A 72,089-nucleotide genomic window follows, 5' to 3' on the forward strand; every position below is an offset into this window, starting at 1 on the left:
TGTGAACCAAATCGGACAAATGGAGGTCTAGGATCTTGAATCCCTCAGATCCTGCGACCACCATTCATCCGAAATCGTTCTCAATACCAAGAGCACGTGAAGCCTAAGGGAGAAAGGAATTTTTTCTGTCAGAGGTCATTACATGACGGGTGACGTGGAGGAGGGAGGGTGAAGGAATCACGTGCATGAGTTGGAGGGGGTGAACTCGCTTGAGTTCAAGCGAGTTCGGTGGAGGAAGAGAAGGGGGGGGGGCGCTTGGGCTCTGGAATTAGGTTTAGGGTTCTGGGGGAGGGAACGTATAATGTGCCTTTTATATGGGGCGTGAGAGTGGACTGCGTCCGTTAGATGGGGATGTATTGAAGGGTCGAGATCAATTCAGCCAAAACGACGTCGTTCGCATTAGTCGCGAGACTGGACCGGGTGAGGGGGTTAGGCTTGGCGGATTTGGGGTGATTGTTTGGGCCAGAAATTCTTTTGGCCCAAATTCGAAACTAGAACAGAATTTTCTTTCTTCTCTTTTCTTTTTCTTGATTTTAAATCCTAATAAAATTAATTAAAACCTAACTTAAGTCCTAAATCAATCTAATTTGTAGAAATAAACCTAGTTATCTATTTTACCATAATTAATTAATTTAGACTAATGAAGGAAGAATTACTAATTTGTAATTTAAAGCTAAAATGTAAAAATGACCCATATATATTTTTTGATTTTCGTTTAATAATGCAATTAAATCCTAAATGCAACTAGACCTAAAATGTTATGCACGAAATACTTTAGATATTTTGGTATTTTTCTTATGATTTTAGAATGTTAAATATGCAACTAAATGCAAGCAACTTTTAACCAAAATTCCTATAAATTCTATAAAATCTAAAAACAATTAAGAAAAAATCTATTTGTGAATTTATATAGGAATATTTTAGTCGGGCAAAAATCACGTGCTCACAGCTGCCCCTCTTTGCTTGGAAACACAAAGGGTTTTTGGGCAAAGATACATTGAGCAAATACGAGCGATTTTTGACCGTTTGTATACTCCATGGAAGCATTTTGAAAACGTTTGACCGAACCTTGCTTCTGAGGTTGCATACATATCCTCGACTATGGAGGAATCATGTCAGTGTAGTTCTGGAAGTTTTGGTAGCTGGGACTACCGAGAAGCTGTGATTTCACTGTTGCTGCTGCTGTTTACTGCTTGCTGAGCTCCTTATTACACAAAAGTCAAAAATGAAAAAGACTAACTAAGCCTATCAGCTACGAGTTACAAGATTCCTATCTATGAGTCTTTTGAAGCTTGATCTTGAGTTTTGGCTAGTTCTTCATGCAAACTCTGATTTGAACCTCGATGCTTGTTAGTTGCGGGTGCTAGTTCATTCTTCTTCGGTTTTTCGCATCAAGCCACGACATGCAAAGCTTGTGACTTCAGTCATGTCTTGAGCAGTTCACATCTTTCAACTGCTTCTGCGTTTTGGATTTACTTCTTTTTTTCTTTTTCTTTTTTTGGATTGAGACTTCTTCTTTAGGTCATCTCGGACTGTCGACTTGTATTCTTGAGGAGATCTTCTGTACTTCTAACTTGAATTGAAATTTGAAGTAAATTCCCTCGTTCTCCAGGTGGGCGCCTGCTAATGACTTGAAAATTGAAACAAATTCCCTCATTTTCCAGGTAGGCGCCTGATGCTGACTTAAAACCTGAAATAAATTCCCTCATTCTCCAGGTGGGCGCCTGATGACTTAAACTTGAAATAAATTCCCTCATTCTCTAGGTGGGCACCTGATGACTTAAAACTGAAATGAATTTCCTCGTTTTCCAGGTGGGTGCCTGATATTGACTTAACACTTGAAATGAATTCCCTCATTCTCCAGGTGGGCGCCTGATGACTTAAAAGTAAAATGAATTCCCCCATTTTCCAGGTGGGTGCCTGCTGACTTAAAACTGAAATGAATTCCCTCGTTTTCCAGGTGGGTGCCTGATGCTGACTTAAAACTTGAAATAAATTCCCTCGTTCTCCAGGTGAGCGCCTGATGACTTAAAACTGAAATGAATTCTCTCGTTTTCCAGGTGGGTGCCTGATGCTGACTTAAAACTTGAAATAAATTCCCTCATTCTCCAGGTGGGCGCCTGATGACTTAAAAACTTGAAATGAATTCCCTCGTTTTCCAGGTGGGTGACTGATGACTTAAAACTGAAATGAATTCCCTCGTTTTCCAGGTGGGTGCCTGATGCTGACTTAAAACTTGAAATAAATTCTCTCGTTCTCCAGGTGGGCGCCTGACGACTTAAAACTTGAAATAAATTCCCTCATTCTCCAAGTGGGCGCCTGCTAACTTAATAACTTGAAATGAATTCCCTCGTTTTCCAGGTGGGTGCCTGATGTTGACTTAACACTTGAAATGAATTCCCTCGTTCTCCAGGTGGGCGCCTGATGCTGACTTAAAACTTGAAATAAATTTTCTCATTTTCCAGGTGGGTGCCTGCTGACTTAAAACTGAAATGAATTCCCTCGTTCTCTAGGTGGGCGCCTGCAATCATGACAACACAGACAAAACAGAGAAAGTTTTCTGCCCCAGTTTGTACCAGGAACATTCATGGATTGTTAGTTGCATCCCATTATCCAGGAGGGTCCTAAAAACTTAAGACTGAACTTATCTGGAACATATTTTCCTCATGGGGGATTCCTAGCAAAGCAAACAAGATTTCTTTCCCCTGCTTAAAACAAAGAAAATTTTGTCAGTTTGAAACTGTGGCGGTTAGTTTGTGGCATCCTTGCTGAAGGTGTCTGCTTCTACCACTATCCTGCTTCATTCTGATTAGCTGCTTCGGGCTACAAAGAATTGTTTAACCTTTCAATCGAACCTCGAACACAAAACCTCTGAATGACTTGAATCCCTTACACTCAACTCGTCGTATAGCACTTTCATTCTGACAACTATGGAACCTTTGCATTTCCTACAAATTCACAAATCACTTGACCACCTGAACTTCAGTTACCACAGCATTGCTCATTCTAAACCATGTCACTTGGAATGTGCCTGGCCAAATTTCGCTTGGTGCAAATACAAATCTGGTAATGAGCTTTGAAGTCCTTTCTTTCTTGCTTAACAAAAGACTAATTTGACAGAGACTTAGAAAAATAGACCCAAAAGAAACGAAGCGAAGTGACTTCGAGAATTTAGGAAAAAAGAAAAACTGAGATGGCTATTTGAAGAAAAATTGAAAAGAGACTTATCTGAATGAATCAGCTGGCTCTAATGATCATGACATGCATTTCGGATTGATCAGCCTAATCCAAAAATTGGGCTTTCAACGATCCAACTTTTGTGTAAAGTCACCAACCTCTTTCGACTTGTAGTGCCCCGAAGGGTTTTCACCAACAAGCCTCTCTCATTTGTTCATCTCTCAACTCACCGTCGCCTTACGGTGCCCGTGAGGGTTTTCACCAGTAAGACTCTCTCATTTCAAAATTTTTCCTCAGCTCACCATCGCCTTATGGTGCACGTGAGGGTTTTCACCAATAAGACTCTCTCATTTATTCACTTTTTTCTTGTGCCCATGAACAAAGGTGCTACCCATGATGTAAATAATACCTCCATCTCACTTGACTTGGCAACCTCAAAGTTGATCAGAAGGTCTTTCTTTGGACTATAGTGTAGATTTTGGACAGGGTTAGAAAGAAAGGGTGGCATGCAGGCTCAAAATAATTTAAGATGAAGGGGTTCAAAATTACAACTTTTGGAATCAGATCTTTTTACAAAACTAAAACTTCTGCCCCAGTTTCTTCGAATCTGGGCAATTTTGGATTTTTATTTTGATGGGACCAAACCGTGTAAGGCTGCCTACGTATCCTTAAAAGGAATCAGGTCGAACATAGTTCAAACTAGTAAAAGTTGTTTTTTTTTTTGCTTTTATTTTTCTTTTTCTCCTTTCTTTTCTCTTTTCTTTCTTTTGTTTTTCTCTTTTCCTTCTCTTTTTTTTTTTATATATATCTTTCTAACTCTGCTTCTGATTCTAAAAGAGGGGTATGAAAGAAAATAAATAAGGCTCAAAAAAGGGGTAACAAATGATAAAAGTGTTTGGGATAGCAGAATAAAATGCCTTCGTCATTCCAACTTTTGAACATGCCTAGTACAAAATGCGATTGAAGATAAGCAAAGAAATCATACATACTATCTCTTGAATTCATCAGAATTGATAGCCATATCCACACATTTACCTTCTATGTCTGTTAAATACAAAGCACCATTGGGCAACACCTTTGTCACAATGAATGGCCCCTTCCAGTTTGGGGCGAACTTGCCTTTAGCTTCAGCCTGATGTGGAAGGATGCGTTTCAATACCAGCTGACCCACCTCAAATTTTTGGGGACGCACCTTCTTGTTGTATGCTCTTGCCATTCTTTTCTAATACAATTGACCATGACATACTGCCGCCAATCTTTTTTCATCAATCAAACTCAATTGCTCTAGCCGGGTTTTGACCCACTCATCATCATCAATTTCAGCTTCAACAACGATCCGCAGGGATGGAATCTCAACTTCCGTAGGTATAACTACCTCGGTTCCATATACCAGCAAATAGGGAGTTGCACCTATTGAAGTGCGAACAGTAGTGCGATAACCCAGTAAAGCAAAAGGTAACTTTCCATGCCATTGCCTCGAACCTTGCACCATCTTACGAAGTATCTTCTTTATGTTCTTGTTAGCAGCCTCCTTAGGACGATACGGAGTGGAGTTTCGATGCATGATCTTGAACTGTTGGCAAACCTCTTTCATCAAATGACTGTTGAGGTTGGAAGCATTATCCGTGATGATTATCTTGGGAATTCCGAACCGGCAAATTATATTCGAATGAACAAAATCCACCACCGCCTTCTTGGTTACAGACTTGAAAGTTACGGCTTCGACCCACTTGGTAAAATAATCAATGGCCACAAGAATAAACTTATGCCCGTTTGACATTACCGACTCAATCGGTCCAATGACATCCATGCCCCAAGCAACAAAGGGCCAAGGTGCCGACATTGTGTGCAGCTCAGATGGCGGGGAATGAATCAAATCACCATGCACCTGGCATTGATGACATTTGCGAACAAAGCTGATGCAATCACGTTCCATGGTGAGCCAATAATAACCTGCTCGAAGAATCTTCTTCGCCAAGACATACCCACTCATATGTGGCCCGCAAACCCGGAATGCACTTCAGCCATGATAGTCGAAGCTTGTTTAGCATCTATACACCTTAGTAATCTTAGATCTGGAGTTCTCTTATACAATATTCCCCCACTTAAGAAAACTTTGCTAGCCAGGCATCGAATGGTTCTCTTTTGATCGCCTGTGGCACGTACCGGATATATCCCCGATTTGATGTATTCTTTGACATCATGGAACCAAGGCTCACCATCAAGTTCTTCCTCAACCACATTGCAATAGGCATGCTGATCACGGATTTGGATATGCAGAGGGTCGACATAAGTCTTATCCGGATGGTGTAACATTGACGCCAGAGTAGCCAAGGCATCGGCAATCTCATTATGAATCCTGGGAATATGCCTGAATTCTACCGACCTGAATCGTTGACAAAGATCATGCAGACATTGTCGATACGGTATGAGCTTCAAATCACGAGTCTCCCATTCTCCCTGAATCTGGTGAACCAACAAATCTGAATCTCCCAAAACCAATATTTCTTGAACTCCCATGTCTATAGCTAGCCTCAAACCCAGAATGCATGCCTCGTATTCAGCCATGTTGTTAGTGCAATAAAATCGAAGTTGAGCTGTTACGGGGTAGTGATGCCTTGTTTCAGAAATGAGTACAGCCCCTATTCCGACACCTTTCATGTTAGCAGCTCCATCAAAGAAGAGTTTCCAACCTGGCTTTTCATCATGATCAGCCTCGTCAACATACATCACTTCTTCATCAGGAAAATAAGTCTTCAGTGGCTCATATACTTCATCCACCGGATTCTCGGCCAAGTGATCGGCTAGGGCTTGGGCTTTCATCGCGGTCCGAGTCACATAGATGATGTCAAATTCTGTGAGTAAAATCTGCCACTTTGCCAACCTCCCTGTGGGCATAGGCTTCTGAAAGATATACCTTAGAGGATCCATGCGAGAAATGAGGTAAGTAGTGTAGGATGACAGATAATGCTTCAACTTTTGCGCCACCCAAGTCAGGGCGCAACATGTCCTTTCAAGAAGAGTATACTTAACCTCATAAGGAGTGAACTTCTTGCTGAGGTAATAAATGGCTTGCTCTTTCTTGCCCGTGATGTCGTGTTGACCCAACACACAACCAAAAGAATTATCCATGACCGTCAAATAGAGGATTAAAGGTCTCCCAGGTTCTGGCGGGACCAACACAGGGGGGTTTAGCAGGTAATTCTTGATCTTATCAAATGCTTCCTGACACTCATCAGTCCACTTAACCGCAACATTCTTCTTCAGCAACTTAAAGATGGGCTCACAAGTTGTCGTGAGTTGAGCAATAAACCTGCTGATGTAGTTTAACCTCCCGAGCAGGCTCATCACCTCAGTTTTATTCTTTGGTGGTGGTAATTCTTGGATGGCCTTAATCTTTGACGGGTCCAACTCGATACCGCGTCGACTGACTATGAATCCCAACAGTTTCCCCGACGGGACACCAAATGCACATTTCGCCGGATTGAGCTTGAGGTTGTACCTGCGGAGCCTTTGGAAAAACTTTCTCAAATCCCCAACATGGTCGGACTGCTTCTTTGACTTTATGATCACATCATCTACATAAACCTCAATTTCCTTGTGTATCATGTCATGAAATATGGTAGTCATTGCCCTCATGTAAGTTGCCCCAGCATTCTTTAAACCGAATGGCATTACCCGGTAGCAATACGTCCCCCATGGCGTGATGAATGCTGTCTTTTCTGCGTCTTCCTCGTCCATCAGGATCTGATGATATCCCGCATAACAATCCACGAAAGACCCGATCTCATGCTTGGCACAATTATCAATCAGAATGTGGATGTTCGGCAATGGAAAGTTATCCTTTGGACTTGCCTTGTTGAGATCACGATAATCAACACACACCCTCGTCTTACCATCCTTCTTTGGTACTGGCACCACATTAGCTAACCAAGTGGGATACTGAGTGACCCGAATGACTTTTGCCTCCAGTTGCTTTGTGATTTCTTCTTTAATCTTCACACTCATGTCAGTCTTGAACTTTCTTAACTTTTGCTTGACAGGAGGGAATGTAGGGTCAGTTGGCAATTTATGAGCTACCAAATCAGTGCTCAAACCCGGCATGTCGTCATACGACCATGCAAAGGCATCTTTGTATGCAAACAGTGTTTTGATTATTTCTTCCTTGATTTGCGGTTCCAGATGCACACTTATCTTGGTTTCCCTGACATTATTTTGATCTCCTAAATTGATTGCTTCGGTTTCATTCAAATTAGGCTTGGGTTTTTCTTCGAAGTGTTTTAGTTCTCTACTGACTTCCTCAAATGCCACTTCTTCATCATATTCTGTTTCATCATCACCCTCTACTTCTTGGATTGTTATTTCAGAATTAGATTGGCTTCTAAGATTTGGCTGAAAATTCCTCATGCATGTCATGTCATTGAAACCAGCGTAAAAAGAATTGTACAGAGAGAAAAAGCAAAAGAAACAAAAATGAAACGCTATCAGGACTAATGGAAAATAGGAAATTGTATTTCATTGAAAATAAGAGGATAGAAGGGTTTGTACATCGAAACAAGCAAAAACTAAGAAAAATTTGGATTACAACCCTGGAATAAACTAGATAACAGAAAGGAAAACAAAGCAAACTACCAAAACTCCTTCCGGATGGGGAGAGGAGTAGCTTTCCAATTGCTAAGCTTCACATTTGGCCCAACAAGCTGCACATCGGCATTACTGGAACCTTCCCCGATTTCGACCATATTAACCTCATCAAACAGACTCTGGAACCTCTTGATCAGCTCTTCATCAAAGTCGACCACAGGTTTTGAGACCGCTGATATTGGGCGTTTGGCGACCCCTGACTTGACGAAAGACTTGGAGATATGTGGAACAGGTTTAGGGAGTGACCATGCCTTTCCTTTCAAACTTTTAGCCTTTTTCACGTCCTTCCCTATGAGTGTGAATCCCAAACCAAATGTACCGAAACTTTCACGTGGACACACCGGATGCACAATACCCTGCAGAGATGAACCCAGACCTTTGCCCGGCAGAAAACCATTCTTCAACATTTCATTTGCTACCATGACGGACGCGGATGGTATCTTCGGACCTGGAATGCATTCTCCTTCAGGAATTTTCTCGACAGACACTGTTTCGAACATTTGGTAAACCCAAGGCCCTTTATCATCTTCAACTTTAGTAAATGGAATGATTGTGTCATTGTAAGCAGATAAGCTCTCATCACCGTGCACAACTATTTCCTGCCTGTCTCATTCAAACTTTACCATTTGATGCAGAGAAGATGGGATTGCCTTGGCAGCATGTATCCAGGGCCTGCCCAACAACAAGTTATAGGAGACAACCACATCTAGCACTTGGAACTCCATAGTGAACTCAACTGGCCCTATTGACAATTTCAGCATTATATCACCGACAGAATCTTTCCCTCCTCCATCGAAGCCTCGAACGCATACATTATTAATGTGGATCCTTTCAGTGCCAATCTTCAACTTTTGCAAAGTGGACAGAGGGCAAATATTTGCACTAGAACCGTTATCCACCAGTACCCTTGAGACAGCAGAATCCTCGCACTTCACTGTGAGATAAAGAGCTCGATTGTGTTCTGTACCCTCTATAGGGAGTTCATCATCTGAGAAAGTGATCCTGTTTGCTTCGAAAATCTTGTTAGCAATCTTTTCCAAGTGGTTCACCGTGATCTTATCAGGAACATGAGCCTCGTTCAAAATCTTCATCAGGGCTTTGCGGTGTTCATCTGAATGTATCAGCAAAGACAAGAGAGAGATCTGAGCTGGTATTTTCCTCAACTGTTCTACAATGGAATAGTCTTGCATTTTCATCTTTTCCAGAAATTCTTCAGCCTATTCTTCGGTGACCGGCTTTTTTACTGGGATGTGGCCGTCCTTGAATGGCTTCGCTTTCCTCAGTTCTTCTGGGGTAAAACATCTCCTAGAACGAGTCAGCCCTCCGATTTCATTGACTTCTTCCTCTACTTATTTCCCTTTGTATGTTACTATCACCTATTTGTAACTCCATGGGATGGCCTTTGTGTCAACCATTGGTAACTAGGTCACTGGTTTAATAATAACGGGGGTAACACGAGCCCCTTCCACGATTATGACAGGCTTGCCTGGGACCCCTGGCACGACCACTTTTTGCTTTTCCTGGTTCGCTTCAACATCAATCGGAGGCCCTTTCACAACCAATACAGATGGCTTCACGCTGAGCGCGCTGGGCTTCTCCGACACCCCTTTAACTGTCAAGGGCATTGCTTTTGCAGAATCTAGAGCTTTGATTGGATTACTTTCGCTAGCCCGGATCATCATAATAGACTTGGAAGAGTTTTTGGGCTCCCCATCCTTATGAACTATCTCGATCATATGTGTCTCTGCATGGGCCGGCAAAGGATTTTGGTTGATATTTGGCGCCTCTGGGCTCTGGACCACAATTTGATTTGTATCAATAAGCTCTTGAATCTCCCTCTTCAAATGCCATCACTTCTCCGTGTCGTTCCCCGGGGCATCAGAACAATATGCGCATCTGAGGGAATAATTGAGGTTCCATGGAGGCGGGTTTGGTACCTTTGGCTCAATCAGCCTCAAAACGTCCTACTGCCTCAACCTTTGAAACAAACTGGTATAGGACTCTCCGATAGGGGTGAAGGTTTCTTTCCGCTGCTGCCTCTCTTTTATGTAATCTGGCCTTGCCGAAAACTTGGACCGGTAGGGTTTTGGTATGGTTGTGGGGGTGTATAAGGATTTTATGGAGTTGGAGCATGCCATTGCGGGTAGGGATGGGATTGATCATATGATTGTGCGTGGTGAACATGGTATTGGGATAGCCCGACAGAATATCGAGGGTCTTGTGGTGGGAGATAATGTTGAGATGGATCATATGGAGCTTGGGTGTAGGCTTGGGGTTGGGGTCGAGTTTGGGTGTACTGGTGAGGTGGACCCCTTGGGCCACGCCACGATCCAGAGACAAACATAGTGACATCTTCTTTCTTCTTTTTGCCTAACAGGCTTCCGGTGCCATTTCGAAAGACTAGTTATGCTGTATATTTAGTGTTCAAGTTAACAGATAACCCTTGTGAACTTGAACGAGCCACAGCATCGCTAAGATTTGTGAACGAAGGGGCGGAGGGCGCTGGCATTGAGGGTACCACTGTTTTCATCTCGAAGAAAAAGGAATTACCAGGAGAACTTGGCCGGTTCCCACATCTCCGAAGTGATGGCTGGTTAGAAATCAAGCTTGGTGAGTTTTTCAACAACTTAGGAGAGGATGGTGAAGTCGAAATGAGGTTGATGGAAATCAATGACAAAACTTGGAAATCTGGCATCATTGTTAAGGGCTTCGACATTCGTCCAAACTAATTGGATAGATCTCTACCCAGTGGCCTTTATGTTTTCTATTTTGCATCTTTGTCGTGTTTGTCTTTATCATTTTCTAATAAAATCACTGTTTCTCTGTGATAACAGTGAGCTTCTTGTAAGTGCCTGTGATCTTATATATGATCCATCTTTTTTACCTTATTCTGAATTATAATAAAAGCTTCTACGATTTCTACTACTTAGATAATTGGTGTACTCTTTGATCAATAAAAAGCAAGAATATTATACCAAATAAAAGAGGAAAACGCAAATTAAAAATGTTTTTATGCCTTTTTTTTTTTTGCTCTTTTACGGCTGCCGCTCGTTCTCTCTTCTGAAAGAGAGTAACGATGAAGATCAATCCCCTCTTTTAGCGTCTCCCCTCATCCCTTATCTTAGGAATTTTGGAATTAGGTTAGGTCTACTATCAAATGGGGAGTGGGTATGGGCTTGAGGGAGGATTTGGGCTCAAGTTTGGACCAAATTGGCCTTTAAAATTGGCACTTCAATTCTACAAAGCTAAAATATTAATTTCTTTTCCTAAAATATCATACCATAAAAATGTAAAATCAAGCCTAATTAATTAAAACATCTACATTATGACATGAAACTATTTATTGGTATTTTCAAGGATTATAAAAATGGGTTAAAAGTGATATCTTTCTAAAAATACCTAATACCTCAATAAATAACAAACATACCCTTAGGTTGAAAGTACTGACGAGTTGGGACAGGGGTCAGAGTCCAACTCTAATAACTAATAACATCTCATAACAATACAATTTAAAGCAACACAAGTAATAACTCAATAATAAAATGCTCAGCTCGTACAAAATTTCGGGATAATAATATTTTTCTTTTCAATATAACAGTAAAACTCAAATCATTTGCCGAAAGTCACCGAAAATATGAGTAAGTCTGAAACCTGTAATATTTTCCAAAATACTTTAACGACATATAAGAAATCATATTATTAGATGACATGAGGAAAAATACTTCTCTATGCCTATATATCAAGTATGCATGTCTAATGCAATGCAGCACAATGATGAACTCATGTACTCACACTCTCAGAATACTCAATCTCACAGTACTGTATATTATCAATCAGCCCAGGGAAGATCCAACACAAATATATATACAAAGTAACTGACATTCATTCACTCAGTACTGTACAAGGCCAATCCAGCTCAGGGAACTCCATCCCAAATATAAATAAATAAGGCAACTCCATGCCTAGAGAACTCAATAAATAAGGCAACTCCATGCCTCGAGAACTCCATCCCAAATATAAATAAATAAGGCAACTCCATGCGAAGGGAACTCCATCCCAAATATAAATAAATAAGGCAACCCCATTCCGAGGGAACTCCATCCCAATTATATATAAATACGACAACTTCATCCCTAGGGAACTCCATCTCAAATATAATATTCATTGCGCGCATTGCGGGGGTTGTAGTGACCGTTAATTATTATTCGAACAATATTGTATATTCGATCCTTGAGATCATTTCATATATTCACACTACAAGAAAATAAGACTACAACGACATTTTTTAAATGTTGTGTTAAGTCACATAAATGTCACAAAATTATTTACCGACATTTATTTGACATTTATATCAAATGTCGTAATTTTCGGTGTCGGAAATTTTCTGACATTTAAATTAATGTTGGCAAATAAATAGTGACATTTATCAACGACTTTTATCAAAATGTCACCTATTTGAATATAAGCTCAATAAAGTTGCGACATATAAAGAAATGTCAGCAAATATTATTCGTCACTTCTTCAAACATAGAAAAGTCGGTAAATTATCTTTGGTCAGCAGCTTTTTTTCTTTATATACATAAAGAACATTAACTTTTCATACATTTCATAATCATTCATATAATTTTGATATTACAATGTCATACACTACAAAAGAAATTTGAAATAAAACAAAAGAGTCACTTATACATTATTTTTATAAATCTTACGCGATCATTCGGTATTGGTTCTCATAGAATATAAATTTTTCTCCTTGTACATCTTCAGAACAAGCTGAATGCTAACTATAAATAAAGTCCAATGCCGACTACAAGAACATTGATTCACAGCAGTTCACTCAGTGAGCCTCCGTACAAAGAGGCAACTGAAATCTCTATGGCAACACCCTTTGCACAAGACTGTCCTCTTCTTGACTCTAATTTTTGCATATCAACCTAACATAAATCCAATAAAGGCATAAATTAGAAGTTAAAACAGATTAGGTAACAAAAATCAGTTAGCAGGCAACTTCTATAGCAATTATATGGCAAATGGTATCACATGGAATATTAGAACCTGTGCAGCTTAAGAACTTCCATCATACAAACAAAGAAGAACAATGAACTTACTTATCAAAAAGAAAAAAACAATAAGAAACTTCAAGTCTTCCGGAAACACAAGCCACAAATGTAAACAAGTGATCCATAAAGTAAGAAAATGCAAAAGGTGCTTGAACACAAATACATCTTTTCAGTTAAAATAAATGGAAAAGTTCTCTTCGTCGTTTTCCTCTTTCTACTATAAGCATGAAATTTTAGTTGTAGTGTTTACAAGATGTTCTGTTAAAATTATTTGCGTAGATTGATATCTTTCACAAGTGAACCACAAGAATTTTCTTGATCTCATTGATATTGTGAAGATATAACCTTTGACAAGGATGACGGCCCTTGAGTATGCTCCTAGTGCAAGTCATTTTGAGCACCTGCACGGTAATCTTGTTAATTAGTAGTGTATTTCAGTGCTAATAGTCATGCTAGTGTGTTGATTTAGTGATAAGTAATACAAACTACATATCTATTTAACCCAAATTGATCAATTTCAACACTCCAATATCAATAACATAAGCAGAGAACTATTAAATTCATAAATAAATCCTACCTACCACTTCCCAAACCAATCATCAACAACCACAACAAACTTCAATACATAATAATAAAAGAAAAGGTTACAACCATTTTAAAGGCAGGAAATTTAATCCAGTTAACATAATAGAACGAAAATCACAGGAGAAAAAAAAATACTTACTCGTACCTTAATAACCTCGATCAGAAGTTTGAGAATTATCAGTAGTATCTGTCATGTTTAGAGTTCTAAATCAATCTAAGAACAATCTAGGAACAATCAGTAGTATTTGCTAATTAAGCCGAACACTGAATTTCGAGAAATTGATCCTAAATATGAAGCGAGTCCAAAAGAAGATGGCAAAAATTCCTAGAAGATTGCTGCGATTTCATGAGAACCTTACCAATTTTATGAATGCGTGACGACGACATCAGTTATTTGGGTATGAAAAAAGGGGAAGTTTTGTAGGGTTTTTGAGATAAAATAGTAGATGCCCATATACTTAATATATGTTAAGATTAATAATTATAAATGTAAGCAAATTTCATTCATTAGTTATAAATGTCAGTAAATACCGACTAATATAGCTACATTTCAATTAAAAGTCGCAATAATTGTGCCATTTCTTACCAAATGTCATTGATTTCACGACACTTGTAAATAAGTGTCATAAAATTAATCTTTTCCGACATTTATTTTACGTGTCATTGATTAAATGTCGTCGTAGCCCTCTTTTCCTGTAGTGTCAGTTAGAGTTCATGACCCAGTATTACCAGTCTTGTGAGGTTGTTATAATTATTTCCGTTATTGGTTTCGATAAAACAAATGGCTTGATATGTTATTAAAATCGGCTTACCTAGTCTTAAAGACTAAGTGCTGTCATGATGCATGTGGTGAGTTTTTTGAGTGGTGACAGCAATATTGCGAATAGATTAGTGTCATGAGGCTAAACTTGGGGTGCGCTCTCTCAAAATTTCAAGAAGTTAGAGATTATTTAAACCTTGGTAGTTGCAATACTAGTGAAGTTTCCCTTTAATAACACTACTTTTGTTATTTGACATTTAGACTGGTAAATCAGCCATAAGTCGACACAGGATTAAAAAAAAGTAGATACCTAATAGATGCCATAACACACACCTCAAACAAAATCCAAACGAAAAATGTACAAAACAAATTACAGACCTTAATTTAAGGTTGTCGTTTTCCTCTTTAAGTTGCAAGTCAAGTTGCTTATCAACAATATAGACACCATAAAAATACATGAAATCTAGAACAAAAATGACGCAAAAATACAATTCTTAAGACGAAAATAAGTATTAAAAAATTAATGTGACTAAAATATTTATAACGCACGAAAGCATTTGCCCAACTCATCATACATAATGCATGAAATACATGCGTTATGAGAACTTTTCATAAAATTCAAATGAAAAACAACTTTCTACCGTCATTGCAAGTAGCTAGAAGCACTTAATTGTATGTTATTACAAGTTTAAAGATAAATTGCTCAACTTCGAATAACAAAAAAATAAATTTAATGCGTTCAAACAATAAGACAAAAATTAATGCTCGTGAAAGACGAGTGGTCCAAATGGTCCCAAATGTACACCGTAGTCTATTTCCAGATGGCATAACAAAATAAGGGTCCGTTTATACTCAACAAACACGTTTTTTCATTCAAGAGCAAGAGTAATAACTCACTCTTGTTATGTCAATATCTCTCTATTGAGTCCACATATATTTTTCATATCTAGACTATCCGAAATATTTATTTTAATTTAAAAAATTAATGGGTTCAAATGAACTCCTAGTTTATTATAAACTTTGTTTGCCGCTGATATTTGGATAAATTTTTGTGATTTCTCATTGTATGTTTATTTGTCGTGTCAACCAATTGAGTGGATTGTTCAATTACAAAACAAAGCAAAGTTACTTTTTAAACTAATTTCCATTAGCCCAGTGACCTTATGCGAATCAACTCTGTTAAAATTGCTCTTTGCTTCGGTCCGATGAAGGATGACTAACCAAAGAAATTCACATCCCGGGAAGATTATCTAAATTATTTATGTGTACTGAATCTAGGTTACTCGTGAATTAGATATCTTGGTTGCAGTAGTATTTTTGCATTTTCCAAGTTGTTGGAGACTTGAAGTGTTTGAGCATTTGGACTCAAAGTTTATCAAAACCAAGTGAAAATTACTTATCTCCAAGATTATAGTAAAATCCATCATAAATATTTCTCCTCTTGTTCTCCGAAACTCAATTTTTTGAATTTTATTTAGCTAAGTCCCGAAATAGAACTTAAAATAACCCATCCAGTGATACAATTTGCAAACGCAAACCAACCTTCGCATTCGCGAAACACAAAACAGCAATTGCCCGTAATCCATTATCGCGAACCCGACAGGAGTCACGCGATCGCGAAGGACTCTGCCTCGCCTTCATCGCGAACGCGAACAGCTCCTCCGCGAACGCGAAGGCTAAGGACCCAGCCTCTTCCGTGAATGCAACTCCGTACCCCCTTCACGAACACGAAGGCCAAAACTTCCAGGCCACACTCCCTTCTTCGCGAACGCGTGTGTGCTCCGCAATCGCGAAGCACACTGGACACCATTAATATCATCCACCTCAAACATGCTTCGGGTGGTCCGAAACTCACCTGGGACCCGTTCAATCGAGCTACAAATTCACAAACACTAGCTGGAACTATCCAAGGCATCTACACACATACGAAATCACCACATCTAAGAATCATGGACCAAATCAACAGCGGGGCTACTAACACCCTATAGATATACACCTACTATATCTCGAAGTTTAACTTCTTGTTATATATTTTTGGATGTGAGGGGTTAGGGATCGTTGAATAAAAGATGGTTTTGTAGTTAATCTTTTAAACAATACCCATTTTGTGTGTGTATTAGGCTTTTGTGTCTGGTAATTTGGGTCTTAAGATGGGTCAAACGGGCGCCAACTAAGTTGGTTTATTTTGTATTTACCCTTTTGTCCCAAAAAATACAATAGTGACTAAATAATATATGTGCAACTTGACATCTCTTTTCAAGATTATCCAAATGGTCCTAAAAAGACAACCTTATCTGTTTCAACAATGGCAGAATGAGCCGTATTACAAAGGGTTTGCCAATAGACACGTTTTTAACATTCAAGTAAAGAAATTGTTCTTGTTAACGCACCTACTATAGTACTATGGTGACAAATTTTGGAGTCCAGTAAATGCTCTATAAATATCAGGACGAAGCAAAAGGGAGTAGAGCAAACTAAAAAGATATAAAGAGTTATTCTTCTCGTTGATATATTCTTACTCTTTCTTTATTACGTAACAACTGATCAAGTGTTAATATATTATATTTAATCAGCAAGGCCAGTGGATAGCCGCAAGAGACCTTTCAAATACATGGGTGGACAATCCTCAGTACTGGACATGAAAAACTGTTGATCCTAAGTCTGTCTCTCTCAAACTATCTCTCTCTAAATTTCATTAAAATGAGAAATATATTTTAATCCGATCTTAACATTTTGTACTACAGTATTGAAGTGGCAGAGCTTCATAGGGTAGCTTGGCTTGACATTTAGGGAAAGATCGAGACAAAAAATCTTATTTGAAAGAGTAGTTATGCTGTATATTTAGTGTTCAAGTTAACAGATAACCCTCATGAACTTGAACGAGCAATAGCATCGCTAAGATTTGTGAACGAAGTGGCGGAGGGTGCTGGCATTGAGGGTACCACTGTTTTCATCTCAAAGAAAAAGGAATTACCAGGAGAACTTGGCCGGTTCCCACATCTCCGAAGTGATGGCTGGTTAGAAATCAAGCTTGGTGAGTTTTTCAACAACTTAGGAGAGGATGGTGAAGTCGAAATGAGGTTGATGGAAATCAATGACAAAACTTGGAAATCTGGCATCATTGTTAAGGGCTTCGACATTCGTCCAAACTAATTGGATAGATCTCTACCCAGTGGCCTTTATGTTTTCTATTTTGCATCTTTGTCGTGTTTGTCTTTATCATTTTCTAATAAAATCACTCTTTCTCTATGATAAGAGTGAGCTTCTTGTAAGTGCCTGTGATCTTATTTATGATCCATCTTTATTACCTCATTCTGAATTATAATAAAAGCTTCTACGATTTCTACTACTTAGATAATTGGTGTACTCTTTGATCAATAAAAAACAAGAATATTATAACAAATAAAAGAGGAAAACGCAAATTTAAAATGTTTTTATGCCTTTTTTTTTGCTTTTTTACGGCTGCCGCTCGTTCTCTCTTCTGAAAGAGAGTAACGATGAAGATCGATCCCCTCTTTTAGCGTCTCCCCCTATCCCTTATCTTAGGAATTTTGGAATTAGGTTAGATCTACTATCAAATGGGGAGTGGGTATGGGCTTGAGGGAGGATTTGGGCTCAAGTTTGGACCAAATTGGCCTTTAAAATTGGCCCTTCAATTCTACAAAGCTAAAATATTAATTTCTTTTCCTAAAATATCATATCATAAAAATGTAAAATCAAGCCTAATTTGTGAAGGATTTAATTACTTACCGTGCAAATATTTTTTTATGCAATTAGTAGTGTTACGCGGAAGGTAACATGACATATCTTTGACGACGATAAATCAGATAACAACATAGAGAGATATATCAAAATAGACATAAATATTTAACATGATTAGATCAATTTATCTACATCCACATGCAGAGATGAGCAATCCACTATACAACAACAACAACAAAAAAAATCCAGCGTAATCTCACAAGTGAGGTTTGGGGAGGGTAGAGTGTACGCAGATCTTACCTCTACCTTTTACGAAGGCAGAGAGATTATTTCTGGTAGACTCTCGGTTCAGGAAAGGTAAAAGAAGGCAAACAACAAGCATACTAATCAAAAAATCAAAGCAAAAATACAAAACTAACTGTAGATACTGTAATTAGAAAGCCGAAACGAAAGCAATAATAAGTAGCAACAAAAATCAAGGGATATGACAATACACAAAGGACACTAAGTCATCTACTAGAGTTACTGTTACAGACAGGACAACTCTCGGCTACATATCCTAAATCGTTACTGTTATTCTCAACCTCCATATCTTCCTATTCATAGTCATGTTCTTAGTAAGTTGGAGCAACGCCATATCCTGCCTAATCACTTCTCCCCAATAATTTTTCGGCCTGCCTCTACCTCTCCTCGGGGCCTTCAGGGCCAACCTCTCGCACTTCTCACCGGAGCATATGTGCCTCTACTCTTCACATGCCCGAACCATCTAAGTCTCGCCTCCCGTATCTTGTCCTCCACAAGGACACACCCACCTTGTCTTGAATAACTTTATTTCTAATTCTATCTAACATGGTATGCCCGCACATCCATTTTAATATACTCATTTCAGTCACCTTCATCTTGTAGACATGAGAGTTCTTGATTGGCCAACACTCCGCCCCATACAACATACTCCGCCTGATTAATAATATTTTTCTTTACACCACACAAAAGAAGAAGGAGAAGTAAAGCAACTAACTCATAAAAACGAAATCGAAATGTAACTACCAAAGAGCCTAGAATAACAAGCCTCATAACCTCGTTACAATACCGATGCAAATTCAACAATCACAAACAAGTACCACATATATAATCCGTTGCGATGTGCAACCCGATCCCACCATATCTTCACTTGTAAATATTATAATCCGTCCTTATTCTACCATTTTAATTCATTATCTTTCAATTTCCGTTGCGGCGTGCAACCCGCTTACCAAACCATTTCGATCAACATAAACTATTCAATAACAAAATTTACAAAATTTTCTACATCAAGGAGGTAAATTTATAACGCAATAAGGAACCATATAATAAATCAATAATCTCAATATCTCGAAGTTTTAACTTCACAAATTCGTCGGTATCTATCAACTATACAACTCATGCAATGGACTTCGCATTTATAGAATGCAACAAATATTACAAAACAATAAGACAAGTAAAGCATGTGACAATTTAGATATGCAAGTAAAGCAAGTAGAGGCAAATAGCAACTAAGCATGAAGTCATGGAAGGGACGTACAATTTAATACAAGAGTAATTAAATGACAAGTTACAATTACTACATAGAAGTATCACGATCCCAAATTCAACTAGTCGTGATGTTACCTAACCCAACCCGTTAGGTAAGCTAATTTACAAATATCCGGTTCAATTAATATTTAAGTGAATCTAATACACTCCCTAATGACTGGTAGTATAATTCATGAGCTTCTAAAATTAGAATTTACAAAGCAGGTGTGAAATAAAAATACGTCATCTGTTTGAAATATATATGAATAGATTAAAATTCTAAAGCTACCACGAACAAGAGGCAACTATGACTCGAATGCAGGTACATCTTCAGATCCTGCTCCTGCCATGTACAATAGCATCAACATCCAAAATCTGCACGGAAGGTGCAAATATGTAGTATGAGTAGTATCTACCCCATGTACTCAATAAATAACAAACCTACCCTTAGGTTGAAAGTAGTGACGAGTTGGGACACGGGTTAGAGTCCAACTCTAATAACTAATAACATCTCATAACAATACAATTTAAAGCAACACAAGTAATAACTCAATAATAAAATGCTCAGCTCGTACAAAATTTCGGGATAATAATATTTTTCTTTTCAATATAACAGTAAAACTCAAATAATTTACCGAAAGTCACCAAAAATATGAGTAAGTCTGAAACCTGTAATATTTCCCAAAAAACATTAACGACATATAAGAAATCATATTATTAGATGACATGAGGAAAAACACTTCTCTATGCCTATTTATCAAGTATGCATGTCTAATGCAATGCAGCACAATGATGAACTCATGTACTCACACTCTCAGAATACTCAATCTCACAATACTGTATATTATCATTCAGCCCAGGGAAGATCCAACACAAATATATATACAAAGTAACTGACATTCATTCACTCAGTACTGTACAAGGCCAATCCAGCACAGAGAACTCCATGCCAAATATAAATAAATAAGCCAACTCCATGCGAAGGGAACTCCATCCCAAATATAAATAAATAAGGCAACCCCATTCCGAGGAAACTCCATCCCAATTATAAATAAATACGACAACTTCATCCCTAGGGAACTCTATCTCAAATATAATATTCATTGCGCGCATTGCGGGGGTTGTAGTGTCCGTTAATTATTATTCGAACAGTATTATATATTCGATCTTTGAGATCATTTCATATATTCAGTTAGAGTTCATGACCCAGTATTACCAGTCTTGTGAGGTTGTTATAATTATTTCTGTTGTTGGTTTCGATAAAACAAATGGCTTTATATGTTATTAAAATCGACTTACCTAGTCTTAGAGACAAAGTGTTGTCATGATGCATGTGGTGAGTTTTTTGGGTGGTGACAGCAATATTTCGAAGCACGACTGAGATTAGTGTCATGAGGCTAAACTTGGGGTGCGCTCTCTCAAAATTTCAAGAAGTTAGAGATTATTTAAACCTTGGTAGTTGCAATACTAGTGAAGTTTCCCTTTAATAACACTACTTTTGTTATTTGACATTTAGACTGGTAAATCAGCCATAAGTCGACACAGGATTAAAAAAAGTAGATACCTAATAGATGCCATAACACACACCTCAAACAAAATCCAAACGAAAAATGTACAAAACAATGTACAGACCTTAATTTAAGGTTGTCGTTTTCCTTTTTAAGTTGCAAGTCAAGTTGCTTATCAACAATATAGCCACCATAAAAATACATGAAATCTAGAACAAAAATGACGCAAAAATACTATTCTTAAGACGAAAATAAGTATTAAAACATTAATGTGACTAAAATATTTATTACGCACGAAAGTATTTGCCCAACTCATCATACATAATGCATGAAATACATGCGTTATGCAAACTTTTCATAAAATTCAAATGAAAATCGACTTTCTACCGTCATTGTAAGTAGCTAGAAACACTTAATTGTATGTTATTACAAGTTTAAAGATAAATTGCTCAACTTCGAATAACAAAAAAATAAATTTAATGCGTTCAAACAATAAGACAAAAAATTAATGCTTGTGAAAGACGAGTGATCCAAATGGTCCCAAATGTACACCGTAGTCGATTTCCAGATGGCATACCCAAATAAGGGTCCGTTTATACTCAACAAACACGTTTTTTTTGATTCAAGAGCAAGAGTAATAACTCACTCTTGTTATGTCAATATCTCTCTATTGAGTCCACATATATTTTTCATATCTAGGTTACTCGTGAATTAGATCTCTTGGTTGCATTAGTATTTTTGCATTTTCCAAGTTGTTGGAGACTTGAAGTGTTTGAGCATTTGGACTCAAAGTTTATTAAAACCAAGTGAAAATTACTTATCTCCAAGATTATAGTAAAATCCATCATAAACATTTCTCCTCTTGTTCTCCGAAACTCAATTTTTTGAATTTTATTTAGCTAAGTCCCGAAATAGAACTTAAAATAACCCATCCAGTGATACAATTTGCAAACGCGAACCAACCTTCGCATTCGCGAAACACAAAACAGCAATTGCCCGTAATCCATTATCGCGAACCCGACAGGAGTCACGCGATCGCGAAGGACTCTGTCTCGCCTTCATCGCGAACGCGAACAGCTCCTCCGCGAACGCGAAGGCTAAGGACCCAGCCTCTTCCGTGAATGCAACTCCGTACCCCCTTCGCGAACGCGAAGGCCAAAACTTCCAGGCCACACTCCCTTCTTCGGGAATGCGTGTGTGCTCCGCAATCGCGAAGCACACTGGACACCATTAATATCAGCCACCTCAAACATGCTTCGGGTGGTGCGAAACTCACCTGGGACCCGTTCAATCTAGCAACACTAGCTGGAACTATTCAAGGCATCTAGACACATACGAAATCACCACATCTAAGAATCATGGACCAAATCAACAGCGGGGCTACTAACACCCTATAGATATACACCTACTACATCTCAAAGTTTAACTTCTTGTTATATATTTTGGGATGTGAGGGGTTAGGGATCGTGGAAAAAAAGATGGTTTTGTAGTTAATCTTTTAAACAATACCCATTTTGTGTGTGTATTAAGCTTTTGTGTCTGGTAATTTGGGTCTTAAGATGGGTCAAACGGGCGCCAACTAAGTTGGTTTATTTTGTATTTACCCTTTTGTCCCAAAAAATACAATAGTGACTAAATAATATATGTGCAACTTGACATCTCTTTTCAAGAATATCCAAATGGTCCTAAAAAGACAACCTTATCTGTTTCAACAATGGCAGAATGAGCCGTATTACAAAGGGTTTGCCAATAGACACGTGTTTAACATTCAAGTAAAGAAATTGTTCTTGTTAACGCACCTACTATAGTACTATGGTGACAAATTTTGGAGTCCAGTAAATGCTCTATAAATATCAGGACGAAGCAAAAGGGAGTAGAGCAAACTAAAAAGATATAAACAGTTATTCTTCTCGTTGATATATTCTTACTCTTTCTTTATTACGTAACAACTGATCAAGTGTTAATATATTATATTTAATCAGCAAGGCCAGTGGATAGCCGCAAGAGACCTTTCAAATACATGGGTGGACAATCCTCAGTACTGGACATAAAAAACTGTTGATCCTAAGTCTGTCTCTCTCTAACTATCTCTCTCTAAATTTCATTAAAATGAGAAATATATTTTAATCCGATCTTAACATTTTGTACTAAAGTATTGAAGTGGCATAGCTTCTTAGGGTAGCTTGGCTTGACATTTATGGAAAGATTGAGACAAAAAATCTTATTCGAAAGACTAGTTATGCTGTATATTTAGTGTTCAAGTTAATAGATAACCCTCGTGAACTTGAACGAGCCATAGCATCGCTAAGATTTGTGAACTAAGTGGCGGAGGGCGCTGGCATTTAGGGTACCACTGTTTTCATCTCGAAGAAAAAGGAATTACCAGGAGAACTTGGCCGGTTCCCACATCTCCGAAGTGATGGCTGGGTAGAAATCAAGCTTGGTGAGTTTTTCAACAACTTAGGAGAGGATGGTGAAGTCGAAATGAGGTTGATGGAAATCAATGACAAAACTTGGAAATAGCCTAAAATTTTGTCATACAGTAAAAAACGACCTAAGGAACAATAATTATCGCCTATCCATAGTCGTTCCTCATAAAACTGGAATTTCACCCGATTCCAGATTTTCGTATGCCGCCATTTGCATGCATCTGGGCGACCGGACCCAAATGCCTAAAAAATTGCTGGCCCTTCATAAACGACATAATGAACAATTGTCATTGCTTCATCATGACTATTCCTTGTTTTTGGGTTTTATAACCATAAAATAGGAATCCGTCTGATTCCCATATTTTCGTGTGAGCGACTTTATTTAGGTTAATTCTTCTAATTTTTATCGCCTCTAAGCAAGGAGCAAGAAAATAATGAAGTTGTGTGCTTGGAATATAATGGAATTGCAATGACCATAGAAGATCATTTTTCATTAAAACATACATAAATTAACTTGGTACAAGGTCCAAAAAAGATTGACGTGCCACACTTATTTAAAGTGGAACAAAAGGCTACTAAAAGCCAATTAGAACACAACATTAGCTACACTTTTAAGAAAGGAAGCACTTCATTATGTGTGACACTGCATCTTTAATTTCTTCTAATTCTAATTAGTTATCCATTATCTCTTCTTCAGGCAAAGCTGCAGCCAAAGTTTTTGCTTCCTCACCCAAAGTTTCAGCTCCTGTTTTGATCATCTTCTCATCAAATACACATGGCGTAGTGCATAGGCACCTTCTGAGGATTTTGCTACAATGACCATTAGTAAATCCCTCACACATACAAGCTTTTCTGCATGGTGGTTTGGTAATGCATAATCCAGAGAAGGTGATGCTTTCTGCTTTGCATTCTCTAGCTTGGACCTCTACAATCATTCACATTTTACTAACAAATGTTAGAACAAAAGAAAAGATGGAATTGAAAGAAAACTTTTAAACATGAATAAATTCACGGTTCGTGAAGAAATATATTGTAAGGGAGTCTTGGGGCAACGGGTTTGAGCGTGAAAACAGTAAAAGTAGTCACTAATACTTGTATAGAGTAGGTTGTCTACATTATAGCCCTTGGGGCGCGGCCAGTGGCGGAGGTAAAATTTATACTAAGGAGGTTAAAAAAAAAAAGTTAAAAAATAAAATTAAAAAGATTGTGGCTAGTGGGAATTAAAGCAACAACCTTACAAAAGTTTTGAATTCCTTGACCACTATGTTATACTTTTAGACTATGTTGAGGAGATTCAAAATATAAAATATAGAGGTTCAAATTGAATTTTGTCTTATATGTAAAGTATAATTCTCCGGCGCATGGGGTTCCGCCCCTAAATCCGCTTCTGGGTGAGACCCTTCTCGGACCAGGGTGAATGCGGCATGCTTTGTGCACCAGGGTACTTTTTTAAAAAAAAAATATATTGTTCCTATACTATTTTGAAAGAACTAATGCAAACACGTAAGAAATTTTGAAGATTGCAATTCAGAGGTGTGTATGAGCAGTAACTCAACAGAGGTATTTATAGGCGCTGAACTAAGAGTAGACAAAAATTAAAAAAATAAAAAAGTTGAAGCAAAAAAAAAAAAAAGGAAATAAGAGAAGATAAATTTAGGCCAACAACGTGATGCACTGGAGTTATTGGCAATTTTAAGTTTGGACTTTGGAGATACATATTTCTTTTCTTCTTTTTTTGTCTCTCACCGGTTCCGAATTAGGACCTCAGCTAGTGGTGATTCTGCCCGTGTACAGGTAAAAGTACTCCTTATAATATATTCATGACTTAGAAACCAAAACTTCTATCTAAGGGGGGCGAAAGAATTGGTTGTCAAATTTGTCCTATTTATTGCAAGTAATAACAACGACAAATTAATAAAGTAAAGAACAATGCACAAACTTTTATGTGCAATATGACTCTGGCTGTGTAAAAATTACGACCTAATCTAATAACATTTAATTCAAACTCCACTAAACCTTCTCTGCATGTTCCTTAGTTTGTACACATTATATGCCCTCTAAAGAATCAATGGAAGTGTGTAACTTGTCTTAAGGAAAACACAAATAGGGGTATATTTAGAGGGTTTCTGGTTTCTCGTGAACTCAGGCCTCCCCCTCCCAGATCATTTATAGTAATGTAATTATTTTTAAATACTCAAATATATATATTGTATACCACTACAAAAAATGAATAAATTGCGGAGGTTAAAATTACAGTTTGCGGAGGTTAGAAACCCCCGCTATTTGCTGTCATAGCGATTGAGCAGACCTCCGTAGTAAGCATCGCCACTATTAATTTGCGGCAGATAAATGTGGGGTTTCCCGAACCGCCGTGACAACAAATAACGGACATTTATAACCTCCGCAAATTGCAATCTTAACCTCCGCAATTTCATGCGCGAAAATAGAGTTTTATTTTTAAAATTTAATTTTCTTTTGAGTGTATGGGTTGTAAACCCCCGCATTTTCTTATGTGTACACCATCAAAATTTGTTCAATTTCTTTTTGGGGATTTTAACCCCATCTATTTTTAAATATATTATAGAATTAATTTTTTATCATCAATATGCCATACTTTTTTCCTAATATCAATTGAAATATTTATGCTTAAATCAAAACATTAAAATTAAGAAACATCAACATTTCATTAACCGTGAAAAATACTATGACAGAGTAGTATCATATGTCATCAAACTAAATTAGAACATAGTTAATCATCTATATTAGTCAGCTATTACATTGTCCTAATACATCCACTTCAATTAAAATGAATTTCAATAGTTGTTACTGGGATTACTAGCGCCAGAAGATCTTCTTGCATCCGTCTGTGAAACGGGTCCACTAGCTGCATCACTTGGCAATGATGCAAGGGACAAGTAAAATTGGAAATAGAAAATCTTTCACTTAGTGGTCAATGAAAAGTGGATGAAGATCATGAGACACTAAGATCTATATCTCACTAGAGACAAAATATTAGGCAAGTTTTGCCCAGCAAACATCCCAAGTTTGGCCACTAATAAACCAGTGACACTTTCAACAGAATGAAAAGAGACGTGGATATTCTAACCGGAGCAACTCATTCGTTATTATTTGACATGCACACATTAAGGAAGACATTAATGTGACCTTTCAGAATCATAAACATCATCACTAGTCTCTTATCATCATGATTCTTTTTCTTTTATAAAAACTTCCACCAAGATCAAAAGCAAAGATATTTGAAGTGATCAATATCACACCCAAAATTTCATAGTCGCACCATTTATCATAGTGACTCTCAGCACTTTACAAATGAAAAATAAAATTACACAATACAATAAAAATAAAAGAACTTGGCATTTACCGTTGTAGGAGGAGAAGCAAAGATCCCAGCAAATTGTTCTGGTATTGACCCTTCCTTCATTATTATGTATGCTTTGAGAGTATTCATCAATTGATTGTACTTCTCTTGGCATCCAGAAGAAGAACATCCAACATTATTACTACGCTTCGCAATAATTATCTATTTCCTGCCATAAGGTGCAATCAGATTACTACGCATGCCATAGACTGGGCATGCCATATGATCTCATGCTTATCAGATGGCAGATGCAACCAGTAAAGTGTTAAGGTGATCTGTTTGAACATTGCCAATTCTGTTGTCAATTTCCATACATACTTTAGAAAATGTTATCCTTCCCTATATCTCATGAATATAAGCTTATCAGCACATAGCAAGTACACCTTAGAACATGTAAACAGATGAAGATATGACTGACCTTGCCAAGCTAATGCTAATCGTGGAATGCAAATGCTGGAGCACTATATTGAACTGGAGTCTCCTAAATGAATAACGTAAGGTACATTTTTCCACATAAGATACTGTAAAATAAGATCTATGTACGTGAGCTTTCATAGCCTGTAAATTTTGTACCAATAAACAAAGAATACAGGACACAGTTGAATGCAACTGTTCAATAAAATACAAAAAATTCAGAGGAAGATGAAGCATTTGATGTCTTCTCTCTTTTCTTTTTCCAGATTGCCATAAATCCAACCGAAAAATGAGTCATGATAAATGCACAAGTATCAATAATAGCTACTGGTGGAGTATAATACAAAAGTTGCACCGAAACTTGTAGATATCTTTAGAATATAAATCATTCCATGGAAATCATTTGTATTTATAACAATCATGAATGTAACCTAGACATATTTCTTTTGCCTCCTCATTTACATATGATCCAGAAAAATACCTGAGTTTCTTCTTTATAACGGTAGTTCAGAAAGGAAGTCCATTGATCCCGAGTAATACCAACCGGAACATTATCCATAATCTCATTTTTGGTTTTAAGTGGGTCTTTAAACTTCTGCCTACTTGCAGCCCACTTCGTTGCAATAGAGCGACAAACATATTCTGGTGCAACTTCCTCAATGGTGATAAAACAGAAATGATAAGGTGGCGAGTGTTGTTCCTTACGTCGTTTTTAATGGTCCGACAAAATTTTAGGAGGTTCGGGTACTGTTGCCCGTGCCCATGTAGAGGTGTGGGCTACACCACACAAAAATATGGGAATCAATCAGAATTACAGTTTTATGGCCCTAAATTCCAAATAACAAATAACGGTCATCTCGATGCAATGACTATTATAGCGCACGAAAATTTGGTAATCGGGCAGAATTCTAGTTTTATGGCCATAAAACGCCAAAAATTGAGGAACAGTCAAGGCGAGGCAATCACTATTGTCCTTTATGTCATTATTGAAGGGCTGGCAAAATTTAAGGTGGTCTAGGACCGGCCCCCTAGGCCCATACAGAAGGTGTGGGCAATAACATACGAACATAGTGGAATAGAACGTAATTCCTATTTTATGACTTTAAAATGCCAAATAACGTGTAATGATCATGGAGTGTAGGTAACTAATCTACCTTAGGTCATTTTTGATAGTTCGGCAAAACTTTTAGGCTATCCGGGTTCGATTGCCCATGACCTTGTAGAAGGCGTGGGCTATAGCACACTAAAATTTGGGAATCAGGTAAAATTCCAATTTTAGAGCCATAAAATGCCAAAAAGAGTAAATGTCAAAGCGGGGTGATGAATACTATTCGTTAGGTCATATTTAACGGTGCAACAAAATTTGAGTCGTTTCGGTTACGGTCGCCCGGGCCCATGCTGAAGGCGTGGGCTATATAGCACATGAAAGATGAGAAATCACGTGAAATTCCAATTCTATGGCACTAAAAGGACAAAAATATGAGGAACAGTAAGAGTGAGGCGGTGACTATCATTCCTTATGTCTTTTTTGAATGGTCGGTTCGGTCACCCATGTTGTGACTATTGTTCCTTAGGTCATTTTTGATGGGTAGGTAGAACTTTACGTGATCCGGTGCCGGTCGTTCGAGCCCATGTAGAAGGCGTGGGCTATAACACACGAAAATTTGGGAATCAGACATCATTTTAGTTTTATGGCCCTAAAATTCCATATAATGACTAATAGTTATGGCGAGGTAATGAATAATGTTCCATGGGTTGTTTTAGATGGTCAAGCAAAATGTTAGGCGATCTGGGTGCGGTTGCTCAGGCCCACGCAGAATGTGTGGGCTATAAAACACGAAAATCTGGAAATCGGGCGAAATTCCAATTCAATAGCCTTAAAATGCCAAAAAGAAGAATGGTCAAGGTGAGGCGATGACAATTGTTACTTATGTCATTTTTTGATGTACTGACAAAATTTTAGGTTAGCTAAGCCCGGTTGCCCTGGCCCATGGAGAAGGCTTTGGCAATAGCACACGAAAATCTTGGAATCGAATGGAATTCCAATTTTATGACACTAAAATTCCGAATAACGAATAACGATCATTGTAAGGCGGCGAGTGTTGTTCCTTACGTCATTTTTAACGGTCCGCCAAAATTTTAGGCGATTCATGTACGGATGACCGTGCCCATGCAGAGGTGTGGGCTATACCACAAAAAAATATGGGAATCAATCAGAATTACAGTTTTATGGCCCTAAAATGCCAAAAAATGAGTAACGGTCATCTCGATGCAATGACTATTATAGCGCACGAAAATTTGGTAATCGGGCAAAATTCCAGTTTCATGGCCATAAAACGCCAAAAACTGAAGAACGGTCAAGGCGAGGCAATCACTATTGTCCCTTATGTCATTCTTGAAGGGCTGGCAAAATTTAAGGTGGTCTAGGACCGCCCCCCTAGGCCCATACAGAAGGTGTGGGTAATAGCATACGAACATAGTGGAATAGAACGGAATTCCTATTTTATGACTTTAAAATGCCAAATAACGCGTAATGATCATGCAGTGTAGGTAACTAATCTACCTTAGGTCGTTTTTGTTAGTCCGGCAAATATTTTAGGCTATCCGTGTCCGGTTGCCCATGACCTTGTAGAAGGCGTGGGCTATAGCACACTAAAATATGGGAATCATGTAAAATTCCAATTTTATAGCCATAAAATGCCAAAAAGAGTAAATGTCAAGGCGAGGTGGTGACTACTGTTCGTTACGTCATTTTTGATGGTGCTACAAAACTTGAGGCATTTCGGTTTTGGTCGCCCGGGCCCATGCTGAAGGTGTGGGCTATATAGCACATGAAAGATGGGAAATCAGGCGAAATTCCAATTCTATGCGACTAAAACAACAAAAATATGAGGAACGGTGAGAGCGAGGCGGTGACTATCATTCCTTATGTATATTTTGAATGGTCAGTTCGGTCACCCATGCAGTGACTATTGTTCCTTAGGTCATTTTTAATGGGTAGGTAGAACTTTACGTGATCCGGTGCCGGTCGTAGAAGGCGTGGGCTATAACACACGAAAATTTGGGAATCAGACAGCTTTTCAAATTTATGTCCCTAAAATGCCATATAATGAGTAATAGTCATGGCGAGGCAATGAATATTGTTCCGTACGTTATTTTGGATGGTCCAGCAAAATGTTAGGCGATCTGTGGGCGGTTGCTCGGGCCCACGCAGAATGTGTGGGCTATAGAACACGAAAATCTGGAAATCGAGCGAAATTCCAGTTTAATAGCCTTAAAACGCCAAAAAAGGAATAGTTAAGGTGAGGCGATGACTATTATTACTTATGTCGTTTTTGATGTGCCGACAAAATTTTAGGTTATCTAAGTTCGATCGCCCTGGCACATGCAGAAGGCGTTGGCAATAACACACAAAAATCCAGGAATCCAATGGAATTCCAATTTTATGGCCCTAAAATACCAAATAACGAGTAACTGTCATCTCGATGTAATGACTATTATAACGCACGAAAATCTGGTAATCGTGCAGATTTCCAATTTCATGGCTATAAAACCCCAAACAATGAGAAACGGTCAAGGCGAGGCAATCACTATTGTCCCTTATGTCATTATTGAAGGGCTGGCAAAATTTAAGGTGGTCTAGGTCCGGCCGCCTAGGCCCATACAGAAGGTGTGGGCAATAGCATACGAAAATCGTGGAATCAAATCGAACAATGATCAAGGAGAGTAGGTAACTAATCTACCTTAGGTCGTTTTTGATAGTCCGATGAAAATTTTAGGCTATCCGGGTCCGGTTGCCCATGCCCTTGTAGAATGCGTGGGCTATAGCACACTAAAATTTTAGGTTATCTAAGGTTGGTCACCCTGGGACATGGAGAAGGCGTTGGCAATAGCATACCAAAATCTAGGAATCGAATGAAATTCCAATTTTATGAAACTAAAATTCCGAATAACGAATAACGATCATTGTAAGGAGGTGAGTATTGTTCCTTAGGTCATTTTTTATGGTCTGACAAAATTTTAGGCGATTCGGGTACGGTTGCCCATGTCCATGCAGAGGTGTGGCCTATACCACACAAAAATATGGGAATCAATCAGAATTACAGTTTTATGGCCCTAAAATGCCAAATATAGAGTAACGGTCATCTCGATGCAATGACTATTATAGCCCACACCTTCTGCCTGGTATGGGGAGTCCAGAACCGGATAACCTAAAGTTTTTATGGACCATCAAACACGACTTAAGGAACAATAGTCACCACATTACCACGACCGTAACTCGCTTTTTGGCATTTTAAGGCTATAAAATAGGAATTCTGCCCGATTCCCAAATTTTCATGTGCTATAGCTCACACCTTCTTCTACTTGGGCCTGGGCGACCGGACCCGGATCTCCTACCAATTTGCCGCCACAACTAAAATAACTTAAGGAACAATAGTCACCGCCCTGCCTTATAGTTTCTCATTTTCGTCTGCTATATAACTCACGCCTCTGCATGGGCCCGGGCGAATGGACTGGAGAGCCTTAAATTTTTCCAAACCATTAAAAACCACCTAAGAAACAATAGTCACCGCCTCTTCATGTCCATTCCTCGATTTTTGGCATTTTAGGTCCAAAAAAATTGAAATTCATCTTGATTTCTAGATATTCATGTGCTATAGCCCATGCCTTCTACATGTTCCCACGAAACTGGACTCAAACCAACATAAATTTAGTCATCCCTGTCGAAAATGACCTAGAGAACAATATTCATTGCCTCACCATGATCGTTACCCTTTTTATTTGCATTTTAGGGGCATAAAACTAGAATTCCGCCCGATTCTCAGATATTCATGTGCTATTTCCCACACCATTTGCATGGGCCCGGGCGACCTGACCCGCATCGTCTTAAATTTTTTTGGCCTATCAAGAAGTACATATGGAAAAATAGTCACCGCCTCGCCATGACTGTTACTCATTCTTTTGGAGTATTAGGCCCATAAAACTAAGATTTTTGTGTGCTCTAACCCACGCCTTTTGCATGCCCCGAGATACCTCACTTGGATCACTTAAAATATTTCCAGATGATAAAAAACGACGTAAGGAATAATAGTCACCATCCCTCCATGGTTGTTACTCGTTATTTGGCTATTTAGGGTAATAAAATTGTAATTCCGTTTGATTCCTAGATTTTCGTGTGCTATAACCCATACATTCTAAATACGCTTGGTCGACCGGACCAGGATCTCCTAAAGTTTTGTTGGCCAATAAAAAATGACCTAAGGAACAATAGTCACCACTTCGCCATGACTGTTACTCAGTTTTGGCATTTTCTGGCCACTAAAACAAAATTCTCCCTAATTCCTAAATTTTTGTGTGCTATAGATCATACATTCTACATGGGCCTGGGCGACCGGACCTGATCGCCTAAAAATTTTCTAGACCATCAAAAATGACCTAAGTAACAATATTCATCTCCTCGCTATGACCGTTACTCTTCATTGGTGTTTCAGAGCCATAAAACTAAACATCCTCCTGATTCCCAGATTTATGTGTGTTAGGGCATAGACCTTAAGCATGGGCCCAGGCGACCAGACCTGGATCGACATAAATTAATCTAGCCTATCAAAAATGACCTAAAGAATAATAGTCACCTCTTCGCAATGACCGCTACTTGTTTTTGGCATTTTAGGGCAATAACATCGGAAATCCACCTGATTCCTTGATTTTCGTGTGCTATTGTCCATGCCTTCTACATAGGCCTGGGAGACGGGACCCGCATCATCCAAACTTTATTTTTCTCATATAAAACAACCTAAGGAACAATAGTCACCACCTCACCATGACAATTACTCATTTTTCAGAGTAATAGGGCCATAAAATTGGAATTTTGCCCAATTCCCAGATTTTCCCACGCCTTCTGCATGGGCCCAAGCAACGAGACCTAGATTGCCTAAAATTTTCCCATACCATCAAAAAATATCTAACGAACAATAGTCACTACCTCTTCATGACCGTTACTCATTATTTGGACTTTTAAGGCTATAAAACTGGAATTTCGTTCGGTTCTTAGACTTTTATGTACTATAGCCCACACCTTTTACATGGGCTCGGTCGATCGGATGCGGATCGCCTAAATATTTTTTGGCCCAAAAAAATTGACCTAAGGAACAATAGTATCTTACTCGCCTTGACCGTTCCTCTTTATGTGGAATTTTAGGGTCGTAAAACTTGAATCCCGCCCGATTTCTAGTTTTGTGTATGCTATAACGCATGCCTTTTGTATGTGCCCGGGTGACCAGCCCCGAATCGCCTAAAAATTTTCTGAACCATCAAAAACGAATATAGGAACAATAGTCACAACCTCTCCAAGACCGTTCCTCATGTTTTGACATTTTAGGGCCATAAAATAAGAAGTCTGCCCGATTCCCAGATTTCCGTGTGATGTAGCCCACGCCTTCTGCATGGCCCGAGCTACCTCACTTGGATCACTTAAAATATATCCAGACGGTAAAAAACAACGTAAGGAACAATAGTCAACATACCTCCATGGTTGTTACTCATTATTTGGCTATTTAGGGTAATAAAACTTTAATTCCGTTTGATTCCTAGGTTTTCGTGTGCTATAGCTCATACATTCTAAATAAGCTTGGTCAACCGGACCAAGATCGCCTAAAGTTTTGTTGGCTGATAAACAATGACCTAAGGAACACTATTCACCACTTCGCCATGACTGTTACTCGGTTTTGGCATTTTCTGGCCACTAAAACAAAATTCTCCCTAATTCCCACATTTTTGTGTGCTATAGCTCATACATTCTACATGGGCCAGGGAGACCGGACCTGATCGCCTAAAAATTTTCCAGACCATCAAAAATAAACCTAAGTAACAATATTCATCTCCTCACTATGACCGTTACTCTTCATTGGTGTTTCAGAGCCATAAAACTAAACATCCTCCCGATTCCCAGATTTGTGTGTGCTATAGCATAGGCCTTAAGTATGGGCCCAGGCGACTTGACCTGGATCGACATAAATTAATCTGGCCTATCAAAAATGACCTAAAGAATAATAGTCACCTCTTCGCGATGACGGCTACTTATTTTTGGCATTTTAGGGCAATAAAATCGAAAATCCACCTGATTGTTTGATTTTCATGTGCTATTGTCCATGCCTTTTACATAGGCCTGGGAGACGGGACCCGCATCATCCAAAATTTATTTCGCTCATCTAAAACGACCTAAGGAACAATAGTCACCACCTCACCATGACAATTACTCATTTGTCAGAGTAATAGGGCCATACAATTGGATTTTTGCCCAATTCCCAGATTTTCCCACGCCTTCTGCATGGGCCCAGGCAACGAGACCTAGATTGCCTAAAATTTTCATGTACCATCAAAAACTATCTAAAGAACAATGTTCACCACCTCTCCATGACCGTTACTCGTTATTTGGCCTTTTAAGGCAATAAAACTGGAATTTCGTTCGACTCTTAGACTTTTATGTACTATACCCCACACCTTTTACATGGGCTCAGTCGATCGGATGCGGATTGCCTAAATATTTGTCGGCCCATCAAAAATGACCTAAGGAACAATAGTCTCTTACTTGCCTTGACCGTTCCTCATTATGTGGAATTTTAGGGCTGTAAAACTGAAATCCCCCCCGATTTCTAGTTTTGCATGTGCTATAACCCATGTCTTTTGTATGTGCCCGGGCGCCCGGCCCCGAATCGCCTAAAATTTTGCTGAACCATCTAAAACGAATATAGGAACAATATTAACAACCTCTCCAAGACCGTTCCTCATGTTTTGGCATTTTAGGGCCATAAAATAAGAAGTCTGGCCGATTCCCAGATTTCCATGTGCTGTAGCCCACGCCTTCTGCATGGGCCTGGGCGACTAGACCCGGATCGCCTAAAATTTTTCCGTCCAATCCAAGGTAAAAATAGTCACCGCCTATCTATAATCATCCCTTATTTTTGGTGTTTTAGGTCTGTAAAACTAGAATTCCGCCTGATTTCCATATTGTTTTGTGCTATAGCCCATGCCTTCTGCATGGTCCTGAGCGACCAAACCCAGACCGACTTTAATTTACCCGCCTATCAAAAACTACATAAGGAACAATAGTCACCGCCTCTCCATTACCATGACTCCTTATTTGGTGTTTTAGGGCCATAAAATCGTAATTCCGTCCTATTATCTAATTTTCATGTGCTATTGTCCTAACCTTCTCTATGGGCTCGGACGACTGGACCCGAATCTCATAAAAATATTTTGGCCCATAAATAATGACCTACCGAACAATATGGGAAACCTCACCTTGAGTGTTACTCGTTATTTGCTGTTTTAGGGCCATAACACTAGAATTTCGTCAGTTTCCCAGATTTTCGTGTGCTATAGCCCACACCTTTTACATGGACTGGGGCGACCAGAACCGGATCACCTAAAAATTTTGAAGACCATCAAAAATGACTTAAGGAACAATAGTCACTGCCTCACCATGACCGTTACTCGCTTTTTGGCATTTTAGGGATATAAAACTAGAATTCTGCCCGATTCCCAGATTTTCATGTGTTATAGCTCACACCTTCTGCTTGCGCCTGGGCGGCCGAAACCGGATCTCCTAACAATTTTCCACCACAACAAAATGACTTAAGGAACAAAAGTGACCGCCCCCCTTACTGTTTCTCAAATGTTTGGCATATTAGGGCCAAAACACTTGCGTTTCGCCGAATTCTTAGATTTTTGTGTGCTATAACTCATGCCTGTACGTGGGCACAAATGACTAGACCCGGAGAACCTTAAATTTTCCAAAAAATCGAAAATGACCTAAGGAACAATAGTCACCACCCCTTCAAGTCCGTTCCTTATATTTTGGCATTTTACCGCCAAACAACTTAAATTTTGCGCGATTTGTCGATTTTCATGTGCTATAGCCCATGCCTACTGCATGGGCCCGGGAAACTAGACTCAGATAAAAAATGATCTAAGGATCAATAGTCACCGCATCTCCATGACCGTTCCCTTTTTTTTTTTGCATTTTAGGGCCATAAAACTGTAATTGTGCTTGATTCTTATATTTTCATGTGCTATTTCCCACATCATCAGTATGGGCCCGGATGACTAGACCCGCATCTTCTAAAAGTATTTCAGCCCATCAAAAAGGACCTATGGAACAATATTCACCGCATCTTCATGACTGTTACTCAGTTTTTGGAGTATTTGGACCATAAAACTTAGATTTACGTGTGCTATAGCCCACACTTTCTGCATGGCCCGGGCTACCTCACTTGGATCACCTAAAATTTTAACGGACCATCAAAAAGGACGTTAGGAACAATAGTCACTGCCTTGCCCTTATTGTTACTGGGTATTTGGCATTTTAGGGTAATAAAACTGCAAATCCGTTTGATTCCTAAATTTCCGTGTGCTATAGCCCATACCTTCTACATAGGCTCGGTCGACCGGACCCGGATCACCTAAAGTTTTTTGGCCCATCAAAAATTACCTAAGGAACAATAGTCACCACTTCTCGATGACCGTCACTTGTGTTTTGACGTTTTATGGCCATTAAATATGAATTCTTACTAATTCCCAAATTTTTGTGTGCCATAGCCCACGCCTTCTACATGGGACCGACGATCGTACCTGATCGCCTAAAATTTTGTTAGACCATAAAAAATGACCTAAATAACAATATCCATCTCCTCGCTTTGACCGTTACTCTTTATTGGTGTTTCAGCGCCATAAGACTTAACTTCCTCATGATTCCTAGATTTTCGTGTGCTATATAGCCTACGCCTTCTTCATGGGCCAAGGCAACTCGACCTAGATCGACATCAAATAATCTGGCCAATAAAAATAACATAAGGAACAATAGTCACCGCCTCTCCATGAACGTTACTACTTTTTGGAGTTTTAGGGCCATAAAATTGGAAATCCACCTGATTACTAGAATTTCGTGTGCTATTGCCCATGACTTCTGCATGGGCATGGGCGACCGGACCCGCATCATCTAAAAAATTTGAAATTTTTACCGATTCCCAGATTTTCCCACGCCTTCTGCATGGGCCCGGGCAAACGAGGCCTATATCGCCTAAAATTTTCCTGTACCATCAAAAACTATCTAAAGAACAATAGTCACCACATCTCCATGACCATTACTCGTTATTCAGTCTTTTAGGGCTATAAAAGTAGAATTCCATTTGATTCTTAGACTTTCATGTACTATTGCCCACACCTTCTACATGGGCTTGGTCGATCGGATCCGGATCGCCTAAAGATTTGTCGGCCCATTAAAACGACCTAAGGAACAAAAGTCACTGTCTTGCCTTGATCGTTCCTCATTGTTTGGAATTTTAGGGTCGTAAAACTTGAATACCACCTGATTCCTAGGTTTTCGAGTGCTATAACCCACCTCTTCTGTGTGGGCCGAGGCAACCGGACCCGAAACGCCTAAAATTTTGCTGAACAAATAAAAACAACTAGAGGAACAATAATCACCATCTCGCCAAGAGCGTTCCTCTTGTTTTGGCATTTTAGGACCATAAAATAGGAAGTTTACCCGATTCCCTGATTTTCATGTACTATAGGCCACGCATTCTGCATGGGCCTGGGAGACCAGACTCGAATCGCCTAAAAAATTTCCAGCCCATCCATAATGACCTAAGGATCAATTGTCACCGCCTAGAAATAATTGTCTCTCATTTCTGGTGTTTTAGGTCCATAAAACTAGAATTCTGCCTGATTTTCATATTGTTTAGTGCTATATCCCATGCCTTCTGAATGGGCCTGGGCAACCAAACCCAGATCGGCTTAAATTTACCCTCCTATAAAAAAATACCTAAGGAATAATAGTCACTTATTCACCATGACCTTTATTCATTTTTCGGCTCTTTAGGGCCAGAAAACTAGAATTCTTCGCGATTCCCAGATTTTCGTGTGTAATTGCCCATGCCTTCTCCGTAAGCCCGGGCGATAGGACCCATGTCGTCTAATGTATTTTCGGACCATAAATAATTATTTAAGGAACAATAGTCACTGTTTCACCATGAGTTTGAGGCCAAATAATAAGTAACGCTCACATGGAATTCTGTCAGATTCACATATTTTCATTGCCCACATCTTCTGCATGGGCCCAGTCGACCGGACCCAGTTTGCCTAGAATTTTGTCGGCCCATCAAAAATGACCTATGGAACATTATTCACCACCTCGCCTTGACCGTCCCTAATTGTATTGCATTTTAGCGCCACAAAACTGGAACTCCACCCGATTCCCATATTTTCGTATGCTATAGCTCACGCCTTTTGTATTGACCGGAGCAACCGGACTCGGATCGCCTAAAATTTTTTCATGCCATTAAAAACAAACAAATGAATAATATTCACTGCCTCTCCATGACCATTACTCATTATTTGGAATTCTAGGGCAATAAAAAGCCCTAAAATGGACCTAAAACTCCAAAACCGCCATAAAATTGGAATTCCAGTTTAATGGCCCCAAAGTGCCAAATACAGAGTAAAATTCATACCGAGGAGGTAAATACTTTTCCTTAGGTAGTTTTTTGTGGTCCGGCAAAATTTTAGGCAATCCAACTCCGGTCGCCCGGGCCCATACAAATGGCATGAGCTACAGAACACAAAAATCTGGGAATCAGGCGGAATTCATATTTTATGGCGTTAATATGCAATAAAAAGAGTAACTATCATGGTGAGGTGGTGACTATTGTTTCAAAGGTCATTTATGATGGGCGGATAAAATATTTGGAGAACTGGGTACGGTCGCCTGGGCCCATTTAGATGGCGTAAGCTATAGCACACGAACGATCTGGGAATCGAGTGTAATTCCAATTTTATGGCACTAAAATCCCAAAGAATGAGTAACACTAATGGAGAGGCGGTGACTATTGTTCCTTAGGTCGTTTCTAATGGGACTGAAAAATATTAGGCGATCCAGGTTTGATCGCCAAGGCCCATATAGAAGGCGTAGGCTATATCACTCGAAAATCTTGAAATCATGTGGAATTTCAGTTTTGTGCCCCTAAGATGCCAAAAAGCAAGGAACAGTAATGGCGAGGCAGCGACTATTATTCCTAAAGTCATTTTTAATGGTCCGACAAAAGTTTTGGCGATCGGGGTGCGGTCGCCTTGGCCTATGCGAAAGGCGTGAGCTACAGCACACAGAAATCTGGGAATCAAGGGATTTTCTGTTTATGGCCCTCAAACATCATAAAACATGTCACGACCCATTTTCCACTAAAGGACGTTATGACGCTCACCATCGCCGCTAGGCAAGCCAATGGTGAAACTACCCATTTAATTCCTCATTTTAATATTCTTATAGTCTGTGATTTTTATTTAATACATAAGCAAATAGTAAGTGAGTGTAGTAATGTAAAGCATAAACTAAACGGGAAAGTAAGAGAGTTAATTACATAATAAAAACCCATGAGTGACTGCTAGAACTCCCAAAACCCGATGTCACAAGAGCACAAGCATATAGTAGAATATACAAAACTCTCTAAGAACTACTGTCTGAAACAAAATAGAAAAAAATGATAAAAACATAAGGAGATAAGGTTCTGGGTGCTACGTAATGGAGTAAGAGGATCATCTCACCATTCAAAGTCCCCAAATATCACGTGCTAATCTCAACAAGGAAACTATTTGGATAACAAATATATATATACTCAACAAGTAAGGGCTCAATAGGTACCTCAAGTCATGATAAACATATCATGTATAATTAGACTCCCACTGACAACAGGCATGAGTTATGCTGAGGTCGTATGACCCGATCCATAAAAATATTGTACATACACTTTTGAGGTTGTACAGTTCGATCCATGGATGAATCCCATAGTATATATATATATATATATATACACACATCATATGAACCTATTAGAACTATCAAATCCCAGTTGTGAGGTCGTTTACTAAAAATGTTGACTCAAGTCAAACTTGGCCACCATAGGCCACTATTAAGGAACTAAGCGTTCTGATTTTAACCCAAACTCGTCCTAACCTAAACCAAATATCTGTACAAGTAACAAAGCAGTAAAAGCAGCTGCAAGAAGTCTTAATTAGGTAACGGGGATCCAGAAAGCTAAACAACCGATCGGGTTGTTACAAAACGATAATAGTAAGGGCGAGGTAGTGATTATTGTTCCTTAGGCCATTTTAGTCGGGTCGAAATTTTTTTAGGTGATCTAGGTTCGGTCAATCGAAAAAATGCAGATAGTGTGGGCTATAACACACGGAGATCTAGGAATCAGGTAGATTTTCAGCTTTATAGCCCTAAACCACCAAAAAATGAGGAACGGATAAGGCGAGGCGACGACTATTTTTCCTTAGGTCATTTTTAATGGGATGAAATAATTTTAGGAGATCTTATTTCGGTCGTCTGGGCCCATGCAAAAGGCGTAGCCAATAGCATAAAACAATTTGGGAATCGGGCAAAAGTTCTGTTTTGTGGCCCTAAAATGCCATAAAATGAGAAACGATCATGGCGAGGTGGTGAATATTGTTTCTTCTGGTATTTCTTGATGGGCTGATAAAATTTTAGGCTATCTGAGTCCAGTCGGTCCGACTTATCCAAATGGCATGGAATTTATAGCACACAAAAGTTTTGGCCCAAAAATGCCAAAAATGAGTAAGGGTCATGGTGAGGTAGTGACTATTGTTACTTAGATCATTTTTCATGGGCTGGAAATGTTTTAGTAAATTCGCATGTAGTCGATCGAGACTATGCAGAAGGTGTGGGGTATATTACACAAATTCTAGAAATCGTTTAGAATTCCAGTATTATAGTCCTAAAACGTAAAAAAAAACAAGGAACGGTCGTGGAGAGGCGGTGAATATTGTTTCTTAGGTTGTTTTTTGACGGTTTGATAAAATTTTAGGCATTCTTGGTCCGGTCACCAGAGCCCATGCAGAAGGTATGGGCTATAGCACATGAAATATTGGGAATCGTTCGAAATTTCAATTTTATAGTCCTAAAACTTCAAAAATGAGGAACCGTTGTGGCGAGTTGGTGAATATTGTTCCTTCGATCCTTTTTGATGGTCTGGTAAAATGTTAAGCATTTCAGGTCCGGTTGTCTTAGCCCATGTAGAAGGCGTGGGCTACAGCACACAAAAATCTGTGGATCGAGCAAAATTCCAGATTTATGGCCCTAAAACGCCAAAGAATAATCAACGGTCATGTCTAGGCGGTGTCAATTTTTATGTAGGTCATTTATTATTGGTAGGAAAAACCTTTGGCAATTTGGGTCCGGTCGTCCGGGTCCATGCAAAAGGCGTGTGCTACAACACACAAAAATCTGGGAATTAGGCGGAATTTTAATTTTATGGTCCTAGAATGCCAAAAAATGAATGGTCATGGTGAGGTAGTGACTATTATTACTTAGGTCATTTTTGATGGGCTGAAAACATTTTCGGCGATCCATGTCGAGTTTCTTGGGCCCATGCAGAATGTGTAGGCTATTGCATACAAAAATATGGGAATCATGCAAAATTCCAATTTTATGGCCCTAAAACGCCAAAACCTGAGTAACGGTCATGGAGAGGTGGTGGATATTGTTCCTTAGGTCATTTAGTATGGTCCGGTAAAATTTTAAGTGATCTGGTCCGGTCTCCCGGGCCTATGCAGAAGGCGTGGGCTATACGAAATCTGTGAATCGGGCGGAATTCCTGTTTTGTAGCCCTAAAATGCCAAAAGATGAGTATCGGTCATGGCATGGCGGTGAATATTGTTACTTAGGTCATTTTAGATAGGCCGACAAAATTTTAGGCGATCCTAATTCGGTCACCCGGCCCAATGCAAAAGGCATCGCCTATAGCACACGAAAATTTGGGAATCACGCGAAATTCCTGTTTTTTGGATTTAAAATGCCAAAAACGAGGAATGGTCATGGCAAGGCAGTGACTATTGTTACTTAGGTTGTTTTTGGATGTTCCGACAAAATTTTAGGTGATCCGAGTCTGGTCGCCCGGTCCCACACAGAAGGCGGGCTATTGATTAGTGCGAATTTTAACCACTTATTAGTACCTTATTGCTTTAGTTTTAGTTTGAAAGTGTTGATTTTTGTTCTCAAAGCTAATGAAATGGTGAAAATTGCATTAACGTTAGAGAATTGGAGAACAACAAAGAAATCTAACTCAAAAGGGAGTGTTCCGTCTTATAAGGCAAGAAGGAGTGCAGCAGGCCAAAAGTGTGATCCACAGAAGAAAGCGCGGGCTGCAAATTTATCTTTGCGGCCGCAGATCTGGTGCTGAAGCTCTGACGATGATTGAAAAAGTGTGAACCCCGCACAATTTGTGCAGACACAAAATATGGTCGCACTGACAATAAGTCAAAATGTTCATAGAGTGTGCAAAACGAACAAGTGTGAAGCCTTGCCAAGAGTGCAGCCACAGAAGATGAAGTGCAGTCGCAGAACAAATTGTGCCACTGTAAAAATCCTCCACCTGCAGAACCAAGCAAAGTATGGACCGCACATGGATTTGTGTAGCCGCAAAACCTCCCAAAGGGTACTTTTGTCAGCGTGTTTTGGGTTACTATAAATAGACGGGAAACGGTTTTTAGGACAAGCTTTGTAGTTTTTTGAGCTGTAGCCATTATAATTTACTACTTTTGGCAATTTGTGACCATTTTGGGTTGAAATCACATTAGTTTATCATTTTCATCTTCTATTATGGCTATAATTAGTTTTTCTTCTTTATTTTCTTCAATTTCTATTACAAGTAGCTAGATTTTCTCTAGGGTCGTGACATAACCCTAGTGTGTAAACCTTATGGGTAATGAATCTAATTCTTATTTGTTTATTATTTAGAATTGTTCATGCATTATTTCTAAAATTAATGGTTGCAAACATTGATTCATTCCTTTTTGACTTGGTTGTTACATGAGAGGTTAACACCTAGGTGATGGTTACATCCCTAAGCCTTTTACCAATTTGATAAAAACAACAAAAGCAATTACTCATTTTCTAGTCTCTTTTCTTTAGTTAATCATTTCTATTGTCAATCATAGTAGTACATTACAAAATACCCTTGTTTGGAAATGTAATTGAGCTATTTCATCTACTCTCATCAAGTGTACACCCTAACACCCATATTTAACTCCCTAAGAAAATCGACCCAGACTTTTGTTGAGTACTAATCCTCCAACCATCGTTTTCAATCACTATTGCGTGTGGATTGGGCGTGAATCAAGTTTTGGCACCGTTGCCGGGGTGTTTTAATTGTGTTAGCTATATATATGAGTGTGTGTTTGGAATAGATTTTTTCCCTTCCGTGTTACTAACTAGTTAAAGAAATCATAGGTACAACACATGGATAACAATGAGCTCGGATATATGCGTTGGGGGGACTTGGACGGTGAGGAGGAAAAACTCGATGAGGTACCGCAAGTGCCACAAACTAATCGGCGAGGCCGAGTGACACAAGACAACATGATCGTACCACCCCAACTCCACCACCTCAACCACAAGTGGCACAACACCGGATATTTCCCAACAAGGGTTATGCTAGTGCAATATTCCCCTCTCGTATTAGGGCGGGCAACTTTCAAAATCACCAATGTGAGGCTCACTTTGCTTGAGCAACGAGGGCTTATAACCGGTGCGCCATGTCAAAATGCTTACAAACATTTGAAAGGATTTGTGGATACATGTTGGGGGAGCAAGAAAACTAATTTTTCTGTGGATGCCTTGAGGCTAAGGCTTTTTCCCTTCTTTCTACGGGGTAAAGCTTTAGATTTATTAGAATATTTGCCGAACCATTCAATACACATTACGATGAGTTGGCGTAAATGTTCATTGCTAAAGTTTTCTCTCCTGGGCATGTGGCTACTTTTAGGGATGAAATGTTGGCATTCAAGAAAGAGCCCAATTAACCCTTGCATGAGATTTGGGAGAGATATCGGAATATGGTGAAAGATTTCCTAATTAATGATATCACTGACAACATGATTCAACAAATCTTCTACAGTGGTATCAAGGCCACGAACCAATGTGTTGTCAATCAATTGGCCGGTGGCAACTTCATGACAACGCCTTATGTGTAGGCATGTGAAATTCTTGATGAGATGGCGGAAACTTCATCGACTTGGCAATCCCGAGCAAATGTTCCACAAAGTAATCTGAATATGATACACATCCAAAAAGAGTTGCAAGATCGTGGGCAAGCCATTGCCGAATTGATAACAACCATGACTCAACTATCAATGGCCCAAGTGCATGCGTCTAAGCAAGTTCATGCTATAGAGGGAGGTAATGTTTTGGTAAACAAGAAGAGGACCAAGGGTTCACAAATGCAAACCCGAGTGGATAATTATGTGCAAGATGATGGTGGTTTAGATCAAGATAGTTTTTATCATGAGCAAGAGGAGGAAGTTCAATATGTGAACAATTTCAAGGGCAAAGAGACAACTTCAAAGGCCCAAATCAACAACAACGGCGACCACAAAATAACCAAGGCAATTGGAGTTCTAAAAATCAAGGGTATTGGTATAATAACAACAATAAAGGAAATTATAGTGGAAAAAATCAAGAAAACTAGGGAGGTAACAATCAATATGGTTGGGGAAACAATCAACGAAATCGGGGGGGAGGGCTTTCAAAGGCCCCAATGTATCAACAACCGAGAAACTCACTTCATTATCATTCCCATGGTTCAAGTTCTTCAAACAATGAGATGGTTCGTATTGATAATATGTTTAAGCAAATTATGGAAAGTACTACAGATTCGGATGCCCGATTTGCCACACACAATACATCAATCTGTAAGCTAGAAGTTCAAATGGGGAAAATGTCTCAAAATCTAAATTCTCCTCCTAAATGTGCACTACCAAATGACATGGTGGTGAACCTAAAAGGTGGTAACAATACAGGGCATGCTATGGCAGTTATCACAAGAAGTGGAAGAGGCGAGAATGCACAGTTACACCCCATGTTTTCGTACGTAAAAGTACGTCGTAAGTCAATTGATATAAGCTCAGAAATGAGATCATCTTTGAAAAGTTTATAAAGTAAGGTTATCATGTTACCATGGAGGTTACAAGTATTTAAGATAACGAACACTAAGTACCAAGAAGGATGGAAGGCTTATGAGTTAAACGGATTGAAGAAAATAAGTTTCGTAGAATGTCGACAAGTTAGGAATGTTATAACATGTACTTATGGGATGAGACTAGGGTACTTAACATTATAAGGAGGTTATCTTATGAGTAATTTTAGTCTCATGATAGTTGTGTGTTATGTTTTGAAGTCAAGTGAGTTTTAGAACAAACGTTGGCAAAGGTCATCACAAGTTACATTCTTAAATGTGTTGAAGATTAGGTCAAATGTAGCTGAGATTTTCTCACAATATACATGGAATTACAGGGTGATATACCTACTATAAATGTAGCTGAGGTTTTCTAACACATTTAACCATTTGTCGATAACATTGGAGTAGAGAGATATTCGTATTTTCGCGAGATTGAAAATGACTCTCTTATAATGTTGTTATTATAAATTATTACCTAGATGTTAAACTTGACTATGATGAGAAAGGACAAAATAACAATGGAAAGTTGAACTTGTTATTGTTAGATTGTTGGGTTGCTTGAGGGTGAATTAGGACATAAATAGGGGGTTATAAGTCCTCCCATTGTACTTAATATCATTTTGGCTATGTTTTTAAGTTAATTAATGAATGACTTTGGGGTTAAAGGGTTCAAAAGGGATTCAATCTGAGCTTGTCGTTTGTCGTATTAAATAGTAGTTTCGTTGGTGATGTTTATACACTTGTTGTTGTGTGGATTGATTTGTGTTGTGGTGCTGAAAGTATATAGGTGAAGGTTGTATGGGTTCGTTTTGGTTGATAGACTTGGTATAGTAAGGAAAATATGGGAGATTCTGCCCATTCTAATATAAAAATAAGTTTGTCGTTCGTTATACGATAGTTGCATCTTTCATAGCTTAATGATAGAATTTTTATCGTTACTGTAGATTGAAGTGTGGCGAGAGGAGTTCAGCGTGGTTATCAAAAAGATTATGATAAGTTATGTTAAGGCACTTCCTACTTTCTTTTGGCATGATCTAAGTGAAGTGAACGTAAACGATACGCTATTTCATAACGGATCTACTCCTAGCAACTAAGGTTGTCCATGTTGTTCTTTCTTTATAAACTTATTCTAAGCAAGTATGTATTATCCTTGAATCCTATTGTAGTTCATATTGATGTTATGGATCTCCATAATGTTAATCGAAGTTGAGACGACCTTACTTCACTCAGAAAGATTTAAAACATGATTTCATGAGTACAACATGCGTTATATATATGTATCTATTTTACTATACCGAGCATCGCTATAGCCGGTCGGGTATGACACCTATTGTGCAACCACTGATCAATTGGATTTTATTGAGCTCCACGTAGCCGGGTCTACCAAGCCTTATGATGGCCGAGTACGTTTTTACCAAGCCTATTGTGGCCGAGTACGATATGATGATGATGGTGATAGAGGCACATATTTTTAAAATTTGATGTATATATATATATATATGTATCATGCATTTCATGTCAGTATCCCTCAGAGGAATTCATATGTTATATGTTGTATCTTCTCTATCTCTCTTTGCATTATAGTTTCTATTTATGCTTTCCTGCCTTACATACTGTGTAGTTTATTCGAACTAACATCCCTTTTTGCCTAGGGACACTATGTTTCATACCTGCAAATCCCGATAGACAAGTTGACAGCCCTCCTAGGAGGCTATCAGCTCAGCAGAACTTGCTCCGGAGTTGCCTATTTCATCAGTATGACTTAGACATATATTGATTGGTATTGCGGGGCCCTTTCCCGATCCTTATGGCGTTTATGTACTCTTAGAGGCTTGTAGATAGAGGTCGTGTATATGGATACTTTTATGGGCTTGTATGCATATGGTTTGAGTGTACAAATGATCATGTCGACCTTATAGGCCTGTATGTCACATGTATAAATTTGTATATCAATTTGGGTCATCCTATGTCGAGTATTCCCCTATGTTTTATTCATGTTATCTTATTATGGTCTTTTGGCTCATTTACCCATGATAGTATGATAAGAAATATGTGTTATGTTGCTATTCAATTGAGTAAAGCATCGGGTGCCCTTCATGGCCCTTCGATTAGGGGCGTGAAATGCACCCACCTCAAGTGAACGACGACTTGAAGATGATGACCTAGTGCTAGAAGAAGAAGAGATCCCAAGCAGTGTTTTTCAAGCAAATGATGAGGTTCTGATCGATATTGATGATAGTGTTGAAATGACTCAAAAGGAGGTGAACCCAACTAGGGAATACATCATTGACATACAAGAACTGGTAGTGCAAAAGGATAGGGCAACATTAACTAAGCCTCCACCTCCATACCCTCAAAGGCTTGACAAGCAAAATGGTGAGAATGAATTCAAGAAGTTCATTCAAATGATGAAGAGTCTTTCAATCAATGTGTCATTGGTAGAAACTTTGGAACAAATTCCTGGTTATGCAAAGTTTATAAAAGATCTCGTGAGCAAGAAGCGGTCAATTAATTTTGAAACTATCAAGGTCACTCATCAAGTGAGTGCAATTGTTCATTCCATGGATCCTAAGTTAGAGGATCTTGATTCTTTCATGGTTCCTTGTACAACTAGGAGTGCCGATTTTGCAAAAGCTCTTTGCGATCTTGGGGCAAGTATCAAGGAATGGGGTCATATAACTCTTCACCTCGGAAACTATCTTTGGATCTTGAGAATGGGAAGACTCCTCCTGCAAAACCCTCTATTGAAAAACCACCTACTTGGAAGTTGTAGACATTGCCTTAACACCTTCGATATGAACTTCTTGGCTCTTGTTCTACTTTACCAGTTATTATTTCCTCTTGTTTAACTAACTTACATGTTAATTCCATATTGGCGGTGTTACAAAAGTGGAATAAGGCTATTGGGTGGACTTTTGCGGACACTCGAGCTATAAGTCCCGTCTTTTTGCATGCATAAGATCAAGTTGGAGGATGTTGATAATCCATCCATTGAAAATCAAAGAAGAATCAATGAGGCTATGTAAAATTTATCAAGTGGTTGGATGCCGGGGTTATCTACTCCATCTCCGATAGTTCATGGACATCTCTGGTTCAATGTGTCCCAAAGAAAAGGGACATGACAGTGGTTACCAATGATAAGAATGAGCATTCCTACAAGTGCGGTGACCGGTCGGAGGGTTTGTATGGATTATCGCAAGCTTAACAAAGTTACAAAGAAGGATACCTTTCCACTTCCTTTCTTAGATCAAATGCTATATAGATTGGCCTGTCGTGTTGTCTTTTTTTTCCCCTTAATGGGTACTAGGGATACAACCAAATTCCTATTGCTCTGGAAGATCAAGAGAAAACAACTTTCACATGTCCCTATTGTACTTTTGCTTTCAAGAGGAGGTCGTTTGGTTTGTGCAATGCACTTGTGAATTTTTAACGATGTATGATGGCTATTTTCATGGACATGCTGGAGGTCTACCTTGATATTTTCATGGATGACTTCTCGGTAGTTGGGGATTCTTTTGACGATCGTCTTGAAAATTTGGACAAAGTGTTGGCTAAATGTGAAGAAACCAACTTGGTGCTTACTTGGGAGAAATGCCATTTCAAGGTTGAGGAAGGTATTGTCATTGGCCATAAAATCTCAAGTAATGGAATTGATGCTGACAAGGAAATGATTGAAGTGATTTATAAGATTCCACCCCAACTTCGGTGAAGGGTGTGCGTTGTTTCCTAGGCCATGCGAGTTTCTAACGGCGATTTATCAAAGATTTCTCTAATGTGGTGAACCCATTGTGTAATATCCTTGAGAAGGATTCCAAGTTCCATTACAATGATGATTGTTTGAGGGCTTTTAAACTATTGAAGCTCAAGTTGACAACTACTCCTATCATTACCGCTCCAAATTGGAGTTTACCTTTTGAACTCATATGTGATACAAGTGACGTAGCGGTTGGTGCTGTATTGGGGCAATGCATTAACAATGTTTTTCATCTAGTTTACTATGCTAGTAAGACCATGAATAGTTCCCAAGGAAATTATATCGTTACGGAAAAAGAGCTTATTCCTATTGTGTTTGCAATTGAGAAGTTCCACCAATACTTGATTGATGCCAAAGTTATTGTCCACACAGATCATACGGCGCTTCGTTATCTTATGAGCAAAAAGGATTCTAAAGTCCAGTTGATGAGATGAGTACTCTTGTTGCAAGAATTTAATATTGATATTCAAGATAGGAAAGGTACTGAAAACCAAGTGGTGGACCACGTGTCTTGTTTGGTGTAGGAAGGGAGGCCACATGATGGCCGTGAAATCAATGACTCCTTCCCCGATAAGCAACCTTTGGCGATATCAATGAAAGAGGTTCCATGGTTTGCATACTTGAAAAGTTTTCTTGTGAGTGGAATCATTCCGGATGAGTTCTCTTTAAACCAAAGGAAGAAGCTCAAGAGAGATTGTCAAGATTCTTATGGGGTGATTAGAAAATGTGTACCGGAAGAAGAGCAAGGTAATATTATTGGGGCTTGTCATTCTTAACCATATGGTGGTCATCATGGTGGAGCAAGAATGACAACAAACGTTCTTAGTTGTGGGTTTTTTTGGCCTACTATTTACAAGGATGCAAGTGATTTAGTGGAAAGATGTTATGAATGTCAACAGACCTATGGAATTTCAAAAACAAATGAGATGCCTCTCACAACCATCTTAAAGATTGATGTTTTTTATGTTTGGGGCATTGACTTTATGGGCCCTTTTGTGAGTTCTTGTGGAAACACTTACATTTTGGTCGGGGTGGATTATGTGTCCAAATGGGTTGAGGTCGTCGCCTTACCCAAAAATGAGGCGAGAAATGTAGTGGATTTCTTGAAGAAGAATATATTTCTAAGATTTGGTCGTCCACGTGCAATCATAAGAGATGGGGGTCACACTTTTGAAGCAAGAATTTTGACACTATACTTAGCAAGTATGGTGTTACTCAAAAGGTCACGAGTCCTTATCATGCGCAAACTAGTGGGCAAGTAGAAGTCTCCAACCGAGAGATAAAGTGTATCTTTTCTAAAATGATGAATGCTAATCATACGGATAGGTCCAAGAAGCTTGATGATGCGTTATGGGCTTATCAGACGGCTTATGAAACACCTATCGGAATGTCACCTATTGGAATGTCTCCAAATTGAATCGTGATTAGCATGTAGCTGCTAACTTGTGGGTTGAACACTTGAATGAATTGGATGAGTTTCGGTACCATGCATATGAGAATTCATGCTTTTACAAAGAAAAGATGAAATATCTTCATGACAAATACATTTGGAACAAAGAGTTCAAGGTGGGCGATCTTATATCGTTACTTAACTCAAGGTTGAGGATATTTCCCGGGAAGCTAAAATCCAAGTAGAGTGGTCCGTTTGAAATTGTTGGTATAACATGACTCGGTGCATTGGATTTGAAGAACATGAACAATGAATAGTCCAAAGTCAATGGTCACTGTGGGAAGCACTACTTGGGCAAGGTTGGAGATAGACAAGTGGTGTCGGTCATTTACATCACTTGAAGATGCTTTGACATTGCATCGTGTCTCTCGACGTTAAATCAGGTGCTTCTTGGGAGGCAACCCAATTTATTTTCTTTTTTCTTTTGTAGTTAGGTGTTATTTGTTGTTCTATATTGATTTGAAGTGTCCCACATGCTTGAGTGTTACATGCCACAAGCGTCGGCATAAAAATGGCTAAGTGTTGAAGGAAATGCGGACCGCACATTCTATCTATGCGTCCCCAGAAATAAGTGTACCACAATAAACGAGCTTGTGCGGCCGCACATTTCACATGTGGACCGCACTTTTGGAAGCATGACAAAGTGTCAAAAATTTAAACTCTGACGTTTGAGGTTGTCAGTGCAGAGCTATTATGCGGCCGCAGGAGGAATACAGAGCACTACTGCCCAGGTGAAAGAGTGTGGACCGCACTTGGAATAGTATGGCCGCTCGCAACCCTTTTTCCCCTTTATTCACTCTAAGTATAAATAAGAATTTTGGCCTCATTTTACAGTTTTCACTCTCGTGAGATTCACTTTTTCTGTACAAGATTTACTAAGAGATTTTCACTGTAAACCACACACACATACCTGTGCTCACACACCTAGTGCAAGTGCTTATGTGGCCGCACTTGAATTGCATGGACCGCGGAATTTGTAGAATGGCCGCACTTTAGGTTCGCACTATCTATCAGAGACTTGTCCCTTAAGAAAGAAGAAGTGCCGACCAAATTTATAATTCCGCAGACTGTAGATGAATTCTACGACCTCACTTTGGCAGTCGCACTGTCTTCATAGAAGAGGTACTTGAGCCTTTAATATTTCATGTCAAAAGTGCAGCCGTGAATGATAATGTTGGTCCGTACTCCATTTCTACGGCCGCTCATTAGAAACGTGCGGACCACAATTTCCATTTTATGCAGCATGCTAAATTTGTAGTAGCCCTATTTTGTCCACGATGTTCTCCCTTGATTACATGAGTTTTAACTGTGATGAATGATGACTTGCAACTAACAATCCTCTTAGTTTTGATACAGACAATAGTTTGATCACGAGGATGTGATGATATTGCCAAAGGTAGAGGAGGCTGTTTTAGGGGTCGAGGTAGAGGTTCCTTGGCCCTCAGTGTACCCAATACCATTTGGAAGAAGACCATAGCTGATAGAGGGATGGGTGTAGACATGTTTGTGTCTAGTTCTTATGTACCATCTAGGGAGGCTTCCAAGGGCAACTCCGTGTCTATTCCGGAAGAGCAAGCAACTACACAGTCCTGGCCACATGGGTGATCTGATCCCAAGGATATGGCTTCATTATCTCACAACACTTCTGAGGATTTGGAAAGTGCTAACCCGGCTTCCGAGCCAGTAACTTCTCTAGAGTCCGGTGTGCAGGGTGTTTAGGATGTTCCAGATGATGGTAAAGGGGGAAAGGGTAAACCCAGTAGGTTGAGTGTATAAAGAAGAAGGAAGCATGGGAATACAAATTTTTGAGTTTGTCTACTGTCACTAATTTTCGGATGTGGTGGCCGGTGAAATCATTGACACATGAGAGGTAGTTTCTATTGAGGGATCTATATAGATATAACCCTATAGTGTTGAGGAAGTTGAGATCGAGAATGGGATGGATGTTCTTCACTGATAAGGTCATAGATTCCAAGAAGCACCTTGTCTACAAGTTCTATGCCGACATTTCACACATTCGCAAGGGGACAAAGGTGACCAAAGTATGCAACCCTAAGGTGAGGTTTGATTAGCACACGATGAAAGAGTACTTGGGTTGTGAGAACTTGGATCCAAATGAGTACCTCGAGTAGTTGGCCTTGAAATAAGAGGTCCGGTCATGGCTAGCTGAGATCTTAGCACCACCCGGACCACCTCCACCATGGATCACTATTAGGGTACCTATTCAGTAGAGTACATTGATCTTCGATGCAAAAGGTTGGGAAACCATTGTTTTAGCAGGTCTGACCCATGTCGGAATAAGAACAACTTACCTATTTCACGTGTAGTTCTAGTAAGTTCTATAATGTCTAGGTACGTGATCAATATGGGTGCCCAGATGTTGGACAACATCTCATTGGTGGAAAAATAGACGAACACGACTTACTGCTACTCCAGTACTATCACAGAGTACCTCACTAATGGAAAGGTAGAGCCAAAACCATTTGATACAAAGGCGAATCCAAAGAAGCTATTTAAGTGGTACTCGCTGCAATATCCGACCGATCCGAAGAAGAGTGCTCAACCTTCTACTACTGCATGCCAGCATGATGAGTCGGTAGTGGTGGTTACTAAGGACTTGACCAAATAAGTGAAGAAGATGAGAAAGTCCTAGGCCAGCAAAACGTCAGTGGAGAAGCTTAGGAAGGAGGTAACCCGACTAGTGACATATAAGGATTTACCATTTGATATATTGCTTGACCTAGACCAGTCCCCCCCAAATCCATCTGCATAGGTTGCACCAGCTGGCCTGTCTGAGGAGCCATGCCTTGCAGCCGACACTGTTAACGTAGTGCGTGCATTGTTTGCCACTTACAAATATGATAATGATGGGATACAATTGGTTAAGCCAGCGGGAGTTGATACTGCTAAGGACAATGCTTACTTTTGTTTTTATTTGATACATTTGACACATTTGGGTACATTTGGACTGTAATAATTGGATAGTTCTAGTTCTTTTGAATTTATCTATCTTTAGTTAGTTATTGCTTTCATTAGCTTCTTTAAGTGTTTACTTTGATTTTTGTTTTGTTAGTATCTTCGTTTATGTTAGCAGTTTTCATGTTTTTCATAGTAGTATAGATAATAAGCCTTTAGTTTTCTTAATGACACGATTCTTTCCAAAGGTGGTCTTTTGTGTGAACCGGGATGGATGTTGTGACAACCTTCTTAAGGGTATGAGTTTGTTTTTGTGTAAGGCAATAATAATAGTAGTAGTAATGAATAAAATCCCATGTCAAATCATTCTCTAAAAAGAGTTATTCATGCTTCATTTGACACCAACACACTTAACTACATGCTTATGGTTTGAAACAAGGTTTTTGAACGAAAATAACTCTAGTTAGTGATTTTAAGACTCTTGAGTTGACTTTGATAGTAATTGAGTGGTTAATTGGACTACAATGAGTTTTAACTTGATTGTGATTATTGTAGGCTCTTGACGGTATCCTCTTTTACGGTCTAGTTGCATGAGGGGTGAGGTAATTTTTCGTTGCTAGTCCAAGTATTTGTGTGAATGGTCTAGAACTGGCTATGAATGTACTTCAAGGGGAAATCCTAAGTTTTCTTGGTTCGGAAGATGATTGTAGGCTTTCTATGGTCTGTTTGAGCTTTCTATTGCCAAAAAAAATGTTTTTTAACCCTAGTCAACACCCTTTAAGCCTTTGGCCGTTCTTACTTGGTAACTAGGCTACAAGCCTTTACCCATTTTGTTGTAATCCTCTATTGGCACTCGGACCTTCCTTAACACTCTTATGAAATAAGTGGCTTAAGGCATAAGTTTAGGGGGAGAGCTGAGGAATTCGAAAGATGTATCAAAGCACCAAAAAAGTGAAAAGAAATGATCGCTATGAATAGAGATGGCAAGAAAAGAAAAGAACAAAAAAAATGCCAAAAAGAGAATAAAAAGGAAGGTTGATGAAATAAAAAAGAGGCGACTATCTCTAGTATGAGCATCTAGGCAGTAAAAGAATGAGGATGAACAAGAAAGAGTCAAGGGAGTAAAAGAGTGAAATGAACAAGAAAGAGTGTAGTTCACTTGAACATTTTGTAAATATTACCCAATTTAGGATTTGTTATATATAACATGTACTAGATGAATAACCTAGTAGTATATTTGCTAAAAAAAAGGAAGGTTGATGAAAGCAAAAAGAGGCGACTATCTCTAGTATGAGCATCAAGGGAGTAAAAGAATGAAATGAACAAGAAAGAGTGATGTCAAGTCTCTCTTGCCCTCAAGAAAAAGGAAATTGTTCTAAGGGTTGGTAAATGTGAGCCAGGAAATGAGAATGTGGAGTGCTTATGGAAGGGCATAACCACTTATCCCATATGATATCCTACCCTAATACAAAAGCCTTCATTACAACCTAAAAAGGTCCTACTTGATTTTGAACCGAGTAAGCTTACATTAGTGATGATCTACATTAGGGGCAGGCCTATGGTACTTGAAGCTTTACTTTGTGAAATTCATTTGTGAGAGAAGAGGGAACCTTTCATTGATCTAAAAATTGAGTGCTAACTCTTGAAGTGAGCTTGGCAAATAGAAGGTAGATGAGGACGAGTTTGGAGTCCACCATGATCTATATGATAGAGCAAGAGTCCTTAATGAGTAATGTCAATTATTGAAGCTCAAATGTCACATTAGAACTATAAGTGCATAATATGTGATTTGTGACCTTGTTGAAAATGCATGAGCATTGTGGATAATTGTTGGTCCCAACTGAGTATGAATAGCTTACAACTGACTATTTGAAATGACCTTTCACTTTGAGAAGGTGGGAACTAATCTAATTTCTTGAGGAAAAGCAAAGATTTAAGTTTGGGGGAGTTGATAAGTGTGAATTTTGACCAATTATTAGTACCTTCTTGCTTTAGTTTAGTCCAGAAGTCTTGATTTTTGTTCCCAAAAATAATGAAATTGTGCAAATTGTAGGACTACTAGAGAATTGGACATCAACAAAGAAATCTAAATCTAAAGGGAGTGTTCCGGCTCATAAGGCAAGAAAGATTGCAGCGGGCCAAAATTGCGATTCATAGAAGTAATTCTGCAGCCGCAGAAGAAAGCGCGGAGCACAAAATTATCTATGCAGCCGCATATATGGTGCTGAAGCTGATATGATGATTCAAAATGTGCGGACCGCACACAATTTATACGGCCGCAAAACATGGTCGTAATGACAAAAAATTTAAAAGTTCAGAGAGTGTGCAACCTTGCCAAAAGTGCAGTCGTAAAAGGAAAAGTGTAGCCACAGAACCTGAAGTGCAGCTGCAGACCAAATTGCAGCTACAGAAATCCTCCGCCTATAGAACCAAGAACAGTGCAGACCGCAGATGGAATTGTGCGGCCGCAGAACCTCCTGGAGGGCATTTTTGTTAGCAAATTTTAGGCCACTATAAATAGACGAGAAACACTTTTTAGGGAAAGCATTATAGTTTAGAGGTGTAGCCATTATAATTTACTACTTTTGGTAATTTGTGCCCATTTTGGGATGAAATAACATTAGTTTATCATTTTAATCTTGTACTATGGCTTTAACTAGTTATGCTTTGTTATTTTCTTCAATTTCTATTACGAGTACCTAGATTGTCTCTAGGGTTGTGACCCAACCCTAGTGTGTAAACCTTATGGGTAATTAATGTAATGTTTGTTTATGATTTGTTGTTTATTATTTTGCATTGTTCATACATTATTTCTAGAATTAATGGTTGCAAACATTAATTCATGCCTTTTTTATTTGGTTCTTACTTGATAAACAAGAGACCTAGTCTAGGAAAACTTGGCTAATAAGAAATTGGGCTAGTTAAGAGTTTGACTAGCCTAATTAAAGGGTTTGAACTAAAGATAGGAAAAAACCAACTTGGGCTCTTATCAACTATTTGAATTGATACCCAATTGGGCTTAAGAAAGCCAATTTGGGAAACATCACTCTATAACCGAGAGGTATTGAGTAGGTAATTAAGAATTGAGAGTTATAATATACCTCGATCAGTAAAATAAGTATTAACATAATTTACTCATTAGGCTAACACCTACGTGAAGCTTGCATCCCTAGGCCTTTTACCAATTTGATAAAAACAACAAATACAATTATTCAGTTTCTAGTCTCTTTTCTTTAGTTAATCATTGCTAGTGTAAGTCTTAGAAGTATATTACAAAACCCCTTTGTTTGGAAGTGTAATTGATCTATTACATCAACGATAATCAAGTGTACACCCTAACACCCATATTTGACTCCCTGAGGAAATCGACCCCGACTCATGTTGGGTACTATTCTTTCAACGGCCGTTTTCACTCACTATTGATTGTGAATTGGGAATACAAAAATCTCTGAATAGGGCAGAATTCTAGTTTTATGGCCCTAAAACGCCATAAAATTAGAAATGGTCATGGCAAGATAGTGGCTATTGGTACTTAAGTCATTTTTTGATGGTTCAAAATAATTTAGGTTATTCGTGTTCGATCACCCGAATGCGTACACATGGCGTGGGCTACAATACACCAAATTTTGGGAATGAGGCGTAATTTCAATTTTGTGGCAATAAAACGGCAAGAAATTCATGCCTATTGGTCCTTAGGTCATTTCTAAAGGGACGACAACATTTTTGGCAATCCGGGTCTGGTCGCCTGGATGCATGCAGCAGGGGTGGGCTATAGCACATGCAAATAAAGGACTCGGACAAAATTCCAGTTTTATGGCCATAAATCTGCAAAACATGACGAAAGATCATGGCGAAGCAATGACTATTGTTCCTTAAACCGTTTATTATTGTCCGACAAAATTTTAGGCAATTTGGGGCAGGTCGCCGATGCATGCAAATGTTGTGGGCTATAACACAAGAAAAATTGAAAATCAGGTAAAATTCTAGTTTTATGGCCCTAAAGTACTAAAAAACAAGGAACGGTAATGGTGAAGTGATAACTATTGATCCTTAGGTCGTTTGTATATTGTCCGACAAAATATTAGGCGATTCGGGTCCGATCACACTGATGTATGCAGATGGCGTGGGAGTTAGCACATGAAAAACCAAGAATCGGATGAAATTCCATTTTCATGGCCCTAAAATGCCAAAATACGAGGAACGGTCATGGAGAAGTAATGGCAATTTCTTCTTAGATGTTTTAAGTAATTCGAGTTTGGTCGCCCGAAAGCATGCAAATGGCGTAGGCTTTAGCACATGAAAATCTAGTAATCAAGCAGAATTTCACTTTTATGACCCTAAACTGCCAAAATACGAGGAACGGTCATGGCAAAGCGATGGCTTTATCTCCTTAGGTTATTTTTGTAAGGACCCGTAAAAATTTTAACCAAAACCTCGGGAGTTCAGACTTGTTGGATTGAACAGTACCCCATAGACTTAGAGGAAAATGTTTCGCAGAAGAACGCATTTCAGCGGCCCATTATGCGGCCGCATAATCACTCTGCGGACCGCGTACTGGTCGTAGAGTGGAGTAGAAATTTTGGCCAATTTGAGGTCAGTTTTGCGGTCGATTATGCGACCGCATATCAATTGTATAATCCCTCTTGAGTTTTTTCAGAGGGAGTTATGTAGTGCATTGTGCGACCACAGAATGAGTATGCGGACCGCATACTAGTAGCAGACCCGGGTCGTTAGTTCAGGCCCCTGAGGGCCATTCATGCGGTCACTTTGCGGACCGCATAACCATTATGCGGTCGCATATGCAACCGCATACCTATTTCGGGGCACCATTTTTCTTAATTTTAAACCCGACCCCCATTCCGTTAAAACACCCATTTAGTCCATTTTGAAGCTCATTTCTCATATTTCTAGTGTGAGAGAGAGGGGGGTCTAGAGGGAGGGAATAATTTTCATCAATCAATCTTCATCCATCACTCAAATCTTGGAAATACTCAAGTAGAGCACGCAATTTCTTCATCCAGAAAGGTAAGACTTCATCACCCCAGCTCTTAATTTCAAACATAGCTATAATGAGGTATTGATAAGATGGTCCATGGGTGTGAGGGTTGTTTATCTTGCATGCATGTGATAAAGAGTGTGGGAAAAATAAGAAGTGAACAAGAACCATGAATGTTTTCCTATTTTTGGGTGCAATTTGTCTATTGCAAAATAGATTAAGGTTGCTAAGGGTTCCAGAAAATTGTAGAGTCTAAAGAAGTGCAATTGAGGTATGTATGGCTAACCCTTTTCTTCCTAGAATCGAACTCCTGATGTCTGAATAATTGGTGTAAGTTCCGACTTGATCTTACTAGAATTGTTTACCTTAGTGTGTTGGGTTGAAAGGTTCATGTTCCATAATTGTTTTAGATGTTTACCATCTCATCATGCTAATTGAGAATGAAATCATGATTTTCCAAGCTCCTTCCCTTACGTGTGAAATTCCTTAGATGTACCTCTATTCCAGTTATGGCTACCACTAGTCCTTGGTAACATTATTTTCGAATTCTGTTCATTTATAATTCAAACAGATGCTGTAATTATTTCAAATAAGTTTTGTAAAGAAGTCTAAATCTTAAACGCTCATGATTTGTACTACCAATTCTTGGGAAATACTTGTATAACAACAATTGTATTATCTTTTCTCCTCTTAATATAATCTCATTTGAATTGGTTTTTTGTTAACTGGCTTAACTAGCAGATTGGGTTAGGTGCTATCACGGCTAGTTGATTTTGGATCGTGACAAGTTGGTATCAGAGCTCTAGGTTCATAGGTTTTACACATCAAGAGCAAGTGTCTAGTAGACTCTTGCGGATAGGTATTATAACGTCCATACCTATCTTTGAGAGGCTACAAGGTATTTAGGATAAACTTCCCATATTTCTTTCTTTATCGTGCGACATTGATTCAGCTTGAAGCATAACTCATTAAATTCAGCCCACACATTCGTATGCGCATGTGAGCGCTCGGTATCAGCTGTACGTCGACGGCTTGTGATTCCATGGATGATGCGAGATGTGATTTCTGTGTGTTGATGATATGCCAGTATGAAGGACTTGAGATCGGGTTTTGACTGTAGCTTGAGCATGGGGACATCGGTTGTGTGAGCACGTGCTTTTGGACTTATATGTCCGGTAGTGTCCTTGTGAGTGGAATTTGTGACTGCGGGAGGTATTCAGATGGTTTGATTGTGACGATAATAGTTTGGTTTAGATGTAAAAAGGGCTATTAGGTGCTTGATTTCTTCCTTAATGTGTTGTATAGTCTAGAGTTATGAGAGTGTTGAAATATTTATCAGGTTGTTCATATGTGGAAAGAAGTAGATTTTTATGTCTTGTTGACGAGTTCAGATTCGGGAAGATTAAGTAATTTTGTAACAGTTATGTCCGTGAAAGGGCATTGAGAGATGTCAGTTTGGGGCTAAACAGGTGCGTTATCGCTTGCAGAGTGATCTACGGATGTGTGATACTTATGATGTTATGCAGAGAGTTTCTTTCTTCTAGTGGGTTATATGTATTGTAATTTGAGTTTGGATTGGTTAAGAAAGTTGACATGACTGTCATGAGAGTGAATGTGATCTTAGTGGATGATTTGAAGTATTATATGGTTTGTGTTGCATGAGATTGCAAATGATTTAGTTGAATTTCAGTGCGGCATTGTGGCAGTAATAGAGTATGGGTATTGTGAGTTAATGTTTTGTTCTATTGCTTTGGGCCAAGTAGGGGAGTCTGTTATCGACGATTTGATTATGTGGTTATGTGTTGTACTGGTTTTGGTTTCAGGCATACTTATGCATCCGGACGAACAAACCCTAATCACCTAAAATTTCTCTGGACCATAAAAATGACCTACAGAGAAATAGTCATCACTTTGCCATAACCGTTCCTCGTATTTTGGCTGTTTAGGGCCATAAACTCAGAATTTTGCCTGATTCCTAGATTTTCGCGTGCTCGAATAGCCAAATTTTGTTGGACCATAAAAAATGATCTAAGGAGCAATAGTCATCGCTTCTCCATGACCGTTCAACGTATTTTTGTATTTTAGGGCCATAAAACAGGTATTTTGCCCGATTTCCAGATTTTCGTGTGTTAAAGCCAATGTGATTTGCATGCATCAGTGTGATCGGACCCGAATCACATAATATTTTTTCGGACCATAAAAAATGACCTAATGAACAATACACATCACTTCACCATGAGCGTTCCATTTTGTTTGGCACTTTAGGGCCATAAATCTAGAATTTCGCTAGGTTTCCAGCTTTTCGTGTTCTATAGCCCACGCCATCTGCATGCATCCGAGCAACCTGACTCTAAATCGCCTAAAATTTTGTCGGACAATAAAAACTATCTAAGGAACAATAGTCATCTCTTCTCCATGATTTCTCCTAATTATTTTGGCATTTTATGGACATACAAATAGAATTTCGCTGATTCCCAGATTTGTATGTGGTATGGCCAACGCTATTTGCCTCCATCCGGGTGACCAAACTTGGATCGCCTAAAAGTTTGACGACCCTTTAGAAATGACCGAATGAGCAATAGTCATCTCTTCGCGATGACCGTTTCTCATATTTTGGTATTTTAGTGCCATAAATCTGGAATTTTCCCAAATTCTGAGATTTTAGTGCTATATCCCACGCCTTCTACATGCATCCAGGCGACCGGACCCGAATCGCCTAAAAGTTTACCGGCCCTCGAAACACGACCTAAGTAACAATAATCATTGTTTCCCCATGACTGTTCCTTTTTTTGTTGGTATTTTAGGGCCGTAAAACTGGAATTCCACCTGCTTCCCAGATTTTGATTTGCTATAGACCACGCCATATGCATGCATCCGGGCGACGAGACCTGAATTGCCTAAAATTTTGGCAGACTATCAAAACGACCTAAGGAACAATATTCCTCTCTTTTCCATGACTACTCAGTTTTTCTTTTGACAAATTAGGGCCATAAAACTATAATTTCACTCGATTCCCGGATTTTCATGTGCTATAGCCCATGTATCCGGATGACCTAACTCGAATCGACTTTGCCCTTCAAAAATGACCTAAGGAACAATAATCATGGCCTCTCCATGACCGTTCCTTATGTTGTTTGGTATTTTAGGGCCATAAAGCTGGAACTCCACCCCATTCCTAAATTTTCGTGTGATATAGCCACGCCATCTACGTGCATCCAAGCAACCGGACTCGAATAGCCTAAATGTTTTTCAGACCATCAACAATGACCTTAGGAATGATAGTAATCACTTTGACCGTTCCTCATATTTTGGCATTTTAGGCCCATAAAACAGGAATTTCACCCGATTCACAAATTGTCATATGTTACAGCCCACACCACCTGCATACATCGGGGCGATCAGACTCGAATCGCCTAAACTTTTGCCAGATCATCAAAAATAACCTAAGGAACAATAGTCATCGCTTAGGCATGACCGTTCCTCATTCTTTGGCATTTTAGGGAAAACAAACTAGAATTCCACTCGATTCCTATATTTTTATGTGTTAAAGAACATGCCATATGCATGCATCCGGACGACGATATCTGAATCGCCTAAAATTTCTCTAGAGCATAAAATATTATCACGCCCCAACCTCAGAGAGCGCGACCAGTGCTCAACCGAGTGAACCCGGTCGAGCAAGCCTATTAAACCATTCCTACCCGACTCATTCATAATCCAAAAAGGAAACGCATCACCATTTGTAAAACAGGGGAGAAATCAGTTATATAAAAATATAAAACGTTACTAGTTCACTTTTCCTTATATAGGTACATTATGCCATAGTTGAGTTTCCAAAATACAATTTGATCTGACGACCACCCCATCATACATACATGACCCATATAGATGTCTACGGAGCCTCTAAGGATACAAAAGAGCAACATGACAATGCCGGCAACAAGACCCCGGCTATACCTCAAAATATGAAAACTTATACAAAAGAAGAACTACATGACCCCTGGGAGAAATGGGGCTCACCAAGACTGTTATGAGGAGAGAAAGAGAGCACCACTATCTGCGATAGGCACTATCTGCGATGGAACCACCTATATCTATTCAAAGATGTAGCGCCCCCGGCAAAAGGGACGTTGGTACTGTCGACTAGTACTAGTATGTAAGGCAAACACCAATCTTAGTAGAATGAATAGTGAAATGAAGAGAAGGCAGTCATAATAAAAAATAAGTGCTTCATTGAAGTACAAAGAAACACCATGTAAGGATCACCTAGTTTCCAGATCTATTCTTTCATCTTTTTAGGTTAATAATCTTTAGTGCCCAAGCCATAACTAATAATGCCACCGTGTTTTTACACGGAGTCCGGTCTCGGCTCGACAGGCTAAGCCATCCCAAGTGAGACATATCCATATCCACAATGTAAATCAATAATTTCAATACAAATGCCACAATGTGTATGACATGGCATCCGATCTCGGCCCGATCGGCTAAGCCATCTCACTTGAGACATAACCTCTTTCAATTATTTACTCCATTCACATCTCTTTCCCATGTTTCATTACATGGCACAAACAACCTCATTTATTAAATAGTTCTTAGCACTTTGGCACATTTATATACGTGATATGTGTTTGGTGTTGAGGTGACGCACATGCTAGGTGACGAACCCGGCTGAATCACCTTTCTTGTACATCACATCTACACGAAACATAAATCTTGAGTCTTCCCAAGCCTGAACATGTATTGATAAGGCCAATTATAACACACACTCCTCAAATCCTTTGCTCAAATCACCACTAATGTTCTCTTTCTTTAGCCGTAATAACCCACCAATATGCTGATAACCAAAAACCTCCCAAGTAAATAGCCATGCAATCCAATCGTAGGCGGTTGGGCTCTCCCACTTAGCTTGAAGCTACAATTACATAGCCCTGGAGCCCACCAAGATTCCTTCTTCCTCATTAACATAATATAAAGGTGCGACAATAAATTTCAATCCAAAGTCATGTTGTATCCTTCTTCATACCAAGCATCTCCTTTTCTGCCTTATCCAACCTTCCTCTGCATAGTAGCCAATATATCCAATCAAGTTCGTAGACTTAGTCACTATCCACCATGAGTTCCAATTCCCTCTAAACGTTTCTTAAGGCATGTAGCTATCCTACCACAGAACCCATATGATACTCTATCACTCTCCCACTTTGGTGAAACCCTCCTCCTTTAAGCAATACTCGACTCTTGTTTTCTTACACTTGGCCTTCTAGAAGCTTAACCACCGCAAGACACCTCCCACATATGTTTCCTCATCCTTCGCTGCCCAGTTGTTGCCTTAAATAGAAATCCATCTCTGTAGCACCTGAACCAACAGATCGTCGCCAACTCTAAACCTCTCTGAATATCATCTTCCTTGAGCCATCAACATTAGGATCACCGATTCGATCCTAAACCACAGCAAATTGCGACCTTTGACAGCCACTTCCCCTGCACCATTCACAATACTCTGCCCCAAAGGCGAATTGAAGAAACTATAATACTAGCAAACTTAACACATTCAGCAAGTACAATGACACCACAACACGGATGAAGATTCCAACACGCTCGAAAATACCAACTCTCATTACTCCATCAACCCAAACCTGAACAGTCTTAGTCTAATTGCCTTCCCTCCGTTGGACATACAATAATGAATCTCTGAATCATGCACTGAGTAGTCCTCCTTTCAAGTTATTCACTGACTCGATGCATAGGCAAGTGCCCTACCATTACACAAATACTCTGCGATAGCAACACACGAATCATCATAATAATCAATTCCAAATCTCAAAACTTTAGATAATACTAATACTGAGCGAAAACGATAGAATGTCCTTCCGCAAGGCGACGGTAATAGCGCAATCAATTACACTGGGAGAAATATCCTACACCACATATGTAGTACCATTACAATTCCGCGATTCCCAATTTATAACAAGCGCACGTCGAATAAGATTGAATAGGAAAGAGATGAAGGCGTAAGCCTCAAAGGAATCAAGAAGGGAATTGCTCTTAACAGCCTTGCAGCCTCTCGAAGATAAGTACATACATCTTCGTACCGATCCGCTAGACTCGCTCATGACTCATGAGACCTAAGTGAACCTAACGCTCAGATACCATATTGTTACGACCCAAAATCCATAAAGGTCGTGATGGCGCTGGACACCACTGTCAGGCAAGCCAACAATAAATACTTAATTGGGTTCTAATTTTATTATTTTTGAAATTGTAAAGGCCGGATCGTTCGTTTTGAGCTCTAGCGTGTCGTTTAGCAGTTGAGTCCATGAACAATTTCACTTCAAGTATTATGACTGGTACGCATGGTCGGAATTGAAATTTTAGAAGTTCAGACTTGATTTGAAAAGAAAATTCTCATTTCGGAAGCTTTAAGTTGGAGACATTGACAAAGGATGGATTTTGGATTAAACGATCTTGGAATTAGAGTTTGAAGGTTCCCACAAGTTTGTATGATGCATTCGGACATGGGCGTATGTCCGTATCGGATTTTGGATGACCCGAAAGCGTTTCAACGCCTATTATGAAAGTTGGCATTTTGGAAGAATTTTATAAATTTGGGTTGAAGTGCATTTCAATGTTATCGATGTTCTTTTGGAATTCCGAGTATGGAAATAGCACTGCATGGTGATTCCGGTATTAGGAGTGCATCTGGAAGTGGATTTGGAGCTCCGTAGGTCATTTTGGAGTCATTTGGCAAAAGTTAGAAATCTGAAGGTTTTTGAGAAGTTTGACCGTGAGTGAACTTTTTGATATCGGGATCGGATTCCGATTTCGGAAGTTGGAGTAGGTCCGTAATATCAATTATGACTTGTGTTCAAAATTTGAGGCCAATCGGACCTGATTTGATATGTTTCAGCATCGAATGTAGAAGTTTAAATTTCTAAAGTTCATTAAGCTTGGAATGGGGTGCAATTCATGAATTCAACGTTGTTTGATGTGATATGAAGGCTCGACTAAGTTCGTAATGTATTTTAGAACTGGTTTACGTGATTGTATGGGGTGACGGGAACCCCGGGTGGATTCCGGGTGGTTGACAGATTGAATTTGGAATTTGAAGAAGAGTTGAGGCAGCTGATATCTGGCGTACCCGCACCTGTGAGATTTTGGCCGCAGGTGCAGAGGGCGCAGAAGCGACATTAGAGTCGCATGTGTGGAGTAGGCTGAACAGGTGAAGGACCATAGGTGAGGAGCTTTTGGTCGCATCTGCGCAAGCGCAGAAGCGGAGAGTGCCTCGCAGAAGCGGAAACAGGCGCAGAAGCAGAAGGTTTCTCGCACCTGCGAAGCCGCAAGGGCGGCTACTTGACCGTAGGTGCGGAGGACGGGGTTGGGCAGTGTGTTCTTTAAAAATGAGGGCTTGGCTCATTTTCACTTCATTTTCTCTATGGGAGCCGGTCTTGGGGCGATTTTTGGAGCTCTATCTTCATCATCTATGTCAAGGTAAGTGATTCCCACCTATTGCAAGTTAAATACATGGTTTATATATGGATTTAGACATAGAAATTAGTAGAAATTGTGAGGTTTTGGTAGAAAACCTAGAAATTGGTGTTTTGGAATTTAACCACGAATTTGGGCAAGGAATTGGAAATGAATTATATATTTGAGTTCGTGAGACTATGGGTAATGGTTATCTTCGAAAAGTTTCAGAATCGGGGCACGTGGGCCCGAGATTTGCTTTACTAACTTTTCGAACGGAGTTGGAAATTTTTATAAATGATTTAATTATGAATATTAGAGTATATTTTGATTGGGTTGCAACTTATTTGACTAGCCTTGGAGCGACGAGCATCGGTTTGAGGTGTTATGGAAGCTTTGGAAGCCGGTTATGGAATTTCGGAGCTAGGTAAGTGTCATTTCTAACCTTGTAAGAGGGAATTAACCCCATAGGTGAACTAAATTATTGTGTTCTTATATTTGTGAAGACAATGTACGCACGAGGTGACGAGAGTTTGTACGTAGCTACTAGCTATGCCTATGTTGGGGTAGTGTTAGGCTAACATCATGCCTTGTTGATATTGTTATTGATTATGTTTAATTGTTTACCAAGGGAGGGAGCGAGATTGAGTTTGCTTACTAAATGTTTTGAAAAGAGTTGAAATAGAAGAACTTAAGATTTAAAAAGGTTTCATTTGAACTTCGTAAATTTCGAAAATGATTGAGGAATTCAATAATAGCTTAAGAAATCTATGTGTAGCCACGTCGCATGTATGTTTCGCGAGCGGGGATATCTCCTTAAATTTATATTTGACCGCGTCACACGTATGATTCGCGAGCGGGGTGTTTCCTACTACCACTCTTATAAGATCGGGTCATTTGCCTCGGTAGGATTTATGCATCACACTCTCATGGGAGCGGGTTGTTCGTCTCTACAGGTTAATAGATGCATCTATGGTTCGCGTTGTTTGACCCTCAGCAGTGCACAATTTTCTTTATGTTGGATCGGGCCATACGCCTCGGCACTTCCTATATATATATTATCCTCATGGAATCGTACGTAATATTTGTCAAGAAGCCAGTGTATCTGAGGGGTTTTTCCTGATTTGAATTACGACAACCTCTTTGATGAAATCCCCATATATATATATATATATATATATATATATATATATATATATGCTCCGATTATAGAGGGAATTTTCCAGTTGAGAGCTTGAGTAAATTGTAAAGGGGAAAATTGTACCACGTATTTTATACTTGTTTGTTTCATATAATTACTCTGTCTCATACTTCGTCACTACTTCTTTGGAGTTAGGCGGGATACTTACTGGGTACGCGTTGATTTACGTACTCATACTATACTTGCTGCATATTTTTGTGCAGGTACACATATGTTTAGCAGCCTTGTGGGCGCAGAGGCGCGATTATGGTAGGGACTTAGGTGAGCTACTTTCTATACGATGCACCGCTGCCAGCAGAGTCTCCTTCAGAGTATTGTATTTTCTTTCCTATCCAAGTTGTATTACGGACAATTATTGTATGTTATTTTAAATTTCTAGAAAAGGCCCATGCACTTGTGACACCGGGTTCTGGGATGATTATGGGATGTTCACTATTGGAATTAAAAAATATTTTTATTTATTCTGTAATTTCATTTTTACTAGATAAATTGAAGTAAATTTACGATTTCAAAAATATTAAAATGAGAATTTAATTAACTATTTAGTGTTGGTTTTCCTGAAAGTTGATTTCGGCGCCATCACGACCTTCATGGATTTTGGGTCGTGACAACATGGTATCAGAGCACTAGGTTCACTTAGGTCTCACGAGTGATGAGCGAGTCTAGTAGAGTCTTGCGGGTCGGTACGAAGCCGTCTGTACTTATCTTAGAGAGGCTATGGGGCTGTTAGGAGCACTTCCCTTCTTGATTCCTCATCGTGCGATTTGATTACTTTGAGGCTTATGCCTTCATTTATTTCTCATTCAATCTTATGCGACGTGAAGCGCTGGTTATAAATTGGGAATTGTGGAATTGTAATGGTACTACAGATGTGGTGCGGGATGTTTCTCCCTGCGTAGTTGATTGGGCTATTATCGTCGCCTTGTGGAAGGATATTATTCCATTTCAGCTCAGTAACTATACGTCTGAGAGCTTTGAGGCTATGCACAGGTTGCTATAGTGCTAAAGCGTTGTTGTCGCACAATATTGATATGATGGTAGGATACTCGCCTATGTGTCGGGGTAGTGAATGACTTGGAAGGAGGTTTACTTAGTACATGATTCAGAGATCCAGTAATTTATTTTTGGCAAATGAAAAGCAATTGGCCTATGAATGTCCAGATTTGGGTTGATGAAGTAACGAGGCTTGGTATTTTCTAGTGTGATGGAATATTCATCCTAGGTGTGGTGTCGTTGTCCTTGATTGAATGTGTTAAGTTCGTCGATGTTATGGCCTTCTTCAATTTTCCTTTGGGGCAGGGTACTGTGAAATGGTGCTTGAGACACGGTAGTCGGAGATAACAGAGTGTAGCGGTTTCGGAATCGAATTGGTACTTCTAGTATTGATGGCTCAAGGAGGATGATCTTAGAAAAGGTTAAAGTCGGTAGCGATCGATGGGTTCAAGTGCTACATGGGTAGATTTTGATTTAAGGCAACTACTGGGCAGCGAAAGATGAGGAAGAACGTGTGGGAAGTGTCTTGTCGCGGTTAAGTTTCTAAAAGGCCAAGTGTGAGAAGCAGAAATCGGGTAGTTGCTTAAAGGAGATGGTTTGACCAAAGTGGGAGAGTGGCATATGGGTTACTGATTTTGTAGTAATTGTACCTAGTACAACGGCATTGGATGATGTCGGCATGAAGTTTCCACATGCGGGTTATCGCTTATGAGCAGGTTAGCGGTCGCGTGGTGTTGATGAAGCTTCTATGAAGAATTTCTACAGACTATTCAGGAAGAGGTCGAATATGTGCATGTGGCTAGTGATTCAGAGTGGCTCTGAAGAGTTTAACAGAAAGGTTTCTAGGAATTTAGTGGGTGGATTGTGCAAGATCATTTCAACGATGAAGAAAGAATCTTGGCGGGTTCCAGAGTTACGGAATGGTAGCTTCAAGCTAAGTGAGACAGTCCCACAGCCTACAGTTGGATCGCATAGTTGTGAGATTTTTGGTTATCGGCGTATTGAATGGTTATTACGACTAAGGAAAGGGAACATCAGGGGTAATTCAAGCAGATAAATTGATCAATGTGTGCTATATATGGTCTTATCGATTCATGTTCAGGCTTTGGGAAGACTCAGAGTTTATGTTTCATATAGATGTGATGTACAAGGAAAGTGATTCAGCCGAGTACTTATTGAGAGAGTGTTCATCTGCTAGCAAAGCCTTGGAGTTGATTATATTCGGGACCAGGTTGGAATGGGTGACTCTCAACAACGGTCCTACTGGATTCAAAAGTTAAGTGTTGTGCCTAAGGATTTTGAGCTTGTAGTATGCTTAAGTATCGAGCTTTTGCAATAGATTATGAAAGGTGCTTGGAGCGTTCTACATTATCTTCGGGTGGCGATGTAGCATTGGAGGAATTCAAGTATTATGGCATGTTATGTGTAGATGGATCCCGGAAGAGTTTTGGGTCGCCCGGGTTGGATAGTGTGCCGGGTGACGGTCACGTGATTTTGGGTCGTGACAAACTTGGTATCAGAGCACTAGGTTCTAATTAGAGTCCTAGGAAATCTATGGAACCGTGTCTAGTAGAGTTCTCCTTATTGGTGTGTTGTGTATCACACCCATATCGGGAAGGCTATATGGGCATTGTAGGATTGTCGCGTTCCTTTCTTCTCACTCTAGATCATGCGTTAAAACTTGAAGTGAGGAAAACCAAATTGTATGTATGTATTGACATCCTAGCGGGGTTTACAAAGGAGAGTGCTGAGCATAATGCTTGAGAGTTAAGTAACGACACTCGCTACTAGATGAGCTTCCAAGAAAGAGCCGGTGCCTCTGTATATGAATATGTGGGCAATATAAGAAATGGAATAAAATGGATTCAAATTGAATGATGCAATAAAAAATCATATTTTTTTTCAAGAGCCAATGACTGCTTGAAGGAAGATAAGACCGGAATCTCATTGACCATTGTTGTGATACATCAAGAATTGTAGGAATTTTGTGCTACCAGAAAGAATAATCGCATCTTGAGAGGGCATGACCCTAGTGGCCTTGTATATGGTTGGGATTTCTTTGGAAAAAGGACATGAATATAATATATCAACTACCAGTTGTGAAAGGCAAGTAGAACAAGAATAGGTAAAGTTCAGTCAAGAGAGTCGACTAATAGAGTTTGTAACCTGAGATTTTTATAGATGGACATTAGTTATGACAAGTTATAGTCACTATCATATCACATGAGCTGGCAACGACATGCCTAGATTATTAAAGCACGTTTTTGAGTGATTAAGGCAATATGAATTATATTATTGGCTAATAACAAATGAGGATATACGTGGCTTAAATATAAAGAAACAAGAATGGATAAGTAGAAGACATGCCAAGGTATGAAGTGTACAAAAGGCATGACCTCAGAGGTTAAAGGAGTAACGTAAATTGTCTAGAAGGCAAGTTGTCATGAAAGGAAAATATTAAAGTTGTATAGATGAGGTATGTTTTATTTTGATATTGATAAATTGTGAAAGGTAAAATTTCGAGAATATGCTCCAAAACTCTTTAAATGGGCCAACGGAGCAACTGAACATGGGTTGATTAAAGCTCTTAAATTGTAAAAAGGGTTGAATGTGTCGAATAGTGTACGAGGCTAAGTTAATACTTTTTATGGGTGGTAAAATACTACATGAACGAATTAAGGCTAAAGAGATGGAGAACAACAATACTACGTTTCGAAAGTCGACGAGTTGTAAGTGTCTCAAAGATATGTATTGATGTTTCATGCATCCTAAAGATGTTGTGCGGAAATGGGGCTAAGGGCATTCTTTTAGATATGGAGGTTCACATTGTGAAAATACATGTTAAATGGCATGGGTAGTAAGGGTATGATCGAAAAGAAAAAAAGAAAAAAACAAATGCGTACGAAGGCGTGGTTTGAAAATCTATGTGGCATGTAAAGATAGGTTGTGAGTTGCTTGTATTATTATCAAGGAAAAAGGAGTTATTATTAAAATATACATAAATTTATGATATACGAATTCAAGTGAAGCATTCGTACTTGTTCAAAATGGTTAAGCTTCGGCTAAGAACCTAAGGGAGTCGTGGTTGATAATGACATATTCGAGCATGGACTTAAAAGCATAAAGAAGTTGTACTTGTAAAAAAATATGTATATGAATATGAACTCATGAATAACACAATAGAGTTATACTCCAGAAGCATATCTCATCTAAGATCAATGAGCGTACACGTTAGTAAAGTTATAAGGTCTGTACAGATACAGAAAGAGAAATATGTTAATCATGATATTGTAGTAAGGGTGGAGAATGATTATACTTAGAAACATGAGTCGTGGGTTGAAAGTGTCGTGATATTTAAGAAGGAAAAGAAACCAAGAGAGCTCTGATGAGCGTAGAATTCAATCATATCATCGGGATCTCAGTCGAAAGTGGAGACTGTGAGAAGAGATTCTTGATTGGGAAACAAATGACCCTTTACTTTAGGGTAGACAAGTAAGTGTACCGGGCAAGTGTACTTATGGTTTAAAAACTTTGTAAAGTCTATGGGAGAAGCATAGAATCTTGTGATGGACTCACTCTTAAGTGGGGGAGAGTCATACATGTAATTTCACCTTATGGGGATGGGTGAAGGAAAGAGAGATATTACCTGGAGGAAACAGAAAAGACAAGTTGAATTTATCAAGTACCTTCTGGGAGGAAATAAGTACAGGAAGAACAAATGAGGTTGCATCACGGGTACAAGCTTGATGTAAATGAAAGAGATACAATATTTTTGTTGTGGAATTAAAAGAGATGTATTGGTATTGTCGAACAAGTTGCCAATAAGCAAACAAATGGTTCAAATGAGTCTTAGAAGTTCGGGTTAGGTATGAACTAACTTAAATACTTGTATACCAGTTCAAAACAAAAAGGGGGTGAATAAACATGAAAATGTTATTGCGCAAAAGTAGGTGGAGGGAATTGAGAAATATCTTTCTGAGTGTATTCCTAAACGGGAAGTGGGCTATGTAAGTTAAGTCATGATTCCCAAGTGGATTCAATATATCGGAGGGGAGAAATAATCCTTAAGAGGTG

General features: G+C 39.1%; 1 protein-coding gene, 4 long non-coding RNA genes and 1 pseudogene across 7 annotated transcripts; 3 read left to right on the top strand and 3 right to left on the bottom strand.

Moving 5' to 3' along the window:
• Positions 1–9,939: 9,939 nt before the first annotated feature.
• LOC104099113 (F-box protein PP2-B11-like) lies at positions 9,940–10,550 on the top strand. Its single transcript, XM_070188722.1, has 2 exons — positions 9,940–10,082; positions 10,199–10,550. Exons 1-2 carry the CDS (start codon positions 9,940–9,942, stop codon positions 10,548–10,550), a joined length of 495 nt encoding a protein of 164 aa, XP_070044823.1.
• Positions 10,551–12,487: 1,937 nt separating this feature from the next.
• LOC104099112 (uncharacterized) lies at positions 12,488–14,114 on the bottom strand. Its single transcript, XR_011411965.1, has 2 exons — positions 13,227–14,114; positions 12,488–12,755 (listed from the first exon to the last, which is right to left on the bottom strand). It is a non-coding gene; the product is annotated as an uncharacterized lncRNA (long non-coding RNA).
• Positions 14,115–16,784: 2,670 nt separating this feature from the next.
• On the top strand, positions 16,785–17,498 carry LOC104117853 (F-box protein PP2-B11-like; annotated as a pseudogene).
• Positions 17,499–22,892: 5,394 nt separating this feature from the next.
• On the top strand, positions 22,893–23,499 carry LOC108945898 (uncharacterized). Its single transcript, XR_001970124.3, has 2 exons — positions 22,893–23,055; positions 23,141–23,499. It is a non-coding gene; the product is annotated as an uncharacterized lncRNA (long non-coding RNA).
• A 747-nt stretch (positions 23,500–24,246) lies between these two features.
• On the bottom strand, positions 24,247–25,565 carry LOC117278569 (uncharacterized). Of its 3 annotated transcripts, none has more exons than XR_004508931.2 (2): positions 25,433–25,565; positions 24,247–24,341 (listed from the first exon to the last, which is right to left on the bottom strand). It is a non-coding gene; the product is annotated as an uncharacterized lncRNA (long non-coding RNA). The 3 variants fall into 3 exon arrangements; XR_004508930.2 differs by having other exon boundaries at positions 25,397–25,565; XR_011411840.1 differs by lacking the exon at positions 25,433–25,565 and adding an exon at positions 25,163–25,388.
• Positions 25,566–26,081: 516 nt separating this feature from the next.
• LOC117280537 (uncharacterized) lies at positions 26,082–27,801 on the bottom strand. The gene is made up of 3 exons (XR_011411841.1): positions 27,691–27,801; positions 26,799–26,964; positions 26,082–26,308 (listed from the first exon to the last, which is right to left on the bottom strand). It is a non-coding gene; the product is annotated as an uncharacterized lncRNA (long non-coding RNA).
• Positions 27,802–72,089: the final 44,288 nt, after the last annotated feature.

The sequence above is a fragment of the Nicotiana tomentosiformis genome, chromosome 11 (assembly GCF_000390325.3).
Source record: "Nicotiana tomentosiformis chromosome 11, ASM39032v3, whole genome shotgun sequence".
In the NCBI taxonomy this organism is placed as follows: Eukaryota; Viridiplantae; Streptophyta; class Magnoliopsida; order Solanales; family Solanaceae; genus Nicotiana; species Nicotiana tomentosiformis.

Excerpts from the sequence above, each read along its gene's own strand:
- LOC104099113 (XM_070188722.1), top strand. The coding sequence starts at position 9,940 with ATGGAGTTGGAGCATGCCATTGCGGGTAGGGATGGGATTGATCATATG. Across the intron at positions 10,083-10,198 it reads ATGGATCATATGGAGCTTGG|GCTTCCGGTGCCATTTCGAA; the intron begins GTGTAGGCTTGG and ends TTTGCCTAACAG.